Source organism: Typha angustifolia, chromosome 7, assembly GCF_048772165.1.
Source record: "Typha angustifolia cultivar Huaian chromosome 7, ASM4877216v1, whole genome shotgun sequence".
NCBI classification, from domain to species: domain Eukaryota; kingdom Viridiplantae; phylum Streptophyta; class Magnoliopsida; order Poales; family Typhaceae; genus Typha; species Typha angustifolia.
In genome coordinates this window covers 7,308,236-7,380,324 of record NC_133245.1, presented here as the reverse complement: position 1 = coordinate 7,380,324, position 72,089 = coordinate 7,308,236, and the positions used below count along the sequence as shown (strand labels likewise).

Sequence of the window (72,089 nt, the reverse complement as noted above, 5' to 3'; positions counted from 1 at the left end):
AATAATCAGCTCTCACAGGGCAGCGCAAACGCTAAGCCACTCCAAGATGTACATTTCCGACCCATAGATCAATCTCATGGGTCTCGTATCAAAATCACTATGCTAGAAAAATTACAACACATTAGAGGAGGAGCAAATATAGAGAGAGAGGACACAATGAGATGAACAAGAACCCAACTCCTCCATTTCCCTCCCCCACATCACCTCATCATGGATGTGAGAGCGCGGAAAACCACCTCCTCGCATGGGATGGTAAGTCCCATGTCATGGTCGAACCCGAACTCCTCCTCGGCCCGTCCCAGTAGGCTTCTGAACTCCGGGTGTTCCAAATAGGAGATGGGCACTATGAAACGGCTCCGCTTCTCCCCTACGTATACTGCGAAGTGACCCTTGGGCACGTCATTGGGTAGCCCTTGCTTTCTCCCCAAGCTTGAGCACCTCTTTAGTATCTGCTTCAATGTCGTAGCTTGTGGGAGCTTGCAGCTATTGCTAATAGCCATTAGGATAATCTTATTTCAAGGAGAGGAAAAATTTTGAGAAGATTTGGTCAGTGGTGTGTGCGAGTTGGGACAGAGGGGTTGGATGTTATTTATAGGGGTGTAGAAGAGAGGAACAGAGGCATGTGTGGTGGGGGAGAGTAGCCAGGACAGACCACGGGTGCGTTGGGGCTGGTGGTAAGTGGAATAGGACATGTTGGGCTGACCACCTAATCCCTCTGTTTCGCTTCTTCAGGACAAACTAGGCCCTTTTTTCTCCACATCCATCAGTTCATACTTATCTATCTCTCTCTTCCCCCACCCCCTTAAAACCCCTGTATAAGAGGGAAATTTGGGTGTGATGCATGGATGGCTAAACTTTGTGGTGATGCAATGCCTTTTAACTTTGAAATTCCAAATTAATATCTTTGCTGCTTTTGATAAGAGATTTGATGCGTGTACCACTCGTTTACTCCTCCGAGGTAGAAAATCCGGTCCAGTGTTCCGCTTTTCCCTTACTATCTTGCAGTTCTCCTTTCAATTCGTTTTTAAAAATTAATACTGTTTGGTCTTGGAATAGCAATTCGAATTTACTTACACAGAAACGTAGTATGTTAAATGCTCTCTGGACGTAGTATTTGCTATAAATTACGTTTCTGAAATGAAAAGATACCAAAGCACATTGCCATCTTTCTACACCACTTTCTTTTGATCAAATTCTTTTCTCACCCAGTGCCGATCGTCGCAAAGAAAATTCAGTTCCTAATATTAGAAACATATGGTTGTACAATGCAATTTGTGTTGATCAAATTGTGTTTCCAGGACATTTCCTCCCATAACCTCCTCCTCCTCCTCCTCAACTGCTAAAATATTACCGATCCCGTTTTGCACTTAATTTCACTTTCAAGAATTCCCCAACAGCATTACTACATGTAAGAAGCTGTAACTTGCGATCTACATCACTTTCCACAATTCAATCCGGACCAATTAGGAGGATCTCCTTTTTCGTCCAACAAAAGGAGGCCCTGTGATCTATCTCCTTTCCTCGTTCTAGCGAGCAGAACTCCTTTTTACTTTTTTTACTTTAACCAAGCAGCCGTTTTCCGTTGGTCCTTTATGTATCGTGTAAGGAGAGAGAGAGAGAGAGAGAGAGAGGTACGTACCGGACAGTACCACCTGGTGCTGCTTGGTAGTTTTTGATTGTTTGGCTTGTGATGCCCTTGCCCTACAGATGCTGATCGAGTACTACTCTCTCTTTCTAGGCGAGGGCTTACACCCATAGGGAGGCTGCAGAGACCATGTGGTGTCCTCCTTCATAACCGTCCCCCACTTCTTCACGGCCCTGTAGTCTACTTGACAACAGAACGTGCATTTGCCCACAAAAGGAATCCATTTATTGACGTCAAGAGCCCAAGTTTACTTTCCGAACCTAACGTAAATAGATGAATTTCGAAATATTCACAATAATAGGGCGAACTCATTCCCGCCCCCCCCCCCACGTGCCAGACATGTGAGCTCACTTACTCCTTTTCTTCCCTCCCTCTCTTCTCTTTTTTTTTTTTTTACCCTCACCCCCCTTCTTCTATTCTCCTTTCCATCATGCCGGGAGTGTCGTTAGAGCTTGCTGTCATCGTGGTTTGACTTGTCAGTAAGTCTCCTTTCGGCTTACGAAACTAATATTGGTCAATAATTTCGATAGTATCTTCTCCCTTCCTTTTTCTGTATCATCGGTCTTATCGGGTGATTGGCAACCAATGGCTTCGTGCCTCCCAGCACTAGCTCTGATAGCTTTACCTTCACAAGGGGGAGTCATTGGCACCTTGCTTTAGAGCTATTGTAGCTCGGGAGACGATGTGGACCAACTCCATGGCTGCCAACCATGGAGAACCCTTTCCCTTTGTCGCCGGCCACTTGTGCGCTGTGCACACTCTCCTAGACCTCGTCTTCCTTCTAGCATGGGTTTTTTTATTGATCTTCTCGGTGACTCGTCGACTCATTCCCTTTATTGTCATCAGGTTTCTTCCCTCCAAGATGATCGTGCTTCATCTCCGATTAGCACATCGTATATGTTTCCCCCTGGTCAAAGAGAAGGTTAGCAGGTGAGTAGCTCAGCTGTCGACAATGGCGATCACCAGTAGCCACTCCTTTCTTCTTGGCATGCCTTGGCTTTGGAAGGAGGGGAGGTGTTGTTAGCTTGGGCTAGGTGTGGCCCAGCCTAGCTCGGGTTTGAGTTAGGTGCAGGCCAACCTAATTGGTGGGTTGTACTACAGGTAGATAAACGCAAATTTTTGGTGGGTTGGGCTATGTCCTAACCCATTTTGTTTGGGTGGGGCTACAGGTAGCCTAGCCCAAGTTTTTGGTGGGTTGGGTTGCGGCTTAACCCATTTTGTTTAGGTAAGGCTGTTAGCAGCCAACCTAGGAGGCTTTTAAGCCTTGTTGCTTTAGGGCTTTGGGCCCAATCTTGGTATGTGTTGGGGTCTTGGGCTTTGAGCTGGCCTAAGCAAAATAACTACTCTCTAATTGTTTTAATTTTGTTAGGTTTTTATTTGTTGGCAATTGTGTACAAAATATTCTAAGTGTATTTTTTCATGTATATGAGCTTTACACAAGTCTAGAATATCACTGGTGTGAAGAATTTCAAGATCATTGGAGAAAAGCCATCGCGTTCTCAGCCGCGTTCACAAGCGCGTTTGAACGCGGGCACTGCGTTCACACAGACAGAGAGCCACGTTCACAAGCGCGTTCGAACGCGGGCACTGCGTTCACACAAACAGAGAGCCGCGTTCACAAGCGCGTTCGAACGCGGGCACTGCATTCACACAGACAGAGAGCCGCGTTCACAAACGCGTTCGAACGCGGGTACTGCGTTCACACAGACCGAGAGCAGCGTTCACAAACGCGTTCAAACGCAACCTGAAGAATTCAAGCTGTCGCGTTCGAACGCACTTGGGCCCGTTCGAACGCAAGTGAGATTAAGTTAGGCCGTTCGAACGCACTCGGGCCGCGTTCGAACGCACCTATGAAGTTTGCAATTTATTGGATTTTTGTGAGTACGAATATTACTTGGATTTGAAAATATCTTGGAGATCATATATAAGGATAGTGTTGCCCTAACTCTAGGTGGTTGAAGGAGATTATTCAAGGAGACCTTTTGGAGGCTATATTGGTTCTTCAACAAACAAGGCCCTTTGCATCTAAAAATCTTAATCTTTCATCTTAAGGGCTATCTAGACGAAAGATCAATCTCGAGGGTTACTGAGATTGGACTTCAATCACAAGAAGCAGTGAATCGTGGGTTCTAGCGATCAAGACTGAGAGGAACAAAGTCGTTTGGATCGACGGGTTGTTTTGTGAGTCAGTCTTGTAACTGCTACTATCATAGTGATTGGTTTTGATCCGAGTTTGGATCCGTGGTTTTTTACCGTTTGGGTTTTCCACGTTAAAATCTTGGTGTTCATCTTTACTTTCGTTCTTTATATTTCTTCGATCTTTTACTTAAGCGAACGAGCGAGATTATTGCCTAGTATTTAGATACATACGTGTGTCTAGGGGTTTTTTCAATTGGTATCAGAGCGGGTTCTCTCACCCTTTGAGAGAGATCTATTAGGCATGGATTTTCATAGAGATGGACCATCATCTATTAGACCTCCTATACTAGATGGATCAAATTATGGATATTGGAAAGCTAGGATGAGAGCTTATTTGAAGTCTATAGATGAGAGAGTATGGATGGCCATTGTGAACGGTTGGAGTCCACCAATGTACATGGTGAATGATGAGTTAGTTGAGAAACCGATTGAGTCATGGGATAAAACAGATTATGAAAAAGTTGGCTGGAATAGCAAAGCAATAAATGCAATTTTTAGTTGTGTTTCCTCGGAAGAATTTAGAAGAATATCTACTTGTGAAATAGCAAAACAAGCTTGGATGATCTTAGAAACAACTCATGAAGGTACTATGGCTGTAAAACTTTCGAAACTTCAGAGGTTGACTACTAATTTTGAAACCCTACGTATGGAGGAGAATGAAACATTTGATGAGTTCTATGCAAAGTTAAGTGATATAGTCAATTCCAGTTTCAACCTAGGAGAGAAAATTCCTGAAAATAGAATTGTCCGTAAGATCCTTAGGTCTCTTCCAGAAAGGTTTCAGGCGAAAGTCACAGCTATTGAGGAAAGTAAGGACATTGATTCTATGAAAGTTAAACAATTGGTAGGAAATCTACAAACATTTGAGTCCAGTCTTTCAAAACCGAGGAAGTCCAAAGGGATAGCTCTATCCACTGTTGAACAAAATTTAGAGGAGTCTGAAGATGAAGGTGATTTAGATGTTGAGATGTTGGCTATGTTTGTCAAAAAGTTTAATAAATTCTTTCGGAAGCCAAACAAGTTGAATACTGAAAAGTTTGAAAAAAATAAAACTTTTTTGAAAAAGAAGAATACTGTGACTTCGAATACAGGTGGTAGCAACAACAATGTCAAGCAGAAAAATAAGAATTCTGAAAATAAAGTTCAATGTTTTGAATGTTCTGGTTTTGGACACATCGCACAAGAATGCCCTAATCGTCTTAAGAGAAAGGGCAAAGCTATGAAAGTTACTTGGGATGATTCAGATGATTCTGATAAAGACGAAGAAAACTTTGTAGCCTTTGCCTCTTCTCTGCTTAATACTGACTCTGTTGATGATACTGATAGTACAGATGATCTTGATATGCTACCGGTTGAGGAAGATGAATCTGAAATTCAAAAGGCATATAATGACTTGTACCTGGAGTCGTTTAAACTCAAGAAAAGCAATCTTAGACTACTTCAACGACTCAAGGAAATTGAACCAGAAAGAATTCAATTTGAGGAGAAGTACAAGTTGGAGCTTGAACGTGTTAAAGACCTTTCTGAACAACTTGACAATGCGAAAAATAAAATGAAGGCTGATGAAATTGAACTAGAGCGATTGCATAAGGAAGTTACTTTTCTAAAAGGGAAGAACAAACTGGACGAGATTCTAAAAGCTCAGATCTCTGGAAAAGACAGGTATGGTGTTGGATATACTAGTAATTCAAATAATAATAAAACTGTTTTTGTTTCTGCAGGTATACAAAAGGAAGAATACCTGAAGCCATCAATCGTATTTTCAAAGCAATCCTGGATGAATCCTTCAAAATTGAAGATGAATCTACAAACTGGTGAATCTTTGACGGCACCAAAGGTAAACTTTAGTCACACTCCTCGACAAAAAGTGAGTAGAAAAGGGTCTGTTCCGACATGCTATCATTGTGGCATTCTAGGGCATATTCGACCTCATTGTAAATTTTTGTAAAAACCTAGAACTGCTTTCATTTATGGAATGAAAACAAAAACCATATGGGTCAAGAAAAGTGATTTGAAATGTTATGTTGTGCATACAGCCTTGAAAGCTTTAAATTCTGATTTATGGTATTTAGACAGTGGCTGTTCAAGACATATGTCGGGTGACAAGTCGTTATTTTCTAATCTTGAAAAACATGAAGGGGGAGTTGTGACATTCGGAGATGGTAATTCATCAAAGGTAATAGGTAAAGGAAAGGTAAGTACTCTAGGGATTCCTAGTCTCGAAAATGTTCTTTATGTTAAGGGCTTGAAAGCTAATCTACTGAGCATCAGTCAATTTTGTGATGAAGATTATGAGGTAAAATTCTCCAAAAATGATTGTACTGTTCTAGATCATGATGGTAATGTTATATGTTATGGATCTAGAACATCTGATAATTGCTATGTCGTTGGAACTTCACATAAACTGAAATATAACAGTGCGTCTTTCGACATTGCAGATCTCTGGCATCAACGTCTTGGACATGTGAATCACAAGGAATTATTTACTCTGTCCAAACATGAAGTGGTAAGAGGAATACCTAAGATAAAAGAAATGTCAAAAAGAGTGTGCGGTTCGTGTCAAATTGGAAAACAAATTCGTATCTCACACAAGAAGGTAAATGCAGCTACCACTGACCGTGTGCTACGATTAGTTCACATGGACTTGATGGGTCCAACGAAAACCGAAAGTCTTGGAGGTAAACGCTATATATTCTTAATGGTCGATGATTACTCCAGATATACCTGGGTTGCCTTTCTACGTGAGAAGTCTGAAACCTTTGAAGTTTTTAAATCACTGTGCTTAAAATTGCAGAATGAAAAATCTACAACCCTAGTTAGGATTCGTTCTGATCATGGTAGAGAATTTGAAAATGAAAATTTTTCTATATTTTGCGATTCTCTTGGTATTCAACATGAGTTTTCAGCTCCTATAACTCCACAACAGAACAGGATTGTTGAAAGAAAAAACCGAGTTGTGCAGGAAATGGCTAGGGTTATGCTTCATGCTAAAAAGGTTACTCAAAGGTTTTGGGCAGAGGCGGTCAATACAGCGGTACATGTAATAAATCATGTTTATCTAAGACCAGGTACAAATATGACTGCTTATGAAATCTGGAAAGGTAAGAAACCTAGTGTTAAATATTTTCGAGTTTTTGGTAGTAAATGTTATATCTTGCGTGATCGAGAATATTTGACTAAATTTGACACTAGAAGTAGCGAAGGCATCTTTTTGGGGTACTCGAATAATAGTAGAGCCTACAGAGTATTTAACCTTAAAACTTCTACTGTTATGGAATCTGCTAATGTTATGATAGATGAATCCTCGACTGACTTAACTAAAGCTACTTCTATTTCTGTTTCTGCAGATACATATTACGAAGAAATAGGAAAGGAGCTTGATCTTGAAATTGAGAATAAGGATGAGGACAAAGTTGAAATGAATAAAAATGACTGCAACGTACCGGAACCATCTGCTAGAGTGAAATCAAATCATCCACTGTCACAAGTGATCGGAGACGTGAATGGACCGATTAAGACAAGACGACAAATCCAAAGTGAGGTATCATTACTTGTTATACATCTTCTTTTGAACCTAAAAATGTGAAAGAAGCATTGTTAGACGATTCTTGGGTAAATGCTATGCATGAGGAATTAGAGCAATTTTCTAGGAATGATGTTTGGTATTTAGTTCCTAGACCTAAGAATGTGAACGTTATTGGAACAAAGTGGATTTACAAAAATAAAAGTGATGAACATGGCAATATAGTTCGAAATAAAGCCAGACTAGTAGCACAGGGATACACTCAGGTTGAGGGTATAGATTTTGATGAGACATTTGCACCTGTTGCTAGATTAGAGTCTATTCGTATACTGCTTGCCATTGCTTGTAATTTAAAATTTAAATTATTTCAAATGGATGTTAAAAGTGCTTTCTTAAATGGTATCCTGAATGAAGATGTTTATGTGGAACAACCTAAGGGTTTCGAAGATCAAAAATTTCCTTCTTATGTTTTTAAATTGAAAAAGGCTCTTTACGGGCTAAAACAAGCTCCGAGAGCTTGGTATGAGAAGTTGACCACCTTTTTAGTGGATGCGGGGTTCACTCGAGGGGGAGTGGACAAGACATTATTCATTAGACGTGAAAACAAGAGTTTAGTTGTGGCACAAATATATGTGGATGACATTGTCTTCGGGGCGACGAGTCAATTATTAGCTAAGGAGTTTGCTGATCTCATGCACAGTCATTTTGAGATGAGTATGGTGGGTGAGTTGAAGTTCTTTTTAGGGCTTCAAATTACTCAATTGGAGAGAGGGATTTTTATCACTCAAACCAAGTATGCTAAGGATCTTGTGACTAAATTTGGTTTAGAAAATGCAAAACATGCCAGAACTCCTATGAGTACAACTACCAAACTAGGTAAGGACATGTCAGGAAAAAGTGTTGATCAGACAGTGTATAGGAGCATGATCGGTAGCCTTTTGTACTTAACGGCTAGTAGACCCGACATTGCATTTAGTGTCGGTGTGTGTGCTAGGCTTCAGTCTGAACCTAAGGAGTCACATTTGTTTGCTGTGAAACGTATCATAAAATATGTTAGTGGCACAGTTGATTTAGGTATCTGGTTTACTTATGACTCGGGTGCTATCATATCGGCATACACGGATTCTGATTGGACAGGTTCATGTGATGAAAGAAAAAGTACTTCAGGTGGATGTTTTTATATTGGAAACAATCTGGTTGCATGGCACAGTAAGAAACAAAACTCGATATCTTTATCTACTACGGAGGCCGAGTACATTGCAGCAGGAAGTTGTTGTTCTCAGTTACTATGGATGAAACAGATGGTCAAGGATTATGGCATTGAACAAGATACTATGGTGCTTTATTGTGACAACATGAGTGCTATTAATATATTGAAAAATCCTGTTCAACACTCGCGTACAAAACATATTGATATCCGACATCATTTTATACGCGAGTTAGTTGAAGACAAAACAATAGCACTAGAACATGTTGAGACGGAGAAACAGTTGGGTGACTTGTTTACAAAACCTTTGGATTTACAGAGATTTGAGTATCTTCGTACTTCTTTAGGGATTTGTGCTTTGGACTGATTTTATTGGGATTTGTGTTCTTTTTAGTTTGCGAGTTTCTTTTGTTTCATTTTTTTTGGTTTTCTTTTACTCTGAAATTTTCTTTGGTTTCAGTTTTAGATTTGTTGAGTTTTTTTTTGTTATAAAAAAAAAAAAAAATTTGATGCACTCCTAGATTCAATAATATCCTCTTGACATAAAAATATGATTTTTCTCTTGATTGTGAGTTATTATAGTCAATTTTGTCATCTTGTAGTATATTGTTTCAATTTTGAATTTGTCACTCCCTCGACTTCTATAATAATAACTTTTTAATGCCTCATAACGTATGTGTATTCTTGAGTGAGCATAATATCATGAATATTTTTTTTTAAATAGCTCTCTATTAACTTTGATTTGCACAGTTTGACCTCATGCTTAGTTATCAAATATATTTTTATAAAAGATCAATGAAAAGGGCTGCAATGAGTTAGTGTGAAAGCCGTCTTGTTTCGAGTCCAGTTTGACTCAGTACATTATTTGCAAATGTTAATAAAAAAAAAATTGATATATGTGAATTTCTTCTTGCACATTGTTTGATTTGTATTTCAAGAAAAGGGCTACCTACTCATGTGTGAAAGCCATCATTGCACATATATGTTTCAATAAAAAAATACAGGAAAAATTCCTACTGTATTATGGAGAATAAGTCGAAAAGTGTAAAATTTCTATACTGAGTCGGTTTGACTACTGTGTTGCATCATTATTTATATAGTAAAGTTTGTTTAAGAAGATTGGTTCATGTTATCTATGATCATCTTGCATATGCATATCGTTATGATCAATCAAGATTAATGTAATTTTGAGTGATGCATTCGAATTGAGTATAATATGCTTTTGATGATTTGATTGATCTTGTATGACTTATTTCATTTGATTGTCATATTCTATGTCTTGATTATATTTTGGAATTCTAGAAGTGCATCTTCAAAAAGATTTTTTCCTTGTTTTTAGTTAAATTAAATTAAAAAAAAAAAGAGAGGGCGTTCGAACGAGGATTCTTGAGTTCGAACGCGGCGCGTTCGAACGCGCGGACTGGTGCGTTCGAACGCGGCGCGTTCGAACGCGCGGACTGGTGCGTTCGAACGCACGCGTGGGTTCTTTAAATATTGCGTCCGAACCCAAGGGTTTCATCTTCCATTCTCCAAACCCTAAAAACCCTTCATTTTCCCCTTCTCAAATCTTCAAGATCTTGGTGTTTTTCATCGAATTTTTCACTTCAAATCCTTTTTGGGGGTCGATCTCCTCCGGATCTAGTGTCTTTCCACCAAAATTTTGAGTTTTTCCCCACATTTGCAAGGTATGATCATCTATTATTATTTTTTATATACACTTGCTTGATTTTGAGTGATGTGTGCGTTCTCAACTTTTGATCACGTTAATGTTCAACTCTTGATGGTTCTTGTGAGATTGAACGTGATATCTTAGCATTTTTCAAGTGCAAGATGTTTTTCCTTTTGGGGCTTCATGGTTTTTACCATTTTTCTTTGGATTTCTTGCTATTTTTTTGGTTGCTTTCGGGAATGTATTGAATATTGAAACGTGTTTTCTTTTCAAGAATGCCTAAGAAAACGACGGTGACCAAGAAACCAAGGCCGCCTTCCTCGCCATCCTCGGCTCCCAAGTTTTCTTCAACAACGGCTGAGGGTCGTTACAAGCATAATTTTGGCACCCGTCCTGTTATCTGTGAAAGACCCGTAGTTATATCTGATTTTTCTGAGTTGGGGATTGAACAGATCTTTACTGACCGAGGATGGTTATCAGTGTGTCGGATGAGCGGGACTGCTTATGTGAAAGTTGTTAGAGAATTCTTTAGTAATGCCACGATTTTCGATCACTATATACGTTCTACTGTTCGTGGTGTATCTATATACTTGGATTCCGATGTTATTCGTGCTGAACTGAGTTTGCCTGCTGGTGAGTTTCAGTATCCGACGTCTGCTCCACTCCCTGATATAAATGACTATGCCGGTACAGTCCTGATCAAAGGGGAACGTTGGAAAGGTAACATGATGCCACATGCAAGGCTGACATCTGTGGCTCGCATGCTTCATCTCTTTTGTCTGTACAATGTCACCCCCAAGACCCGACATTCCAGCATTAGTTTGGATCGTGCGTTCCTTCTTCATGCCATGTTATCGGGAGTCTCTATTGACTTAGCTGCAGTGAACTATGATTCGATTCTCTCAGCTGCACAGAAAGAAGCACCTCGTGAGGGATTACCTTTTGACATCTTTCTTACCAATTTGTGCACTCAGAGTGGGGTGCGAGTAGATGCTTCGGAACCTTCACTTACTTCGCAGAAACCATTGGATCGGATTACTCTGAAGCGGAGTCAAGCTCACGACCAGACATCTCCTCTCAAACCGTCCTCTTCCGCCGCTGGTCGGTCATCGCATCTCGACAGTTCAGATGATAGCTCTGCCGATGACTCATCTCCCACTGAGGGGGAGTTACCTCAGTACTCGGACCGGTTCGATCAACTTAGTACTCAAGTGCAGGATCTCCATTCCGCGGTGAATGATCTACGTACTGAGCAAATCCGTCAGGGAACTGTACTTGATTCCGTGTTGACGATTCTTCATCGTCAGTTTCCTCCGAGTTCTTAGTCTTTGGCATTTGTGCCAAAAAGGGGGAGAGAGTGTCTCAGTGGTTAAGTGTCTAGGTGTGTAGGGGGAGTTTAGTGGAGTTTACTTGATGGTTGATCTTGGCATTTGAAACTTAACTTGAAGCAATTGTGATAACGTGTGTTTAATCTTTGTCTGTTTAAATTTTTGCTCTTGAGATAACTTGTGTTTCGATTTTTTCTATTTCAAGTTATTTTCACTTGATCTTGGATTGGTATATGTTTCCTTGCAGGGATTGATGTGCAAAATATTCTAGACTTGTTGATTGCTCAGTTTGAAATCTTTGTAATATCTTGTAACATAGGTGTTTTGTCACAAATTGCCAAAGGGGGAGATTGTTAGGTTTTTATTTGTTGGCAATTGTGTACAAAATATTCTAAGTGTATTTTTTCATGTATATGAGCTTTACACAAGTCTAGAATATCACTGGTGTGAAGAATTTCAAGATCATTGGAGAAAAGCCGTCGCGTTCTCAGCCGCGTTCACAAGCGCGTTCGAACGCGGGCACTGCGTTCACACAGACAGAGAGCCACGTTCACAAGCGCGTTCGAACGCGGGCACTGCGTTCACACAGACAGAGAGCCGCATTCACAAGCGCGTTCGAACGCGGGCACTGCGTTCACACAGACAGAGAGCCGCGTTCACAAGCGCGTTCGAACGCGGGCACTGCGTTCACACAGACAGAGAGCCGCGTTCACAAACGCGTTCGAACGCGGGTACTGCGTTCACACAGACCGAGAGCAGCGTTCACAAACGCGTTCGAACGCAACCTGAAGAATTCAAGCTGTCGCGTTCGAACGCACTTGGGCCCGTTCGAACGCAAGTGAGATTAAGTTAGGCCGTTCGAACGCACTCGGGCCGCGTTCGAACGCACCTATGAAGTTTGCAATTTATTGGATTTTCGTGAGTACGAATATTACTTGGATTTGAAAATATCTTGGAGATCATATATAAGGATAGTGTTGCCCTAACTCTAGGTGGTTGAAGGAGATTATTCAAGGAGACCTTTTGGAGGCTACATTGGTTCTTCAACAAACAAGGCCCTTTGCATCTAAAAATCTTAATCTTTCGTCTTAAGGGCTATCTAGACGAAAGATCAATCTCGAGGGTTACTGAGATTGGACTTCAATCACAAGAAGCAGTGAATCGTGGGTTCTAGCGATCAAGACTGAGAGGAACAAAGTCGTTTGGATCGACGGGTTGTTTTGTGAGTCAGTCTTGTAACTGCTACTATCATAGTGATTGGTTTTGATCCGAGTTTGGATCCGTGGTTTTTTACCGTTTGGGTTTTCCACGTTAAAATCTTGGTGTTCATCTTTACTTTCGTTCTTTATATTTCTTCGATCTTTTACTTAAGCGAACGAGCGAGATCATTGCCTAGTATTTAGATACATACGTGTGTCTAGGGGTTTTTTCAAATTTACTTAGTTATTTTATTTAATTATCATTGTCAAATTTAAGTCTTAATTATTAATTATCCTTTTAAGGGTAAATTTGTTAGCCATAATAATTGCTATAATTTAATAATGATAAATGAGGCATTGGTATAGGATTACCACTATTAATTGCTTTTAATGGGACTTCATCTCTAATTGGAGTTTGGTAATTCTAGTAGACGTGTATTTATATGCAATAAGTAAGTTAATTAAGCATGATCTTTTTTATATATTTTAAGTCGATAGCAATTAGTTGAACCATAAATATGATGAGAATTGTATTAATAACCCTTAATGGTGTGTCAAACCGTCATAATTAATATATCAACTCTACTTGATTAATAAATGCAAGAATTTTTGATTAAACCTACCCAAACTTATAACTGATGTCAATAAGGTTAATTAATTAATTAGTGACATAAATGTTATACTTATATTTTATTACTTTATTTATTGGGGTGGACTCTGTACTAAGCGAGGATGATCCGTGGCATGGTTGGAGTTGATTAATTTGGAAATGGTACTAGGCAAGTGAAACTCCAATAGTCTAGGAGTAGCATAGAGAATAAAATATTTTATTTTAAGACATCATCACATTCATACCATGTATGTGCATGTATGTAGATTATGTTAACTTTACTTCCATTTGGCATAATTACATTTATCATGACTACTATGCATACACATGGGCATAATTATATATGATAACATGTAATACATGATAATAATGTGTTTCATTATACTTGTTGTGTTATATAATATTATATTACTTGTAGACATGCACAACCATAAAAGGTATGACTTTTGTGTCTTAACAGTACTTGACATCTACACAACTAAGGTTCATGGTAAGAGATATTATTATACTTATATATCAGGGCTCATGCTTAAGTTTCCAATTTGTTAACCATAGAAATCAGGTAGCTATTTCACAAAGTGATGGCCGATTTATTAACGATTGACGAGAATCGTGCCCTTTAGGATATTTAAGATACAGAGAGAATGGTAGGATGATATAAACCTAGCGGTACTTAATGACATAGGGTGAGGGTGTCCGTGAGTGATGGCTCATAATTTTTTTACATGGTGGTGTGATGATATGGAGCCAAGGTATATTAACTTATGTGATAGGCTTACGACTGAAGTTCTCAGTTTGATGATTCTACCGTTAAGGTCTATTATCCCTTAGGGTTATTCATGTGGTCACATTGATGTGGCCTACGAGCGTAGCTCTATATAAGCCTAAGTTATAGACTTGATAGTCTGATGTGATGTATATCATATTATTTAGTATTGACATGGCTTATGGACGGAGCTTAGACTGAGCACGAGTTTGGGGATATGATAATACGGGTTTGATGCATGTCTTATTGTAAATTGTTAGTGCATGTGCATATTAGATGAATATGATGACTATATGACATTGATGCATTGATTTGATCATGATATGCATATTTATATTTATCTACTATTGCTTTTTTATTCACACTAATTTTAGATTGTAGAAGTAAAAACTTGCTAGCTTTATATTCGCCACCATTTGGTGAAAATATTTTCAGCTTGTAGATGAGCCTGTGTTCATGGAGAAGTCGACGAAGATCTATTTCATAATTTTTCTAATTATTTTTTTATGTAAATTTAAGACGATGGCTTATAGCCCCCACGTGGGTATTTTTATATGATTTTGGATATGTATTTTGGGGCTTGCTATGTCATTTGTTGTTATAGGCCTCTTTTGTTTATATTATTTATAAACTTATTAGGCTTTTTTTTTATATATATTATGATAAAATATTGACTAATAGGTTATGTAAAAACCACGTGGGTTCTCACGTGAACCCACGTGAGGAGCATGTGAGTTCTACTTACATGAGAGGCATGAGTATTTAGTGGCGGATAGATTTTATTTTTGTCATAGGCCCATTTTTGTTTTTTTTACAGATAAAACATTTTTTCTTTTTGTCTTTCAAATGTGCCTTTCTGTCATTAAGTGCTTATTAAATGCTAATAGCACAATGTAAGAATAAAGAAAAGTGACACGTGTTCACTACTTCCTTTTTTTCTTCTTCTTTCATCTAGTTATTATAATTATGGATGAAATAGGAATTGAAGCTTTGCTAAGAAAATTTTCGTTTATTTATGGACGTTTGCGCATCTACGATGTAGTTTTATATTTAATTCAAATTAATTAATTTTTTCTAAAAAAAAACTTAATATGCATTACAAATAAAGTGCAATATTTAGTTATGGACACTTTTATACATTCGATTATTTTCCAATTAAAAGAGCAAAAAGGAATCATTCTTACTTATTTTTCTAAGTATAATTTGTAGTTAATTTATTTATAAAATTTTCAAATTAACTATGAAATACAGTTAGAAAAAGAAGAAAGATAAGAAAGAATGAAATAGATACTACCCTAAAATGAACTTAATATGTGTTGCAAATAAGGTGATATATCTAGTTATGAGCACTTCTATTTATTTAACACAAATTCTTAATTATACATTAGATTGTTTCCCAATTGAAAGAGCTAAAAGAATCGTCTTTACTTTTTTTTTTCCACTAGAAATAATTTTATACAAGAAAAAAATAAGATTGTGAAAGAGTGAGATATAATAAGTAAAAGAAGAGTAGAGTATAATTTTTCTCAAGTTAATCATAAATTTTGTAAATAAACTATGAATTGGAGACATGTTATAATCATTAACACATTTCTAATGTACATGAATACTTTCATTTATCAAGTATAATTTTTTAAGTGTGCACAAGATATGTTTTCCCATTAAATAACCAAAAGAATCAAATACTCTAATCACATTTCAAAAATAGAGAACATTGGTGCTAAGAGTAGCTAAAAGAAAGCGACAATTATGTATTTTATTGTATGATTTAATATTAGGTACATAGTTAATTTACGAATTTCATAGTTATATACAAATTTCACAATTATATTTACTAACATTCTTTGTCTTCTTTTTTTCACTAGAAATAATTTTATATAAGCATTTCATGCAAGAAAAATAAAGTGGTGAAGGAGTAAGTTATAGGAAAATAAGTAAAAGGAGAGCAGAATAAAAAAAACTTTGTAAGGTAATTGTATATTTTGTAAATAAACTACAAATTATAATCATAAAAAATAGAATGAGAAGAAGTAAGAGAAATACTATCCTATTTAAACTTTTGGAGACATTTAATAATTACCAAACATTTCTTATTCTATATAAGCCTTTCATACAAGCTTGCCATTTAAAGTTTGATTCACAATTATCACAAGTGCTTATGTTTTGCAAGGTAAAAGAAGTGTGTATGTGCCTATATAGGTTATTGATGGTAAAGAAATATTAAAATTGCTCATGTCAATGAATGTAAAGGAAAAATGTAGTAACAATTTTAAGCTGAATATTTATTTAGTCTTTCTAGATAATTTACTTTTATCTTCTTATCTATTTGAAGAAAGATATGTACTTGTCAAAATGTGGTGTAAGTATCTTCAAAATTGTTCTAGCCAAATTATAGGCACACACTAGAGATCTTTATATATCAAAGTGTGAAAATGATCTTCCATATCTAAATAGATGCACTTTCTAGATTAACCGATAATCTTACTGTTATGTTCAAGTTTGCAACAAAGCTTCATATTTTCTACAAACTACATTTTTTTTTATATCTTATTTTTTCACCTCCTTATTTCTCTTATATGAGAGGCTTGTATAGAATTTTTTAGTGAATAGAATTAAAGAAAATAAAGAAGGTTAGTAAATAAAAGTTGTAAAATTTGTTAAGTAATTATAAAATACTAACTATAATTTATAGTTTTTTAAAGAAAATTCGTAATTTAACTTTGAAATTCGGCTAGAAAAAAAGGAGAATGAGAAGAGTCAGATAGATATATCTATTCAAACGTTTTGGCATTTATAATCACTAATATATGGCTAATTTGCACTATCCATAGTTAGATACTATAACTTATTTGCTACATATATCAACTTCTTTTCAAACAATATGAATTAAGCAATTCTCTCTTTTTGAAAGATTAATTTTAGAGCTTTTGGTTATTTTAACAACATATATTAAGCTACTTTTTTGACGTCAATGTTCTAATGCCCATAAATAAATGGAAGCTTCCTAGCAAAACTCCAATTTGTACCCAATCTACCATTGAAATAACTAGACGGATTCACATATTTATTGGCAAGTCAAATGAATAACTGAATAACTAATCAAAATTATTTTATCATTATTTCTAAGTAGTCTCTTAATTTATTAATTAAAGAGTGATTAGAGAGACTTATATAGAAAAAAGAAATAAAGGATTAAGATACAGTAGAAGAACTAGCAGTAGAAAAAGAAGAAGAAAAGGAAAAAGCAACAGCAGAAAAGAAGAAGAAAAAACATCAGCAAAAGAAGAGTATGGGGCCACTTCTTTCTATATTAATAGTGTTACATTAGCATTTAATAAGACATTAAATGACAGAAGAGCAAACTTAGAACGGAAAAAATAGAAAATACCTCATCTACAAAGGAAATAAAAAATGAGTCTGAGTGACAAAATTGAAAACCAACTGCATTTCTTATGCAAATCTTTTTTTAATTATGAGTTGGAATATTGATATTATCTATAACTGAGTTCACAACCCAAGATGTCAAAGACCCTATCGAACACCTTGATGACAAAAATAGGAAATAAAGAGAGAGATAGGAAGATGGAGAGTGGCAGCTAGAAAAAAAATCCTTAAGAGGGAGAGGAATCTTGGTTTAAAGAGTAGAGGAGATATTGACGGTCATGGAGTCTAAAACCAGCTATAGGGAACACAACAACGAGCCCATCTCTTGTCATCGCTACGAGAGATGGAGAATAAGCTAACTAATTGTTGCCGGTCAACTGTGTGATAAAATTTTTCTTAGGGTGTTATGTTACAGACCGATTAGAGTCATTTCACAACAAGGAAGTCGATGCTTCAATTAACGTGAATGATGGTTGATGGAGAGGATGGAAGGTGGTGGATCTCGATTGTAGGAGGGATGATGGTGATGGTAATGGTGGAGTGGAGGAAGAAGATTAATGTACTTCTAGTCCTAGATTATCTTACTCTTACTCTTACTCCTATAAATAATTTCTCAATTCTTCAATGGATGATTAAACAAAGGAGCCTAACCCCTCTATATATAGAGGTCGGGTATAATAAGTCAAACTAGGACTAGTCTTAACGGCTAACACAACTTGAATTAGAATTTGTCTTAAAGACGTACAAAACTTAATTAGATTTGTCTTAAAAACTTACTTGACTTAACTAGACTTGCTTTAAGAATTTAGATGACTTAATTGAACTTTCCATAAATGCTCACATAACTTAACTAAACTTGCATTATAGTTTTACATCATGAATTAATTAAAAAATAAATTGACTGGATCCATCGAACCCACTGTCCCTATGATTTGATCAGACCTAACCCAGTTCACATCATTCCACTATGCTTCTTTTCACTTTGTCTCCCAAGTGAGAACCATGGAAGCGGTCTTTGGGTGGAGCCCATCTGTGGGGGTGGCATCTCTCGTAATTCCTTCTCCAAGGTGGCTTGCCCTCCTCTAGTCCTTCATTTTCAACTCTGCTCGCTTCTCCAAATATCATCGGTCAGACACATTTGTGCCCTGGTGTATATTTTTCATTAGAATGGAGGCATAAAACTTTAGCCCTATGATCTTTCACTTTGGCTATAAAATGTTGTTGTATAGGGGCCCTCTGAGGTCCTCTCTCCTCTGGAAAAGACTTGAAGTGAGGCAATCCCAACTAGTTGCAGTAGCCCAATTTGTGCAAACCAAGCAGTGGAGAAAGCCTCTAGTAAAGATCGTGGATGGGCGACCTTCAACCTAGCTTGAATCTCCTAATGGAGGCCAGAGATGAAGGTGCTTTTGAGGGCTAAGTCCATCCATCCATAAACTATGTTATCAATCCTCTCGAATTCCTGATAAGCGCAGACCATAGTCTATTGAGTTAGCTTAGTTAGGATTGCTTGGAAGACATCATACTCAGTCAAACCGAACCAACTACATAGGATGGATGCGAACTCATCCCAAGACGAGAATGGTTGAGTCTATTATGCTGCTTGGAACTATTTGATCGTGACATCTTCCAAGTGGAACAAAGCTATTAGGACCTTCTAGTGGTCTAGGGTCTCTTGGTAGGAAAATAACTAATCTAGTTAATAGATATAGGCAGTGTTACCTTAATTAACTCAGTTTAAAATTCTATGGTCATGCATCTTATGGCTTCCATGTGGACCCTATTTATTATAGCTAATCGGGTTACCAAGCTCTCTTACAAATTTCTTTGGAAAAAAGGTTATTCAAACAAGGGCCGACATCTTTTGACTAGGATAAGGCTACATAGCCTAAGCGAGATTGTGGGCTTTCTATAAAAGATCTTTGAGTCATGCACTGTTCCTTTATAGTCAAAAATATTCTCCATATCTTAAATAATGCAAGTATTATGTGGGTCAAGGTTATTCTGGGCCAAATATGATTTTTCTCATCCCTAGTTTAAAAAAAAAACCTAAAAATTGTTCTTGGTCCTAACGCCTTATCAATGCCGCATGAGATTAAAGGAGGCATTGTTAAACTTATTAACACTGATAGAACCAACAATCTCTAGATTGCTCATGATTATCCTCTACCCTAACAGAAAAGTGGCTTACTTTTATTTTTTTCAATTTTTGAGGTTCTTTGCCTTTCATCTTTCTTAATAATGGCCAATGGAATTTTGAACTTGTCTCACTCGGTTTTGGCCTGGGCCTTATTGATAAGATCATGAGCATAAATCTCCCCATTCTTTCTAGGACTAATACTTGGATTCAGAAACTTCCTACGGTTGTGCCTTCTCTAAAAATGCATATAACTTGATTCGCAAATATTTAGATTTGAATATGGCCTAGGATGGTTGAAAGCATATTTGATCTCTAACCATGCTCTCTAAAATTAATTTTTTTATGGAAATTTTGCTGGGAAAATTTACTGACCAAAACATATCTTAATTCTATTGGCCTTCGGTCCAAGAATCTTTGCCTCCTTACCTTCTTGTTGTGGGTAATGTGTTTTGATACCCATTGTCTATGTGGATGATAGGTTCTCATACTAAAGATGGGTTACGCAACGATTTCTTCAAGATCTGGATGTATATTAAAATCAGTCCGCGCAATCATGGAAAAATATTCATCAAATATTCTTCAGTAGTCAGAAAATTACGAAACTAAGTGGATTAGTTTCGCAACTTCCTGATCTAGAACTTTTGTATTTACGCCCTTTGTAGATTTGAACCGAAATTAGGATGAAAACACAAAAGAACGTGAGTGATGGTGGTGGTAACGGGTGGAGTGGATGTTAGGGTTATGGATGGATATGGAGGTGAAGGGGGATGTTGGATGTGGTTAAGAGATGTAGATGAAGGAAATGAAGTGGTCGAGATCCCAAAGAAGAGGGGTGGCTCGACAGTCGAGGGAGATTAGAAGTTATGAGAAACCTTGCCAATGGTAGAGGTAGAAGGATTGTTAAGAGGAAGGAGGGAGAGAGTCTAGAAAGAAGATAGGAGACTAGAAATCAATAATCCAATAGCATAATGAAGTTGACTGCCATCCACATATTTATAGAGGCTAGCCAACAAGTCCTAAAACAATATGTAACCCTAATTCTAGAGGATTTCCGTCGATCGCGTTTGAACACGCCTGATCGCGTTCGAACGCACCAAAAGCTCCATCTCTGTATGTGCGAACGCGATGCAGGCGTTCGAACGCACAATATGCGTTCTCTATATTTGTGAACCTGATGCAGGTATTCACAAGGGCATTTGAATGCGACCTACAGAAATTTTATTTTAATAAAAATAAACAACTAATGCAATAAGAAAAGATCCTAACTAAGTGTATCAGTGGGAGGCTACACCATGTTGTCTTTCGCCACTAGTTTTCAACATGCGTCCAGACATTGTCGATGATGGTGGCTTCACCTCTCTAGTCTATCAAATTTCCTTCCTCAAGTAGAAGTAGTAGGTATCCTCGATTAGTGTCCTCGTGGCCCATATGATAGTAATGGGATCCTTTATAGCCGTTGGCCACGGAGAAACTACCTTACCACTGTCAACCACTCTGGTCGATGGTTGCATAGCCATGAACACTCCACTCACTTTGTTGTAGAGCAATCCACCTATGGTTTTCAAGTTCATTTCCTTCCATTAGCGATGAGCTTGATCCCGATTGCCTCCATCTTTTCTCCCATTTTTTTGGCCAACCACTCACTCTTGGGAGGTTGTTTAACCACCGCCAATCTTCTGGCTTGAGGACTTGGCTGTCTTTGAGCGTGATCATCGGAGCAACACCGTTTCTTTTCATTCCCTATTGGGCTTGCCCACTTGCTCTATTCCCTGAACCTGAGAGAGGGGCAAAGAAGATTCACTCTTTTCAACCCACATTGGTTGGGTTTGGGATATGGCCCACTGCAACCCATCCAAAGTCCTTATCTTTTATTTTTATCTTATTATTTATTTTATTATGTCTCATATTATTTAAGATATTTAAGAAGATAACTAGCAGAAATTGTAAATCATATATTTTTTTTTCAAAAATTAAAAAAAATTTGGTATAATTGACATTGTCAAACTACTAACAAAATTATAGTCATATTACTCTAATGAATATTAGATCAATATCATTCAATACTGTTGTTACATGGACTTAAGTTGAACCTAGAATGACAACATATGACTTAATGAATTAACTAATTAATGCTAGATAAGTTGTCTTATATATGTACCGATTGCTTTTATTATTGGTTAGATCTATTACTTGGCATAGAAGATTTTGAGACATAAGAGGAGCCCAATGTATGAGGAGAGCTAGCCGTAGTTCGCATATATTTCAGGCAAGATAGATCCTCTATTAGTCTATGAATAGCGTAAATGTTTGATAATTATTATTGTCTTTATTGCAACATATTACTTGTATATAAATTTTCTACTTAATTATGGATTAATTACTATATGTTATAGCCCATGCATACATATGTGACGTATGTTAATCTTAATGATCATGCTATAAATAATATGATAAGAGACGTTATAGTAGTTACACATATCATTAATTAGTCGAGTCTCAAAATTAGGCAATGCCCTCAACTCATTCAACCCGAGATTAAAGGTATAGTGTTAGGGCATAGCTCTAGTGGTACCTTATGACATAGGGTTAGGGAGCCATTTTGAGTTGTGTTCTTGATTTTCACAGTGTGTGATAATAATGATAAGGATTAGAGTACGGGTTTAAACTTTGATTTTTAGTTTAATAGCCACAAACAGCCAGTCATATGTAGAGTCGCTAGGAATATATGGGTGATATTACCACTAGATGTTTATCCCTTCTCATTGTTAGGTTTATCAGATAATTTATGGCTTTGTTTGAACGTATAATAAAATATTATTTTATTGATGTATGTGAGAATATAATGTGGATTGAGTTTCTAATTGTATTTAAGATGTGATTTATGATTAAAATAGAATTCAGTGATAACCATATCAGTTATGTGTTATTTTATTCTTGTGATACTTGTGAGCATGCATTATAATGTTCATCATTTATTTGCATGTACTTTTTATATTATCTTGGATTATATTTGATAGGCCGTGTGCTCATAACCTTTGATGAAAATATTTTAGATTTAAAAGAGGACGATACGGGTATCCATGAATTGTTGATTCTATTATGATGGAGTTTATTTATTTTAATATCTAGTTGGATTATGGCTCCTGCATGGGTTTTATGCTTTTTGATTATTTTATATGAACATATATCTCTAGAGGTTTGTTGTGCTATGTAGTAGTATATAATTGGATTATTTTGATAGATTGTTTATGATATTTTATACCTTTCTTAGATGCTATGTGTAATTATTAACTAATGGGTTATGAGAACCATGTGGGGTTCCACCCACATGGGAGGCATGTGTATCCGGTGGCAATTGTTTCAATTAGGTATTAGAGCATTTGTTCATCATAAATCCAATAAGTTTTCTTGAATGCTGTGCATATGATAAGTATAGAAGGGTTAAAGACTACATTTAATTGAACATGAGTGACATTAGTGACAACTACATATGAATTTTGAATTACAATTTGATTTACTCTTAACTTAACAAGAATTCTGCCTAGATGTGCTCACTCTATTCATGCAACTATTTTTGATGGAGTTTGAGCTCCAATAGATGAGTCAATTGTTGACGCTTTGATTGATAGTATGTAGGCTCTTGGGTTTCTGATTATATGGTAGGAGATATTTATAAAGAAACTTGTTCGAGAGCACACTATAGTGACAGCTAGGGTGAATTCGCCTAGTGGGTCGTTTTAGCCTTTAGCCTCTGTTGAATAGATTGGTGGTGGATTCATGTGGCCCGTAAACCGTTGCATGCAACTCAACCCTCTAGTGTTTAGTGGCATGACTATTCCTATGGAAGCAAACAAGTGGATCGTGGATGTGAAGAAGATCCTATATATTTTTAGATGTTGGAAGGATCAGCAGGTGACTTTTACTATCAAACTTCTCCGTGGGGAGGCGATAGAGTGGAGAGCAACTGAGTGCTTGATGCCAAATCACTCTACAAGAGAGTACGGTACTTTGAAGACATTCTTAGACATCTTTGATTAGAAGTATTTTTAAACGTCCCTGTAATTTGAGATAATGACGGAGTTCACAAAACTCAGGCAAGAAAATATGGAAGTGGCATAGTATGAGGAGAGGTTAAATACCCCATCATGTTTTGCCTTTAGGGTGGTATAGATGATGCTGCCAGAGCGGAACAATTTAAGAAGGGACTTTGAATTGAGATCCCTAAGCAAGTGAATATTGTAACACCTGCCATCAAATATGTGCCCCTCACATGGGTAGAACCCACGTGATTATCATGTGACCTATTGGTCAATATTTCAACACAATATACAATAAAAAAGCCCACACTTCCACAAATAAAATAGACAAAAAGAAGCCCATAATACCATAGGCCACAACAAGCCCCAAAATACATATCTATATATAAATAAAATTTTCCACGTAAGGGCTATAAGCCGTTTAGCTTAATTCACAAGAATAAATAAATTAGAGAAATTAATGATATTTCTTTGCTAGCTCTACCATGAACTTTGGCTCTTCTACTAACTGAAAATATTTCCACCAGAAAATAGTGATCATGAAGACCAACAAGTTTCTACTTTTATAGTCTAAAAGTAATGCAATGAATGATGTAATAATAAATAAATATGAATATGCGTATCTTGATCAAATAGAACGCACCAATACCACAACCCCATCATGCTCATCCAATGCACACATGCATTAGCAATTGATAACCTACCACACATCATCCAACTATCAAGCCCTCAAACTCAAGCTCACACCGAGTTCCTTCTAGAGGGCATATCAATGCTACACCACATAACATGCATCATCTTAGACTAACAAGTCTACAACTTAGGCTCTTGCAGAGCTACACACGTAGGCCACATCATTATCTCATACTTGACCACATGCATACTCCTAAGGGAGGGTAGATTCTAGTGGTAAAATCGCCAGCTCATCACTTGGTAAACATCATAACCAATTGTATGCTACAACAGACTAAGAACCTTAGTCGTAAGCCCATCACATAAGTCGGTATCATACATTGATATTACTATCTGAGTCCTTAGCTCCACAACATCGCACCATCATGCGAAAATCATAAGCCATCACTCACAGACGCCCTCACTCTACGTCATCGAGTACAGCTAGGTCTACATCATCCTACCCTTTTCTCTTTATCTTAAACACCCCTAAAAGGTATGACTCTCATCGATCAATAGTAAATCGCCCAGCAAAATGGCTACTTGATTGTCTATGATCAACAAACTAAGACGTTAGGCGTGGCCCCTAATATATATAATTATAATAGTATCCTCTGCTTTTAAGCTTGGCTAGGGAGGTGTCAGGTATTATCGAGATATAGTAGTCACCCCCTTTATGGTCGTGCACGTGTACAAGTGACATGATATTATACAACATAGCAAGCATAATGTAACACCCATCATTATCATATTTTACGTGCTAAACACATGATCATGCCCAATAAATATGCATAGACATCATGATATGTGAAATCTTACTGAATTGCAAAATATAATTACCATGCATGACATGAAATACTAACGATAAGGAAAATGCATACATATGCATGATATAAATATGATGATTTCATAAGGTACGATATTTCATTCTCTACACTAGTCCTAGATTATATAAGTTTCACTTGCTTGAACCACTTTTTTGATACTACCTATAACTACGCCACGAGATCATCCTCATAGAGTACAGAGTCCACCTCGATAAGAAAAATAAAAAACATGAGCACAATATTCCTATCACTAATTAGTTAAATAATCTTACTGACATTCACTACATGCTTAGGCAGGTCCATCTCGTAATTCCTACCTTTATTAATCAGGTAGAGCTGGCATATACCAAGGCTTGTTCTGTTATTAAACGTAATAAAAATATTATCCTCAAATTATTGCTTAAATCACTATTATCAAATTTACAAAAGATCACATAAATAATATTTAATTAATAAGCTTTGTCAAATAATGCAACTTGCTTAATATCCTTTTTCTACATTTATTTGTATTAATTCTCTGATATGTGCAATTAATATAGATACACCCCGATCATCGACTCGTTTAATAAAATTGAATTAGCCCAAAATTATAATTAGCAAATGTTAATATCCAATTGGAGCTAGTTCCTAATATGTGTTATTTGTAACGACACTTTTAGGCCATGGTCTAGCTCATTAATGTAGCAAATACTGCTATCAGCTTAAAACATTGATTAATTAAGGCTCATGGTCTAATTCATTAAAATTGATCTACACCCATGATATGACTAGCAAGAGGCCCTCTAAAATAATTAAATTTATTTCCCGTTGACATAGATAATTAGACCAAGGATTTAAAATTATATTAAAATAGATGACAAGCAATTAATCTATTTAGATCGGGCTTAAAGAAATATAGGTTGCAACCAACCAAAAGACCACCAACTTAACCCACTAAGATATAGACTCGAAGCCATCACTATCTACTAAAGCCACATAGGCCAAGCAACACCTACAATTTAGGGCTAGGCTAGCTATAGCCCAAGCTTGATTTGGGTTGCTTGTAGCCTCAAACCCATCACTTACCTAGGCTGGCTATAGGCAGCCCAACCCACCCTAAGCTCGGGTTGGGTTGCACCTAGCCCAGCCCACGTGTTGGGCCGCACCCAGCCTAGTCTGACCTAGAACTCGAGATGGATCACACCCAGCCCGACCCAACACTCAGGCTGGGCAGCACCAAACCTGAGCCTGACAACCCCCTCTCCTCAACTCAACTTAGTCGAGGAAGAGAAGGAAAATGGCTGCTAGCGAGCACCGTCGTTGGCAGCCAAGCCGGTACGCCGGGGACTCGTTGTCGGCTAAGGAAGGCACCATAGTGCAAATTGGTCGACGAAGGAGACGGCAGCTGCCAACAATGCAAAAATAGCCCCAACGATGGGGAGGGGAAGTTGTTGGCGGTCTTGACCACCAATAGCCTCGCCCAACCCAGCCGACACCCTCACCTCGATAGTAGAAGTTAGCCGAAGGGGAGCCTAGCTGCCAGAGGCAGCCGATAGTGAGAACTGCCCTCGTTAAGGCCGTCCGCCAAAGCAAGGGGCCACCTAGCTATTTCGATCGTGAGGGCTCTAAAGGATGCCATCGAGGGCATCCTCGTGAAGAAGGGAAGCTCATTGGACCGGCACAACAAGGCATGAAGCTGCTTACTAGTTAGATCACAGTGAGACCGAGAGGGGAAAATTTCAGAGAAGAAAAACTCATATGCTAACACATTTTTAAGATACCTGATGAGAGAGGCAGCTCTGGCGCATCGTTCCACGAGGTCGGCAGTTCCGGCGGCACTCTAATGGGGCGAGGAGAAGAAAGAGGGAGAGTGAGCTGTGGGCGAGGAGAGGAAAGGAAGGAAAAAAAGAAAAAAAAAGGAGAGCTAGAGAAGAAGAAAAGAGAGGGGGAAGACAGGAAAGGGGCGCACTTGTCCCGAATGTGTGTGCCCAATTTTTTATTTTTAATTTTTTTATGGTTGTTACAAATATGACGAGGAACCTGTCTTATGCAGAGATGGTGTAGAATGCATGGATAGTTGGGAGAGATTTGTTTGAAGAATGCTCTTAGCAATGGGAGAAAGTGGCCAGTTGTCCTAGTCAATTTGATGGTATCCTCGAGGAGGTGGATCAAATTGGAGTGGACCTTTTGCATCTTATTGACTTAGGTTTTAACCCTATGATGGTCGTGCTGGTTCTAATATGGTTTCAAGTAGATCCTATGTTATAGAGTTTGAACAACCCTAGTAGTTTATCCATATGCTAGTGGTGGAAGACCACCAGTGGTTTCAAATAGTGTTAGTGTTAACCCTACAGTTTCAATAGTTTATTATTTGATTTTGTTGATAACAAATAAATGAGTTAACTATATTATTTTGATGATACCAAATAAGTTAAATTAGTAATTATCATATGAGAGGTATTTTCTCTTTAATTAAGAATTGAATTAATTTTGACTATGTGTTAGTATTTTGAGCATAACTTTGAATTGATATATGATATTGAAAAAACCCCTAGACACACGTATGTATCTAAACACTAGGCAATGATATCGCTCGTTCGCTTAAGTAAAAGTCCGAAGAAATATTAAGAACGAAAGCAGAGATGAACGCCAAGATTTTAACGTGGAAAAACCCAAAACGGGAAAAAAACCACGGATCCAAACTCGGATCAAAACCAATCACTATGATAGTAGCAGTTACAAGACTGACTCACAAAACAACCCGTCGATCCAAACGACTTTGTTCCTCTCAGTCTTGATTGCTAGAACCCACGATTCACTGCTTCTTGTGATTGAAGTCCAATCTCAGTAGCCCTCGAGATTGATCTTTCGTCTAGATCCCCTTAAGACAAAAGATTAAATTCTTGTAGATTAGTGGAACCTTGTTCGTTGAAGAGCCGATGTAGCCTCAAGAAATCTCTTTCAATAATGCTTCTTCAACTCCCCTAGAGATAGGGTTTCATAATCTTTATATATGATCTTCAAGATAGAGCCAAATCCGAGTCTTATCCGTACTCATGATCTTCAAGATAGAGTCAAATCTGAGTCTTATCCGTACTCATGAAAGTCCAAGATTTTCAAACTTCGTTGGTATGACTTGATCTCATCAACTTTGCTTCAATAATTTTGCAATTCTTCAAATCAGAGATTTTCTAGATTTGTGTAAAACTCATATACATGTAAAAAATACACTTAGAATATTTTGTACACAAATGCCAACAATTAAAAAACCTAATAGATATTAGTGCCATTCTTTTTAATTTGAAAAGAAGACTCATTTATTTATATCTTTGTTACAATACATAATTTTCAATTCTCAGGATTTATTTTTTAAATTAATATCATAATTTATATAAAATTGTATTTCTGACAAACAGATTTTCGACATGTGTTCCGTATTTTATTTATCAATTTCTACATAGTTATATGATCAATATGATATTCTATACGTGAAACGTACACTTGACATTCTATAATTTTTGTATACAAATATATTTGAAATTCAAATTTTAATTATATATAATAAGCCCTATAAATTGACTATATGTAGTTGCTTTTCAAGTTGAAATATGACCTATTTGAAATTCGAGGTAACATGTATAACTTTGAGTGCATAGTGAATTCTGAAGGAAGGAACTTAAGGAGTAGATATATGTATTAGCTGAACCACTATAAATTTTGATGTCATATTCCCTCTCTTTTTTCTTTGCTTATCTCATTTAAGTTATTTATTTATATTATTTTAATTTACATGAACCTTTGAAGTATTCATATCATTGTAAGTTTTGCATACACTTGCATAACTAGTTTTTATCTTCATATTAAGTTAGTAAACACAATTCACCCCCCTCTTGCATTAACTAGTTGGGCCAACAATTGATATCAGAGCAAGATTTCTACTTTTAGCGTTTTAGAGGATCATGACAACTATTGTAGGAACTTTTCTTGCTGAAGGTTAATCATTTGTTTTGCGGGTCTAACTATAACTATAGATTAGGAGTTATGGATGGTCATTATAAATGGTCCTAGAATACTAACTAATGTTGTAGATTAGGGATGAAAATGGGTCAGATTAACTCCAATCCGATCTGCCATCTGATCCCATTTGGACCAGATTAGGGTAAAAAATTCCTACCCGACCCTGATACAGATTTGAGTACAGGTAGTACTTTTGAGAAAAATATAGATACAAATTCGGGTAAGAGCAAAAAACTTGAATATGACTATGGGTTGGATATAATTTTTTGAAAGCGAATACAGATATCAGATATCCATTTGCCCACTTATTTTTTTTGAATAAATTACAATTTTTTTTGCTTATTTGAATAGTGAATATTGATATTATTATTGATAATGTGTTCTATATTATTTGTACAAATTGATTTTGCGAAATTTATACATATTTTACATGTAATTTTTTTGAAACTTTTAATAATTTATGTTAATTGTCTCTCAAAAAAGGTCATAATTAGTTTAAAAATTGATTCGCATCCTCTTAAGGTTCAATCCTCTATCCGGAAATAATTCTATTCATATTCGAAATATATTCTGTATCCATTTAATTAGAATATGGTTTTAAATTTTGCTACACGTCCAATATCCAAATTTGAATTCGTATCAAGATAAAATAATATGGATATGGTTGTGGGTTAAGAACTATTCGATCCATTTTCACCCCTATAATGTAGACGGAAAGGTTATGATAAGCTCTGATACCAAATTGATAAACTCTGATACCAAATTGATGAGCTCTGATACCAAATTGATGCACCCTGATACCAGATTGATGGGTTCTCGTACCAACAATAGGCTACGCAATGATTCCTTCAAGATCTCGATGTATTATAGAAATCAGTCTGCGCAACCATAGAAAAATATTCGTCAAATATTCTCTGGTATTCCAAAAATTATGAAACTAATTGGTTTATATCCATAACTTCCTGATCTACGTTTGTATTTATGCCGTTCACAGATTCAAACTACAACTAGGACGAAAATACGAAAGAGTGGGTGATGGTGGTGGTGACGGGTGGAGTGGATGTTAGGGTTATGGATGGGTATAGAGATGAGGGTAGATTGTGGATGTGATTAAGGGAAGTAGAGGAAGGGAACGAAGTGGTTGAGATCCCAAAGAAGAGGGGAGGCTCGATAGTCGAGGGAGATTAGAAGTTAGGAGAAACCTTACCAATGGTAGATATAGAAGGATGGTGAAGAGGGAGGAGAGAGAGAATCTAGACAGAAGATAGGAGGCAAGAAATCAATAATCCAATAGTATAACAAAGTTGGCTACCATCCATATATTTATAGAGGCTAGCCAACCAATGATCTAATTTAGATCTATACTCAACCATGGAGTCCCTCATACTAGAGATGATAAGGACAAAGAACTGAAATAGTTCAACTCCTTATGCCCAAGGTTGTGAATTAAATGAGAGTGGTGGCTAGCAAGATCAAGCCCTAGTGCTAAAACCATTAATCCTTACAAGCTCTCCCGAGTCGAGGCCTATGTTAGGGCATGGTCGGGATTGCAAGAGGAAGATGAGGGCCATCAAGTGAACTAGGATGCTGACCTGTTGGCTAGACTCAAATTCGAGTACGAGCACGAGTTAGCCAAACCATGAAGGCATGCACTGATTCAGAGACCACTTAACTAGCCACATGTGGTGCACCGGTTGGGTTTAGGTTTGGCCCAAACTGAGAGAACGCACTCATGTCTCAAACCCCAAGGCTCAACATCTCCAAGTACAATGAAGGTGATCCTTTTGAGTGGATCTTCAAGGTGGAGATATTCTTCTAGTTCCAAGGGATGCTCGAGGAACACAAGGTGGTCACGACATCATTCCATCTCGAGGATACCTCGCTGTAATAGATTCACTCAACAAGATCCTCTCGGCAATTTAGAACCTAGAACGAGTTCACTAAGGCCTTGTGCAAGTGGTTTGTCCTAACCACATACGACAACTTCCACGTGGAAGAGTTTGAGTGCATCCATAGCTGATGCGATCCACCATAGACCGATCTTCACCAACATAGCGCCTTCCACTTGGGTCTTCGTGGTGATATCCAAGATGATGTTAGGGTCGTAAGGTCTAGTACCATGGAGGATGAAAAAACCCCTAGACACACATATGTATCTAAACACTAGGCAATGATATCGCTCGTTCGCTTAAGTAAAAGTCCGAAGAAATATTAAGAACGAAAGCAAAGATGAACGCCAAGATTTTAACGTGGAAAAACCCAAAACGGGAAAAAACTACGGATCCAAACTCGGATCAAAACCAATCACTATAATAGTAGCAGTTACAAGACTGACTCACAAAACAACCCGTCGATCCAAACGTCTTTGTTCCTCTCAGTCTTGATCGCTAGAACCTACGATTCACTACTTCTTGTGATTGAAGTCCAATCTCAGTAGCTCTCGAGATTGATCTTTCGTCTAGATCCCCCTTAAGACGAAAGATTTAATTCTTGTAGAGGAGTGGAACCTTGTTAGTTGAAGAATCGATGTAGCCTCAAGAAGTCTCCTTCAATAATGCTTTTTCAACTGCCCTAGAGATAGGGCATCACAATCCTTATATATGATCTCCAAGATAGAGCCAAATCCAAGTCTTATCCGTACTCACGAAAATCCAATAAATTACAAACTTCATAGGTGCGTTCGAACGTGGCCCGGGTGCGTTCGAACGGCCTAACTTAATCTCAGGTGCGTTCAAACGGGACCAAGTGCGTTCGAACGCGACAGCTTGAATTCTTCAGGTTGCGTTCGAACACGTTTGTGAACGCTGCTCTCGGTCTGTGTGAATGCAGTACCTGCGTTCGAACGCGTTTGTGAACGCGGCTCTCTATCTGTATGAACGCAATACTCGCGTTCGAACGCGTTTGTGAACGCGGCTCTCCGTCTGTGTGAACGCAGTACCCACGTTCGAACGCGTTTGTGAACGCGATGTGAACTCAACAACTTTTCTCCACTAATCTTGCAATTCTTCAAACCAGAGATATTCTAGACTTGTGTAAAGCTCATATACATGAAAAAATACACTTAGAATATTTTATACACAATTGCCAACAAATAAAAACCTAACAGAGGAGATGGTGGAGGATGCACTACTTACAGAGAAGAAGCATTGCGAGTTAATGTTGCTCTAGAGAGCAGCATCATGGACTCGATGGGACACGTGCCAAGCCAGTCGACGAAGCGCAACCATCGAGAATGCTGCAACTGATTGGAGGACACGGATGACTTCTACTAGATCGAGAGTTCCCTTAAGGCTCTCTAATGATGTGAAGCATCCACTTAGACCCCTTATTAGAGCAGCTCAATTATTTAAAGAGGTCATCTTCCACAAGGGCACAATAGAGGAGTAGCAACGTCGCTAGCAACATGGTATTTTTCCAAACTCGAGTTACCAACTTTTTTCTACTAAAATTTGGTGACCTGAGGTGGGAGAGGTGGGAAAAATGCTCCCTTGTTAGCAAGAAAGACCCTAAGGAGGCATGGTGTCGAGGCGTCGGATTGAGATCGAGCTTGAGCGAAACCAATTTAAGGCACTAATCCTTGAGGAAGAACGGATGGTGGGAAAGCAAGGAAGTGGTGGCTGCATCAAAGATTGAGTATTTTTCCCAAATTTGGGTGTCAATTACCTCAAAGTGCATCATGGATGGGAGAACTGAGTGAATTAGTTGAGAGAGGAGTTGTCGAAGGGAGACAGGGTGCAACCAATTTCTCGGATTAGACCAAAGAAGGCAATCAGCTTGGTTGCTTCGAGCCAACTGAAGGGTGCTCAAGAAGATCATATGGTCGAGAGCTCTGAAGAGGTGGCTATGCTAGTGATTGAATGTCATCTCGACTTGGATGGTCAACCAAATTCAGTCAGCAGAGCATGGGCCATCAAGAGCAAGATAGAGAACCACCGATGGTGACCACCAAATTCACACCTTGAGGTCAATGTGACAGAAGCGTGGTGGAAGAATATGACTAGGGTCAACCTAGTCATCTCAGCTTAACCAAATAAGGGCCGAAATCCCATAGATTAATTAGATTTGTTTGTGTGCTTTTGTAATTTAGTTCTTATTCAAGTTAGTCAAGTCGAGCTCTTAAAGTTGGTTGGTTGAGTCAAGTTAGGTAGCAACCAACTTGTGGCGCACACTTGACCTAGCACTGATGTTAGGAGCATTTGCTTTCAACTTAGTTGATTTGGATTGATGCGGTTGAGTTAGCTGAGCCAATCTGTATTGTAGCCACCTATAAATATTTAGGTGATGTCCGCATTTTGATTATCGAATGAATATTGAACCCATTGGCTTTGTTGCAAGATTTTTCTCCCCCATTCTCCCTCTCATACAACCTCCCTCTCTCTCGTTAAGCTTTATCCTTGGCCATCGTTAACATCGTCACTGCCCTTCCTTACGTCTGATCGTCCCCTCTTATCTATGAGAGTACGGTCCACTCCACCCTCTTCCTTTAGCTTTATGCTTTATTCCAACTACCGTTGCCATATCCACCTTTCAAAACCCTAATTTTAGCTATTATTCTACCTACTGCCTTCCACGTCCATATTGCCACCTATTGACGCTTGGTTAGTATTTCTAACTTAACTTTTGATCTACATCTTCGATTATCGTGATACTAGTTGTGTTGGATTTCTGACCTCTAGGGGAACAAACTTCAAGATTTTTAGGCCTTTTGGATTGCTAGATCGATCAGTATTGTCCTCTAAATGTCCAGTTCTAGAACTGTCTTGAGCTAGTCTTTTGTTGCAATCAAAACCACCCCGAGAGTTATTGTAATAAAGTATTCTTCAAGATCGACTTCAACAAGCCCCAAACTCAATTGCATACGCATTAGAATTTTTCTTAGTAGGGTTGTACCATGGTCTTCTGGGTTAATTTGGTAAGGATGGCTTGAAAATCTTCCTAATTAGACAGCCCAAACCAAACACACCATACTTTCGCAAACTCATCCCACAACTAAAATAGATAGATTTTCTTTGCTACTTGGTACCATCATATGGCCATCTCTACTAAGTGGAAGGAGACCAAGAGGACCTTCTTAACCTTTGGCATTGATGCAAATCAGATTAAATCGGATTGTATCATGAGGACATTGGCCTTGATAGATTGATCCTATTTATCTTTTAGTTGATTCATGCTTATATAAGCCCATAAGGCAAGTCTAGTTAAGTAATGTAAGCCACAAAGATAAATTTAATTAAGTTATGTAAGCTATTACGATAAGTTTAATTAAGTAATGTAAGCCTCTAAAGCAAGTCTTAGTTTGAGTTGTATAGGCCTTTAGGGCTAAGTCCGAGCAGGGCTCATTATACCCGACCTCTATATAGGGGCTGGGCTTCTTTGTTTATTCATTCAGGAATTCAAGCATCTAAGCATTGAAAAATTATTTTAGTTTTGAGTTTATTTTAGGAGTAAGAGTAAGATAATCTAAAAAAGTAACTTAATCATACCCATTTATTTTCCTAGTAGTAGATCTAAATTTTAACCCTAGAAACAATGAATTCTTGCCGATCGTGTTTGAACGCGCATTTCGCGTTCTCTGTCGATGCGAACGTATGAATGCATTTGCACGTGGGCGATCGAACAGGGTTTGTGCATTTGAACGGACAATTCGCGTTTTGTGTTGATATGAATGCTTGCAAGTATTCGCAAGGGATGTTCGAACCGCATCCCCTCTTGCATTCGAGCGCAACATATAAAATCCTTATTTTTTAGAAATAAATAACTAAAGCATAATAAAAGAAGACTCCCATATGGTGTATCGATGCTCGAGACGACTTAGTGAGGTCCAAATCATATCAAGATGGAGCACACGACCCTCCCAAGGTCACCATCTCAATCACATCTGTGAGATCCCATGGAGCCTTGCTGATCTACCACAAGACATGGCTTCCATGGCGCAAGCGATGGCAGCAATGCAAACAGCTCTCGCTAACATAAATCATCGTCTACTAGGATATGTACTAGATCCTACCACCTCCAGGATGAACCTACAAGGTAGCACGCCAGCTAGAACCAACGCACCCACCAATCTAGATCCACCAGCAATGGCTGTAGCTTTTGCGGCTCCTCCACCAACACCAGTTCAATTAGATTGACGCTTGTTCCGTTATGACCATCATTAAAGACCAAATGAGCAAGTCCAGTAAGGACCGATCTTAGCCCCATACCCAGAGGAGGAACCTTACGAGGAGCGGGAGGAGTCCCTATATCAATCGAGTCCAACAACATGAGCCGCTTCACTGAGGACACGAGAACGGACGCCATCAAATGCTACAAACCTGAACAATTTAGCGAAGGTGACCCGTTGGATTAGATCTAAAGGGTGGAGCAATTTTTCACCTATCAAGGGACACCCGACTACCAAAAGATGCTTCTGACCTCATTTTACCTTGAAGATCTAGCGATGAGGTGGTTTCAAGTAGCACATCGCGCACTCGCCTTCACTACTTAGGAGTATTCCGATGCGCTTTGTGTGCATTTCAGATCATCTGACTATGAAGATTTTCAAGTCACTCTATCAAAGCTGACCCAAAAGACATTCATAAGAGCCTACCAAGAAAAGTTTGAAGGAATTAGCAATCGAGTCTAAGGATGGTTCGACTCAGCCCTCAAAAGCATCTTCATTTTAGTCTCCGACGAGACATACAAGCAAAAGTCAAAGCTACTCATCCTACCACCTTGCTAGAGGCTTTCTTGGTGGCACAAATGATGGAGGAAAGGATACGAGAATTGAAGACAATACACCAACCAAAGTGGACCACATTGGAGTCGACAACTATGGATCAAACACTGTGGACCAACTCGAGACCGTCAGCCTCGGGTGTGCAATATTTAAGATAGGCTTAGCCAAATTCAAGTGGGTCAGCCCCACCTTGAACTGGTCCAGACTCTAAGGATCAGTCGAGGTTGAAGATCGACGCTCAAAAGGCCTATGCTTCTATTACGATGAGCGCTTTGTACCAGGCCATAAATGCACCAAACAACCCATTACCATTATGCTCATGGAGGAGACGATCAAGGATGATTTGGAGGGCGACATGGAGGACCAATCATGGGAAGAGCATGGACAAACCGAAAAGGATGCACAATGATGAAGCAACTACATAAGGCTTGGAAACTACCATGGACACCTTGAGGACAAAGTGGTTAGAAACATGGTGGATTGAGTTTTTTTTATCTTATCTGCTTTTATAGTTTAATTGGAGTCTTAGTATGAAGAACTTTATTTAATTAGCTAAATCAAGCTCTATGCAATTTTGGAAAAATGTTTAGAAGATATTCTTAAGGTCTCGGAATATTATGAAACCACTTGGATAAGATCGACGACGTCCTAATTTATAACTTTCATATTTAAGGTTTCTCGAGATTCAAAATCTACCTATGGCGAAATAAAGGGCTAATCTGAAAAGGATAAGGAGGGCTGGTTTAGTTAAGTTTGTTTAGGACTCTTAATGTTTTATTTTCTATAAATAGGGTCTTATGGCTTATATATTAGGTATGCATGAAATAAAGATTAATTAACTTTTGCTTTTGCATCCCTAGTATCTCCTCTCTTAACTTGGTCGCTGGCCTCAACATCTCCCTTCTCTTTCTTTACCAACCAACACCGCCTCTCCTGTTAGAATGGTATCATCTTGCTTCTAATCTCCTTCATCTACCGATCCCCCTAGTCCCTTAAGGAAGGCCTACTTCTCCCCTATCTTCTCTCCTATAGTATCAATCTACCTAACCACTCCAGCCATCTCCACTTCTAAACCGCAATCACTACCACACCCGCCACCAACACCAACATCGACATTCCGTCTAGAGAAGACCGAGATATCATCCTTATCTGGCAAATGTTTGAATATAAAAAAAAACCTATATTTTGAAGTTACAATTAGTTTCATAATTTTCTGACATCAAGAGAATATTTGGTGAATATTCTCCCTCAATTGTGCAAAACTATCTATGATTTGGATCGACCACAAGTTAGTTCGTATCACACCATCACCTCTAGCAACCGCCCTATCTTATGGCTATCCATCACCATCCTTGGCCGTTCGCCCCCACTCCAACACTATTGTAATATCAAATATTTACCATTTTGCCTCGTTCTGATCTTGATCCATAATTTTATTTATATCTTTTCGTCCTGACCTTTGATTTATATGAAACCAGATCTGCTTTGTATCTTAGTATCAGAGCTGACCCTCCGACCTTCATCCACTTTTCTGAAATATCTTCTAATCTAGCCATCAGATCTTTGGGCAATTAGATTCATTAAAAATATCTTTTCTAAGGATATAACCTATCAAAATTTCATATCAATCTAATGACTAGATCTACCAAAAAAACTCTCTTAAAAAGTTTCATACAAATTTCTGTCCAAAAATTGATTTGAATTGCGTAAAGCCGGTTTGTATCAAATTGGTATCAAAGCCAACGTTCCTCAGACGATGGTGAAAACATGATCCAAAGTTAACCTAGGAGAGATCATGGCCATGGAGGACCAAAAACTCATCTCCATCCCTGTAGAGGTTTCCTCGGCACCACCGACAACTGTCAATGATGAGCCACCAGCGTGGGCGAAGACGATATTTAAAAAAATTTCCACTAAATTGAAGGTGAATTTGAAGGAGATTCAAATCGCCATCAATGACTCAATCCAAGCCTTAGAAGAGGTCCTACTAGTAGCCCTCCAACTCCCCTCCCCCACCCACCCCCCACCCCTCATTAAGGCAAATTCAATTAAGTCATATAAGTTTCTAAGGCAAGTCCTAGTTTAAGTCGTATAAATCTTTAGAGCTAAGTCCAAGTATGACTCATTATACTCGACCTCTATATATAGAGGGTTGGACTTCTTTGTTTATTCATTCAAAAATCCAAGCATCTAATCATTGAGAAATTATTTTAAACTTGAGTTTATTTTAGGAGTAAGAATAAAATAATCTAGGAGTAGAAGTAACTTAATCATAACCATTTATTTTTCTAGGAATATATCTAAGTTTCAAACCCTAATTCTACCTTCAACCTATAGCCACCATCACCTCCAGAAGCTACCCTACTTTATGGCCATTCACCACCACCTTTAGTTGAATGGTATGCTGAGGTTCAGCCTGCCATTTCTCTTAAAGTTTGTTGAATAGTATGCTGAGGTTTAGCCTTTCACATTGGTGAGGCCGATGGTGACGAAGGCCTCATCTTTGGTTCTAAATTGAGTTCCACAACCATAGAATCTCTCCCTATTGTCGAGCCGTCATAGATTTGGTTGTAGGCATGTGTCTGAGGAACCAGCTCTAATACTAGATGATGAAGACAGATCTTGGGGTGTATCACAATGATGGTAGTGGGCAGTTTGGTGATGACAATGATAGAGATGATGAGATCTAGATGGCAAAGATGGAGAATTAATGGTGTTGGGAGAAAGGATAATGATAGCTTCAAAAGGGAAGAGGAGGGAGGAGTGAGCCAGTCCTATGGGAATCATTGGTCGAGGGAGGAGGTGGCATTGGCCTTAGCTTGAGAACATGAGGAGGGCAGAAATGACCGAGAGATAGAGGGAAGAGTTAGGGAGAGAGACAAGCTAAATATTCTTTGATACTATAGATTAGGTTGTTCTTTACATATATATATATATATACAAAGACTAAACTAAACAGACTTGAACTCGGATTCCCATTACATCAATCATTTTGACCATACCAAATTAACGATTAAGTTCATATTTAGGAGGTACCTAAGTTTGAAGCTCTACTAAGACAGCTGGTGATTCGAAAATAAAAATTGACTAAACTAAGATAAATAGGTTTATTCCAACAAACCCGATGTCTCCCATGGTAATCTTGAGTTCTAACCACACCAATACATGCTAATAAGCATGTACCTTTGAAGGGTAGTATTATAATTATGATTCTTGATATATGGTCTATACAGCACGTTCATTTAGAGCCAGTAAAAATGTGTCAGCGTATATAAAATTTTTCATAATTCGGTAAATCGGTATTCGTTGCATAATTTTCGCCCAAATCTTCCCAAAATTGCATCGTCTAGTCTTAAGCTTAACAGTGTAAGACTCGTAATGCTGTTAGCTCTCGTCTAAATATAAGTTTTATTGCAATTATCCTAGATTTTACATTATTTGCCTGTCGGACGTTGTTGCACGTCCTTTAGGTTCGTCACAATTGAACATTTTTCCCATCCATTCAGTTTCTTGTAAACAAATTACCTGGACTCTTCTTCTAAACACATCTATTAACTCCATAGTTTTCCCTAAGTCTCTACTGCTCGACTAACTTAAAATTTCTTGATAAAAGTTTTTGCACTAGCTGTCAAGCTACATAATTAATCCTCCTCTTATCCGGGATTGGGACTGTAGCATGCGACCATTTAGGGATATACATGCAAATAATGATCATTGTCTGCACGTAAATTGATAGTTGCAAATTGCATGTTTGAAAACAAAAGATTGAGTTTATCCCACAAACTTGCTTCTTCACATAAGCATCAGTAAAACCAATTCAGATACATGGCGTCAGTATCAATCAACATGGACCCTCAAGTCTTTGAATTGGACACCAGAATCAGGAAACAAGTAATCATGCACCACTGAACACTAGGATCTTAAACTAAATTATACAAAGAAAAGGTTAATGCTGCTATAACTGGGGAGTAGATATTCCGAAGAAGAAATAGTTTCTCATGCTAAGAGAGCACAAGAACTGTAAACATCCCAATATGTAGGCCAAAGCAGAGGATTCAAGAAAAGAAAGAAGAAAAATAATCAGTACCTAAAATTGATGAACTTCACTAACAATGTATAATTTAGTCCCCCCCAGCTTATTAATATTTTATTAGTGCTCAAGCAGTTCAACATCAAGAAAAGATTTTCATGGATCCTACTATGGCATCACTCCAGTGAGAAATCAAAAAGCATCATGTGCTTGTACCTCTCACCAGGCTGAACTACGACAGATGGAAAGTTAGGCTGATTTATGGCATTAGGAAATCCCTGAGTCTCTAAGCACACTCCTGCATGCTTTCCATATACAGCGCCACCTTTACCCAAAACACCGCTAACATAGTTTCCTGTGTAAAACTGGAGACCAGGTGCATCAGTCCATAGGTTTAGAACCCTTGAGCTTGAAGGATTTCTCAGCTTCGCCGCTCGTCTCAAGCCAAACTTCTCTTCTCCACAGTCCAGCACGTAGTTGTGATCATACCCTCCAGGGATTTCATGAATTCTGCTTCCTATTTTTCTTTCAGTTGTGAAATCAAACGGCGTACCTTTAACTGGCATTATTTCACCGGTTGGAACTGTATATGCGTCCACAGGGGTTATGCGACATCCCCATATTTGGATCGAGTGGTCCAGGACATTTCCAGAGTTGTGACCAGCTAAGTTCCAGTAGGTGTGCTGAGCCAAGGAAATTGGAGTAGCCTTACTCTCGGCCACTGCTTCCATGTCTAGCTTCAGTGTCATGTCTGAAGGAAGAGAGTAAGTTGCAGTAACACTGACATCTCCAGGATAACCTGCAACATATACAAGGGCAACACAAGTCAAAAGTATATTCCCCATTGACCAGTGATTTACTAAATATCTTTTCTTTGTTAAAAAAGAAAGAAAAGAAATTGGTGTTACCTTCCTCCCCATCTCTGCTATGATGCATGAAAGTAATTGATGGTATTTCACCATTATTATATTCTGAAACCTCCCATAACACTTTGTCAAAACCCTTAAATCCACCTGAAGAGATCAATGCAATAATATCAAGTAATGACAAAATGAAATTAACCGGATGTAGAATTATTTTATAGCTTAAATACTTGTGAATACAAATTTCACATTAATTAAACACATAAACAGCAGCGTAGGAAATGAAATGACATGGAGAATCTGACGGTTGGCTTGCTGCTAATGATTACTGCATAAACAAAAGCATTAGCTTTCAATGGAGAATAAAGGGAACAATATGCCATGTTTTGGAATATTTTGATGTCACAAACAGCATGATACAATTGAATCTACTCTATATAATAATCTTTAATTCTATTGTGAATAAGAGAACAATTTCGCCTTCAGAAAATCTACAGAATTTGCACCAGATTTCTCTTTGTCATACATTTGAAAGGAAATAGAGAGAACACACAGCATCTACTAGGACAATGAAATGTATTTTTCCATGACAATTCTCCAAAACATGAGTTCATTACCAGATGAAAATATTCATAGTTTATTAAAGGCAAACATCATTGTGGCCAGAGGCTGATGTTCTGATATTTTTGTTGTTTTTGGAAAACATGATACATGGGTTTCAAGGTACAGTAAATGAGAAAAGATTTTCAATTTGCAAGACATATATTCCCACCTATTGTGCACAGGCTATACAAGTTAACCAACTACGAATACAAAACTATGCACCACCATTCTTAGTAAATATATCAGTTAGTATCTTGCAATACCAACTGACATGGCAAATATTTATTTGTTATCGGTGAAATTTTTTCTTAATTAACCAGTAATTAATTGAGAAACTTGCAGAGAATGACTAATTTCTTATCACTCTGAGAATGAAAATAAAATCTGTTACATATCTTACCGTGAAGACTGTTAGGTGGCCTGTTGAGAGGCAAGGTGTACTCTACTCCATTTAGACTAAACCTCCCGTCCTTAATTCTATTTGCCACTCGGCCTACAATGCAGCCAAAATAAGGTGCAACACCTTTCTGAAGAAAATATAATTAACTGTTAGTGTCAAGCTGTAATAAAAGAAAATTACATCAAGTCTATATGCGTGTGTGCGCATGTGCATGCCGGAGGGTGTGTGCAGGTGCACTTGCATGTGTGTATAGATATGGAGATATAAATGTTCTTCTTTTGCCACCATGAGAGCATACAAAATAAATCTTTTCTCCGTAAAATTATTTGATGCCAACTTTATATTATGACTCTCTATTCATAGAAATATTAATATTATTTGATGCAAACCTTTCTTTCCTCTTCATTTCTTTGTTAGTTTAGTTTGTCTCTGTTTTTTTTTTCTTTTCTTTTTCTTTCTTTTCTGAGAGAAGGGCCACTGCCTTTCTTTTTCTGAATTCAAGTGAGTTAATGAATCAGCTAATTACAATAATGGAATTACAAACTCCATAGGAGTCCAGAAAGATGACGTGTAAATAAATTACAAGGGATGGAGTCACCATCTTTAACAAAAACAAAAACAAAAAAAAACACTGTTCAGTATGTCCTCTATGGTTGACAGCCAAGTCTCTGTTCAGTGTGCCTGCTATGATTAGCAGCATAGTCTGTCGCAGTATTTTATTCGTGGTAGACATGAGATATAATAACATGGGCTAAGTCTTTGGCCAGTTCTATGAAGAGCCAGACGACATTTTGGATTTGCTGTGGATGCTCCTCTTGTAGTTGAGGATGACCACGGGTGAAGCCGAATCACAATCAAGATATTTATTATGAAAGAAAGATAGCAGATGGGTGGGGGAGGGAATAGGGAGAGGATGAGAGAGGGGTTGGTTACATGTTAATGAAGAGGACAATTGTTCAAAGCTAATTAGGGAAGATTAAGGCGGAATTTTCCCCTTTTCACTTAATCCACATTACCTGAATGGCCACTCTGAAATTGGACGTGGTCAAGGCCTCCATAAAAAATTTGTTATTTTCATCCCTCCCTCAAAACTCAGCCTCTCTTCATCTATCGGCTTCATCACTAAGAACAAGAAGGAAGAAGATGCATTTGATTTTTGTTGAGGAGATGGTGAGGAAGGAGGCAGAGGAATAGGGGAGACAATGGCTGAGAGCTTCTCGAGTGTCAACAGGAGGTGGTGGCGGTGATAGAAGGACAAGAAAAGGGTGACAGTATGGGCAAAATGTGTGATTTAGGGGGGCTGTCGCATGCCGGTGTCATCGTGCCCCTGACCTCGAATTACCTAGGGCTATATTTGGTTTGAGGCTAAGCCTCAAACTTTATTAGCTGACCCAATTTTTTAGTCTTGATTTAGGTACCTTGAATTAGGCTAAAAAAATATTGTATTTGGTTACGAACTAGACTAAAATGTAATTATTAATTTTAATGTGATACAAAAAAGTGAAAAATATTAGTTTAGAGGAAAATAAATGATATATAAAATTAATGGACAAAAATGCCCTTTGATTTTAATGACAAAAGTACTAGAATTAAATCATGTCAATGGTAAAACTAAAATTAATTTGAATTTATATTAGAATTTCTATTTTATTTATCAGGAGTGAACTTGGTTAGGGATAAAAAAAAAAGATAAAAAGATGTTTAGTAATTGAACTTTGCTAGGGGTCCTTGACCAAGTTCAGAGAACCCTCATGAGTTCAAAGCAAACAAGGGCCTATAGATACAGAGATGCATACTTATATATCTATGATTCTAATGTAACCATGAGGTGCTTTCTTTGAATTTATGTAATATTTGGTGTAGTTAGCAAAGGGACTCACAGTTCTCGGTCTTTGATTTCTCTCATATAGCAAAATCTATAAAGAACTTCTCTACCAATAACAAACTTAGAGAGGGTGGTTTGGACCTGTCTACAAGGTATCATCTCCTTTGAACAAATTCATGGTTTCTTATAAATTGAACTCTTCATTAGATGTCTTTTTTCCTTCATCACAGTAGCTTTTAACTAGATTTTAAATATGAGTCAATTGATGGATAATAAGTAGTATGTAGGCATGAGCTAGAAATTTCAATCAGTTTTCACTTTTGAGACTTCCCTTTTCACATTTATATTTTGTGGTTACTTTCAAACAAGCATGCCCTACAATTCAAGGGTAGGTTATACTTATTTATCACCATTATAAATTTCATAAATAATATGATGTCCTCATGTAATACTTATCTGATGACCATAAAAGTAATGGGATGATAATAGGTTTTGTTTGTGAGGAAGCCATTTGAGTTGAAAGATCTGATTCGTATTCGTATCTGTTTAAGATTCGATCCATATCCGACCTTCTTCGGTATCCATTTAGTTACAATATGATTTTAAATTTTATTATCTATCTAATATCTGTATTTGAAACAAAAATATTAGTCCAGATATAGGTTGAGCATTATTTGATTGTATCTGATCCATTTTCACCTCTACCCACCGGGCAAATGACAGATAAGAGCAAGGTTCTATCTTCTAAGTATAGAGATTGTTTTCTCACGTCATAAAAGATAGTACGTATCAACAGCAGCCACTTTAGTTTCGAGCTATCTTTTAATTGCATAAAATTATAAAATAAAAATATAAATTTGGGTAAATATTCTAAACTCAAAAAAATGATAGAAAATTAATATGAAAATATAGAGTAATATAAGACAGTAGAAATCATATGAAAATTGTTAATACTCAGAACCAGTGGCAGCGGTGGTAAATTAAAAGAGAATAGGGGAAAAGAGGGGCAAACTTACAACCACTTGGAAAATTGACTCCGGTGACTAAATTTCTGTACAAGTAATTATACATACAAATGTCTGCGTGTGGAGGGCAGAGCTTACGATATATGGCTCCATTGTGTCGAAACCCAGAACGACGTCGGCGGCGTTTCCTGAAACCAAGTGAAATTGACCAAATAAATAAATAATTTTAGAAGAGATTTAGAGATGAAGGGAAAAGAGAGATGGTGATGGTGGCCGTGCCGATATAACTCACCATGAGCATCGGGGACGAGAAGGGAGGTGATGGTAGCGCCCCAGTTGCTCACTTTCACCTTGATGTTGCCTCTGGAGAGCTCGAACACCTCCACTTTCGTCTCGTGTTTCTCCGCCATGATCTCTCTGCTTCCTCTATAGTTCCCTTTCGTTCCTTGCTAGTCGATCGTATTTTTGGGACTTCCTTTTCGGTTACGGAAGACGTACGAAGGGACCGGCACAATTGCCAGGTGGAGATATGAGAGAGACAGCTGTAACTGAGGATTGTAAAGTTTTGAACACTTTCTAATTATGCCATCAAAGAGGGAAATGTTTTTGCAAAATGAGCTTAATTTCTAAACTGGTTGAAGGAATAGGACTACTTTCGAACTACATTGGAAAACATGGTTACGAGGCTCAATTTTTGGGCTCTTAATTAACACCAGTTTGGACGGAGAAAATAGAAGAGAAGAGAAGAGTAGAAAGGAAAAAAAAAAATCAGGAGACAAAATATTCTTCTTTTTATTCGGGTTGAATTTTGGAGAGAAACAGGAGAAAAAAAAATCTCTAACTTTCTTTCTCTTTACAAATATTGAGAGAAAGATAGAAACATAAACATGTTTATGGACTCTTTTTATATTTTAATATTCTAAATTTGCCCCTATTCTATTCTACTATTTATCTAAATCTTTTTAGATTCTATTAACAAATTTAAATGAGAATGATAAAATATTAGATATTATAGTTTGGGACATTATTACTTGTGGATTATATAGCTCCTCTATGTTACTTTTATTTTTATTCTTTTATCATAATTTTATTTATTTTGAGTAATTTTATGGATTTTATAGCTTGTTTTTAAAGATTAAATATTAGATGAAGGGTATAATTGTAAACATATTATTTTGTCTTTTTTGGCTCTCTTTAAACCCATTATTTTTCTTCTCTCATTTGCATCTAAACAAGATGAGAGAACAATATTTTCTCTCATCTTTTCTTAGGAGGAGCTCCAAACATTATTTCGGTCCTTGCTTTAGTAACATTTGCTTTTTAGCTTGTGACTTTGTGACTCCAATTCGAACGGATTAGCTAAATTGACTTGACAATAAGCCACCTATATAATATCGTGGCACGTATGTAATTAGATTATTGAATAAATTAGATCCTTTCACCCCTAGCTCTCTTCCTCTCCTCATTTTTCGTTCTCTCTACCCACCACAATAGCCACCCACGGCTTCGTCATCTCTAACCTCCGTTGACTAGTCAACCACCCTAGCTTAGCTCACCCCTCCCCAATCTCTCTTTCCTTGACTGATGCCTTATCCATTTTTACATTTCATAACATTCCATCACCACCATCCCTTCTGGCACCATCCCATTATTGTCAATCCACCACCTCCATCCGACGTATAGGAATCCGTGTCTCGTGTCTCTACCTATGGAATACACAAATCAACTTAAGATCTTCAACCCATAGGTCTACCCTCTCTGACCTTCGGCCACTATTTAGACAATAATATCTCCATATCTAGTTGGCCAAACTTCGAGACCTTAGATCTGTTGGAAAGCTACTTCCAGAACAACATCAATTCAAATTTCAATAGGTTTCAATTGGTAAATCATCACTACAGCAATAGTATGATTTTGCGACACTTCTTAATTGCATTACTTACTAATGCTACTAACATATTCTTTTGGTGACATTAGGCAACAAATGCTAGTGTCTATGTTATTATAAGAACACCCATAGCTTAATGCCACAAAATATATATTTTTATGTGCACTTGTTACTTAAGGTTGTCAGATACAAACTTTTAGTAGCTTTTTAATGACATGTCAGTAAAATAAATACTAAAATTAGAGGACGAAAGGGTGTGGAAGCACATTTTTGGTTGAATATAGTATTTTAGGGGTATTAGTCAAAATATGCTTGCCTATCTATTAGTACTCATAGCTTAATGTCACAAAAAATATATTCTTATCTACAATATATACATCATTACACAATCGTGCGAAAATCATGAGCCGTCGCTCATGGATGCCCTCACTCTGCGCTATTGGGTACCACTAAATCTACGTCATCCTATCATTCTCTCTCTATCTTAAATACCTTAACTAGTGTGACTCTTATTGATAGGCAATAAATTGCCCATCGCTTAGCAAAACAGCTATCTGATTGTCTACGATCAACAAACTAAGACCTCAAGCATGGGCCATAATATATATAAGTATAATAGTATCTCCTGCCCCTAACCCTAACTGGGAGATATCGGGTACTATCGAAATACAACACTCACCTCTTTTTGGTCATGCACGTGCACAAGTGGCATGATATTATACAGCACAAAAGACATAATAGAACACATTATTATCATGTTCTTGATACACTTAGTGAGGGTCTTTTCTTATTGCATTAGTTATTTATTTTTATTAAAATAAATTTTCTATAAGTCGTGTTCGAACGCAGTTGGGGACGCGTTTGAATGCCTTTGTGAATGCCTGCATCAGGTTCGCAAAATACAGAGAACACGAAATGCACGTTCGAATACGATTAGACGCGTTCGAACGCTGCATTTGAACGTCTACATCATGTTTGCACATACAGAGAACGCATTTTGTGCATTCGAACACGATTGGGCACGTTTGAACGTGATTAGGCGCATTCGAACGTGATCAGCGGGATTCCACTAGGATTAGGGTTAATTATTGTTATTAGAGCTTATTGGCTAGCCTCTATAAAGGTGTGGATGGCAGCCAAATTCACTATGCTCTTGGATTATTGATTTTTTTGCCTCCTATCTTCTCTCTATTCTCTCTATTCTCTCTATTCTAATCTCTCTTTCCTCTTCACCAACCTACCACCTCTACCATTAGCAAGGTCTCTCCTAACTTCTAATCTCCCTCGTCTATCGAGTCATCCCTCTTTTTTGGGATCTCAATCACTTCTTCCCCTTCGTCTTTATCACTTAAACAACATTAACCATCTACCTTCATCTCTATTACTCTCCATAACCCTAACATCGACTCCACTAGTCACCACCACCACCATCCACACTAAATCATAATTTTGTCCCTATTGCAGTTCGAATCTACAAAGGGCCTAAATATGAAAATTGTAGATCAAGGGGTTACGGATTGATTCCACTTAATTTTGTAATTTTCTGACTACAAAAGAATATTTAGTAAATATTTTTCCTCGATTGCGCAGACTGTTTTCTACAATAAATCTAGATTTTAAAGGAAACGTTCCGTAGCCTATCATTGGTATCAAAGTCTATCAGTTTGGTACCATAAAACCCATCAATTTGGTATCATAATCAGGCGAACCTCAGACCTCCATTAATGGTTGAAACAAAGAAGATGACGTCGACTAGAAGACTAATAGAGAGCACACCAACAAGGAAAGACTCAACCCACGATAATCCTAACCGTGAGGTCGATTTCTTTATAGCAACCACGTAGGACCGAGTCAACCAACGTCCATGGGTGTGAATATGGGCTTGGCAGATAAACTCTTAGGGGCATGTTCCAAATATTGCAGCATAGAGTTGACGCAATGCAGAACGATTATAATGCTTTAAAAAATATGTTATGAACTGATCGGTGCCTCAAGAAGGACTAGTAGTGGGACCACACTGAACCAATACCCCACAGGTCTAGGTATGACATGTTAGTGTCAATGATCCTCTTTTACCTATGCCTATACATCATCCCCCACCTCCATTATAAAACCCAAGACTGGCGGCGGTGGAATCTAAGAGGCGTGCAACACCGGTGCGCTTCTTCGATGAGGAGGATTGGCATTTTGAGGATGAGGTTGATCCCTTCGGAGATGGTGATGGACATGCTCGAGGATTTACAGAAGGAGATCAACATGCACAAAGGTTCAAACCTAAACCAAGGATATTTCGCAAATCCGACAATGCTATTCAGGGGAGAACTGCATGCTTGGACTTTCCAAAATTTCAAGGCAATGATCCAACAAATTGGGTGTTTTAGGTTGAATAATACTTTGATTGTCAAGGGACAGTGGAGGACGCAAAAGTTCAAATGGCAAGCTTTCACCTCCAAGTAACGGCATTGCATTAGTATAGATCGATTATTCGTGGAGGATTTACGGTTGGGCTGACTTTTGTAGGAGGATTACCCACAGATTTGGGACAGCGGCATATGAAGATTTTGCTGCCACATTAAGCAAAATAGTTCGGAGGATGACCATATTAGAGTACCAAGCTGAATTTGAAAGAGTTAGTAGTCGTTGTGAGCCACCTTGGCCTAAACCGACATTAATGAGCAAATTCATTTCAGGGCTGTGGGATGAGATACAGACGGATGTTCGTGCTCTTTGTCCTACCACTCTTGAGGAAGCCTTTGAGAAGGCCGTGAGGATGGAGCAAAAACATAAGGCTCTCAAGATGGCAGCAAAAACAAGTCGAGGCAACTGAGATGGGCAGTTTGCACCTAGAACGCCGGCTGAAAATTTTGCAAGTTCAAAGACAGCGGCTGCTAGTACTAAACTACGACCACCTTTGGGACCTTTCTCTAATGTTAGAGGAGGCACAAGACCCCCCATTTGAACTCTCACACCTGCCCAAGTGGAGAAGTAAAGAGCGAAGGGCCTTTGCTTTCGATGCGATAAACATTTCATCCCCGGTCATCGGTGTTCTAAACTGATCGGGAGTGTGATGCTTATTGATGGTCTCGAGGAGGACAATGAGGTTGTTGGTGATGGAGAGTGTTTAGAGGAGGTTTATGAAGAGGCCGTTGAGGAGGGCGCGGAGGAAGATATTCAAGCTGAAATATCGATGCATGCATATTCGGGTACTTCTACGCCAAGGACGTTATAGGTAGACGGACTCGTTAGAAAGCATCGTGTGCATATCCTCATCGATTCCGGGAGTAGACACAACTTTCTAGACGAGAGGTTAGTGAGGAGATTGGGCTTGGATGTTGAATCGACCACGGGGTTTGACGTTGCTATAGTAGACAGCATGAAGCTTAAGGCGGAGAGCTTGTGTCGCCGGGTTGATATATGGGTGCAAGGACACGACATCATTGTGAACTTGTATTCGTTGGTGCTGTGATGAGTGGACATTGTCCTTGGCAGTGGTTACAAAGTTTGGGACCCGTCATTTTTTATTTTCAAAGCATGTGAATGAAATTTAAGTAAAGAAACAAAGATATGCGGCTTGATGGTGTTCAATCTCCATCGATTCCTACAATGTAGCTGATGGTGGGGCTATCATGTGCGAGTGATTTGGCTTACCTTCTTCAGTTAGGACAAATAGGAGACGAGCCTCAAATGAGTCCAGATACTACTATTGAGTTGTTTAATTTATTAGACAAATTTGCTGGACTGTTTGAGGAACCAAGAGAGTTGTCACCGAGGATAACGACGGACTATCGCATAGAGATTGTGCCTAGGGCTGCACCGGCAAATGTGAGGCCATATCAGTATCGACATGTACGAAAAGAAGTTATCTCTAAGATGGTAGCCGAGATGTTGGAGCAAGGCCTCATTCAACTAAGTCATGGCTCATACTCATCGCCCGTGCTATTGGTGCGAAAAAAGGATAGGACATGGCATTTTTGTGTCAACTATCGGGCACTAAACGCTATTACCGTCAAGGATCGGTATCCTATTCCGATTATAGAAGAGCTACTGGATGAGCTTGTAGGGGCGACAATATTCAGCAAGCTTGACTTGAGGGTCGGATATCATTAAATTAGAGTTCGCTCGGCAGATGTGCACAAGACTGCATTTCGGACTCCGGACGGGCATTACGAGTTTCGAGTGATGCCTTTTGGTCTCACGAATGCTCCGGCTACTTTTCAAGGCCTTATGAATGATATATTTTGGCCTCTATTGTGAAGGTATGTTTTGGTATTCTTTGACGATATTTTGGTGTATAGTAGGAATGAATTGGAGCATTGGCAGCATTTGAAAGATATGCTGAATTCGTTGAAGCAAAACCAGCTGAAGATCAAGAAGTCCAAGTGCCTATGGGGAGTACCACAAGTGGAGTATTTAGGCCACATCATCTCAGCGCAAGGTGTAGTGGCGGATCTTCAAAAAGTTGCATGTATGGCCGCTTGATCTATTCCTACTACCACCATAGGATTGCGAGGATTTTTGGGGCTGACATAATATTATCATCGCTTCATTACTGGGTATGGCAAGATCGCTGCTCCTCTCACTTTTTTGTTGAAGAATGACTCTTTTATATGAACAGATGAAGCCATTATAGCCTTTGAAAAATTGAAAATAGCGATGACCATAACACCCGTTTTAGCGCTACCGAACTTCACCAAAGAGTTCATTGTGTTATATAATGTGTCAGGAATTGACATAGGAGCTATACTAATGTAAGGAGGACGTCCCATAACCTTTCTTAGTAAGACTTTATTATAAAAATCTTAGCAATTATCAACTTACAAGAGAGAAATGTTGGCAATTCTACATGCGGTGACAAAGTTGAGGCGTTATTTGATTGATAGGCGATTCATTATTTAGATCGATCAAAGGAGCCTTCCATACTTTATGGGATAGCGTATACACACTCCGGCGGGCAGAGATGGGTCTCAAAATTACTAGGGTATGATTATGAAATTCAATACAAGAAAGGAACGAAAAATAGAGTGGCGGATGCATTATCACGCCAACCCGATAGCGCCGAGCTTGCAGCCTATACTTCTCCCACATTTTCTTTTCTTGATGAGCTAAGGTATGCATATACATCTGATCCAAATATTTTTAGATTGTTACAGGAGGTGATAGATGATCTAGAGCGCCTTCTAGAGTTAGAGAACCGAGGCGGTTTGCTACTGGACTGCGGATGCATTCGAGTGCCCGCAAATGATGGATTGCAGCAGAAATTTTTGGAGCACTTCCACCAAACTCTAGAGGCTAGTCATGAGGGTGTCTTGAAAACTTATAGGAGGATATCTCAGAGTTGCACGTGGCCAGGATTGAGGCGGGATGTGAGGAGTTTTGTCCTTGTTTGCGAAGTCTATCAAAGGGCTAAGGCAACCATATTGAAACCAGCTGAATTATCATAGCCGTTACCTATACCGGACTATGTTTGGGAGGACATTTTTATGAATTTCATAGAGGGTCTTCCGTTTGTACGTGGTTATTCCATTACTTTTGTAGTGGTTGACAGATTGAGCAATTATGCGCATTTTTCGGCATTGTCACATCCATTTTCAACCAAGTCAGTGGCTGAAATTTTTGTGAGAGATGTTGCTCGATTACATGGCATACCACGCATTATTGTCTCAGATCATGATCGTGTATTTATGAGTAACTTTTGGATGTAGTTTTTCAAATTGCAGGGGACTCGATTGAACTTCAGTTCGACTTACCATCCACAGACAGACGGCCAAACCGAGATGGTCAATCGAGGCATTGAATAGTACTTGAGGTGCTTTGTTAGAGAGATGCTGAGATGATGGTTAGAGTTCTTACCATGGGCAGAGTGGTCTTACAACACCGTCTACTATAGTAGCATTGGCATGACTCTATTTGAGGTGGTGTATGAACGCACGGCTCTGACATTACATGCTTATGATTTAGTGGCATCTGCAGATCAAACAGAGGTAGATTTAGCATTGATGGATAGAGACGCCACATTGAGGAGGTTGCTTGCCCATCTCAAACTTGCTCATAACCGTATGAAGCAAGTCTATGATCGCAGCCATAGGGAGAAGGAGTTCAACATCGACAGTTGGGTGCTTGTGAGGGTGCAACCGTATCGATAGGTGACCTTGCGTCCGATGTGAAACCAAAAGCTAGCACATCGTTACTTTGGTCCATTTTGGGTGTTATAGTGTATTGGTCCGGTTGCATATCGTTTGAAGCTGCCGGAGGGATTGAGAGTGCACTCTATCTTCTGTGTTTCATTGCTGAGAGAGCAGATTGGAGATCATGAGGTTATTGGATCAATTCTACCGGAGCCATTGGAGGAGATAGAGATCATAGAGCTAGTTCATGTACTTGCTAGGCGCCGACGACAAGATGGTACTAGATTAAAGATGGAGATTCTAGTTGAATGGCTTGGCAAGCCATCTGATGAGGCAACATGAGAGTTGGAGACTGATATTTTAGAGCGTTTCCTCGACTTTTCACCTTGGGGACAAGGTGGGGAAAGCGTGGTGGGCTGATACACTTAGTTAGAGTCTTTTCTTATTGCATTAGTTATTTATTTTTATTAAAATAAATTTTCTATAGGTCAAGTTCGAACACGGTTGGGGGCGCATTCGAATGCCTTTGTGAACGTGATACGATCTTCCCTTTAGGCTATGGAGCTCTGATACCAAGCTTGATACGATCTTCCCTTTAGGCTATGGAGCTTTGATACCAGCTTGATACGATCTCTCATTTGGGGCTAAAGATCGATCTCTTCCGATTCCCCTGATCTGGACTAGATCTTGCACGAAACTTTAAAATAAGATCCCGATATATTGTAGAGGTGAAAGTTTGATATATTGTAGCCCCGGAAAAGAGTTTTCCAACAAATCATGTGTTAGGCAAATCGGAGTTGGGGATCTCAAGATATCGTTCGTTTAGTGGATGAACGCTAGGAGTGCGACCATTATCGCCTCAAAGGGGTTCATTCTCAGTCGAGCTTGGATACTTGTACTCCTACTAGCCCAAGGTGGAATTCGGGTCCATCTACATTGAGTCCACTTGGTCTCGGGTGGTCGAACCACTTGACTCACTGTCAGTTCAGCAATAGAAATCTGGTGCATCCGATTATGCTCGGGAGGTCGAGTTATATGCAGTTGGTGGATCCGGATTAGGTCCTCCCAATGACTCGAGTTAGGTTCAGCGACATCCATTTGCAATAGTAGAGCCTGGTCCCATGCACAAGGAAAGCCCACAAGTGGTTGCAATGTCGGCCCCTGCCGCGGTTGATTTCCATCCAGCAGCATTTTTCGACCATTTCTCCGAAATGTCAGAGTGAGGCTTGAGAAATCAAATGTTACGGGCCCCAAGTTTTGAAGCCATTGAGTTCCCAAAACGATGTCGGCACCTCGCAAGGCCAATGGATAAAGATCCAATGTGAAAGTTTGGCCTTGCACCTTCAATTCCACACCTCCACAAATAGAATCCGCTCGCAATGTGGTGCCATCTCCGATCGTCACATCGAACCCTTCCGTGGGTTCCGACTCGAGCCCAATCTTCCTAAGGAGCCTCTTGTCAATGAAGTTGTGGGTGAACCCGGTGTCAATCAAGATTCTCACTATGATTTTCTTGACTACACCGTTCACCCGCAAGGTCTTTGGCGCAGCTGTCCCCGAATAGGCGTGGAGGGAGATTTCAGCTATCATGTCCTCCACGAGTTGCTCCTTAGCTTCTTCTCCTTGATGTCTAACCACATCTGCACTTTCAGCTGCAAACTCATCCTCAGCTTCCTCCAATCCATCGATTAGCATCACCGATCCCATCGGTTTAGCGCAGCGATGCCCGGGTATAAACTTCTCATCACAACGGAAGCATAGGCCCTTGGCTCTTCTTTCTTCTACTTGGGTAGGTGTGAGTGCTCGTCCTGGACCTCTAGGTGCATACTTCACATCTTGGGATGGCTTCAAAGGTGCTCGAGGAGGTACCATTGTAGCAGCAACTCTTGGTACTCCGGTGATGTTTCCTGCCGTTACGTTTGGTTGGGATTGATTGCGGCTTCCTTGGCTTGTCTAACTCTGTTTCAGGTGTATCTTCATGGCCCTATGTTTGTCTTCCATAAGCACTGCATCCTCGAAGGCCTCCTTTAAGGTTCTAGGCCTTAAAGCCCTCACATCGGCTTGTATGTCACCCCGCAGCCTGGAGATGAAAGTGCTGCGAAGTTGCTGATCCGTCCATGGTGGATGACATCGGCTACTAATCCTCTCAAATTCTTCTTGGTATGCCCCAACCGTAGTCTTTTGCACTGTTTTTGAGAGGAGAGCATCAAAGTCTTCATACCCCGATGCTCCAAATCGCCGTGTGATATCGGCGCAAAATTCAGCCCAAGTTTCGATAGCCTCAATGGCATTGGCTGCTCGAAACCAATGAAGCGCCGCATCCTCAAGGTGGAAGCTCGCAAGCGTCACCTTGTATTCTTCCGTCGTACCTTGGTATGCAAAGAATTGCTCCGCCCTATACAACCAATCGATTGAATCTCCACCTTTGAACTTGGGGAATTCGAGACGCATGACTTGTCCACGGATGCCATTGTCTCGTTCCGGATCATCTCCAAGTCCTTGTCTAACCGGGGGAGGATGCACCATGAAGAGTTGATGATCCCTCCTTCGGTTTTGATTAACTCGTCGTGGTTTCGGATCATGTTGACCCGCCCACGGATCTTGATCTCCAAGGTGGTCTCCATAGTGGTTTGCTCGTCGGATGGGTTCACCTGCAACTGGACCTGGTGTAACCATCCTTGCTTGCCTTTGCCCATAGGGTGGTGGTAGCAGTGGCTCTTGTGGTTGCAAAGGCTGAACCGGTGGCGGTGGGTTCAAGGGGGTGGACTCGCATCGTGGGGTCGATGGTGCTTTCCCGTTCGCCATTGCTTCCCTTGTCGCCTGTAGTTCCCGCATCATCTCCATCATCATTTGATTATTGATGGCCATTTGCTCGGAAATAGACCCCAACACAGTTTGAACGCTAGGTTCTTTCGTATTCCGATTAGATCGGGCGGTTTCATGGGTGGAAGTCCCTACAACCGTTTCTCTCTCCTCTATTGGGAGAATCTCTTCTTCATCATCTCGCCGTGCAGCCATGGATCTGGTGGTCGTCATAGGAAGCGCTTGTCCAAGGAACGGTGGCTCTGATACCAACTTGATACGATCTTCCCTTTAGGCTATGGAGCTCTGATACCAAGCTTGATACGATCTTCCCTTTAGGCTATGGAGCTCTGATACCAGCTTGATACGATCTCTCTTTGGGGCTAAAGATCGATCTCTTCCGATTCCCCTAATCTGGACTAGATTTTGCATGGAACGTTGAAATAAGATCCCGAAATATTTCGATGTCGGATCGATGTGAAATTTTGATATGTTGTAGCCCCGGAAAAGATCTTTCCAATAAATCAAGTTTCAGGCGAATCAGAGTTGGGGATCTCGAGATATCATTCGTTTAGTGGACGAACATTAGGATGGTCTGTTTTGGATCCGTGGATGGAGGCATGAGATCCTAGGTAATGGTGATTGGTGGAGGACCGGCGTTAATGGGGTGGCACCGGTGAAAAGGTGGTGGTGGAAGAGTTATGGGTGATGGAAAGGTTAGGGCAAGTGTTGGATAGTTTGGAAGAAGGGGGAGGAGAGGGCCACCCCTAAGGGACTAGGGTGATTGGCCGGTCGAGGAAGGTTAGAAGTGGCGTCGCCGGGGATTGAGAGAACGGGAACGAAGAAGACGAAGGAGGCAAGGCAAAACTCAATCTCAATATTCAATAATCAATAATAATTTTTTGGTTGCCCTACACATCCTTTTATAGGCTAACCAACAACTCAAATTAACCCTAAAAATATAATTTTCGCCAACCGCGTTCGAACTCGCCCGACCGCGTTTGAACGCACCATGTTCGAACGCACGATCGAACGCGCCTCTCGGTATTTGCGAACGTGATGCAGACGTTCACAGTGCGTTCGAACGCACCACGTTCGAATGCATAGTGCACTCTCTTCACCCACGTTCACAACCCCATTCACATACTGCGTTCGAACTCACTTCATCCGCGTTCGAACGCAACTTACAGAAAACTTATTTTAATGGAAATTAAACACTAAAACATGAAATAAAAACACTCCTAAAGTGAATCCATGCTCGAGACGACGTTGGTGAAGTTCGAATCGTATCAGAACGCCTACATCAGGTTTGCAAAATACAAAGAACGTGAAATGTGCATCTGAATGCGATCGAGCAAGTTCGAACGTCTGCATCACATTCACACATATAGAGAACGCCTTTTATGTGTTCGAACGCAATCGACGGGATTCTACTAGGATTAGGGTTAATTATTTTTATTAGGGCTTGTTAGCTAACCTCTATAAATGTATGGATGGCAGCTAAATTTATTATGCTATTAGATTATTGATCTCTTGCCTCCTACCTTCTCTCTATTCTCTCTACCCTAATCTCCCTCCTCCCTCTTCACCAACCTACCACCTCTACTATTGGCAAGGTCTCTCCTAACTTCTAATCTCCCTCATCTGTCAAGTCTTACCTCTTCTTTGGGATCTCGACCATTTCTTCCCTTTCGTCTTTATCACTTAAACAACATCAACCATTCACCTTCATCTCCATTACCGTCCATACCCTAACATCCACTCCACCTATCACCACCATCATCATCCACACTAAATCATAATTTTATCCTTGTTACAGTTCGAATCTATGAAGGGAGTAAATATGAAAATTGTAAATTAGGGATTTACGGATCGATTACAGATCTTGAAGGGAAATTATGACTATGGGAGAATATTTGGTGAATATTTCCTCTTGGTTGCGCGGACTGCTTCCTACAATAAATCCAGATTTTGAAGGAAATGTTCCATAGCCTATCATTGGTATCAAAGCCTATCAGTATGGTACCGTAGAACCTATCAGTTCTACATGCTAACACACATATTCATGCCTAATAAATATGCATAAAAATTATGATATGTGAAATCCTATTGAACAACAAAATAAAATTAACATGCATGACGTGCAAAAATAACAATAAGATGCACTTGTATGCTGTGAATGTGATGATGTCATAAGATAAGTTATTTTGTTTTCTATAGTACTCCAAGATTATAGAAGTTTCACTTGCCTAAACCACTTTCTTGATACTAGCTACCACTATGCCATGGGATCATCATCATAGGGTACGGAGTCTATCTTGATAAGGAAAGTAATAAAAATAATAAGCACAAATAATTTTACTAATGTTCATTATAGGCTTGGGTAGGTCCCTCTACGGATTTCTATATTTATTAATAAAGTTGAGCTAGCATAGTTGTAATGTGCCTAATTATTATCTCTCACGTAAATCACATGGGCTACACTAAATTTAAAATAATTTATCTCGAATTCTCGTTCCACTAATTATTATCTCTTAGGTAAATCACATGGGCTACACTGAATTAATCCGCTTTATTAAATAAGATAAACTATTTAATATAATTTTCTTATAGTAATCTGTATTAATTCTTCGGCGGGAGCAAATAATATAGATATACCTAGATCACTAACTCATTTGCTGAAATTAATTTAACCAAAATATACTCGACCATGCTAAATCCCAATTAGAGTCAGTTTCTAATATGTGTTATTTATAACGGCACTCCCAGGTCATAGTCTAATTCATTAAAATTAATTTATAATAATTAATATAGCGAACACTATTATCTGCTAAAAATAATTAATTAAGGTTCACGATTGCCAGCACTAAAAATACATAAAATGACTTAAATAATTTAAAGAAAAATAATTAGTGGGCAACTACTCTACTTCGACAACACAAAGCCAAAAATAAACCCACCAAAAAATTGGCCCCAAACCTCACATTATCTAGAAAAAAAACACTTGGGTTATGCTAAAGCCCAACCCACTACTAGTTTGGGCTAGGCCGCCTACAGCCCCACCGACCACAGACTTGGGTTGGTTGCATGCAGCCCAACCACACTCCAAACTCGGGTTCGGCTACACCCATCGCTTGGCTGCTCCGGCCACGATGGCACTGAAGGAAGCCAATGAGGGCATCCTTGCGAAGATTCACCAGACCAGCACAGCAAGGCCAAGGCTACTGGTCGGCTAGATCATGGCGAGACCGAGAGGAGGGCACACTAGAGGGAAAACTCAAAATTAATTAACTAATTATAAATCTGACTTACCTTGAGAATAAGGGAGCTCCGACGCTTCGATCCACGAGGTCGGCAATTCTACCAGCGCTCTAACGTGGTGGGAAGAAGAAATAGGGAGAGTGAGCTATGGCCGGGAAGAAGGAAAAAAAAGAAAAGAAAAGGAGAACTAGTGAAGAAGAAAAGAGAGGGGGAAGAGATGAAAGGGGCGCACGTGCGCACTCAATTTCTTTTTGTGTGGATGTTCCATGATGTAGAGAGAGAGGATAGGTGGTGGTGGTGGTGGTGGTTGTGATATTCTTTTTTGCTATCCAGATATGAGCTCGATGAGTTTGAAGTATTCTTGAGATGTAGAGAGAGAGAGAAGGGTATGCATTAGTTTTTATTTATTTATTTTGGGTACTTCTTAATATGCTAGAGATGAATGTTTAATTGTAATGCCCTCGCCTGGCACAGGTATGTGCACTTCCACGCATCCACACGGCATGCTAGTGGATGCGATAAGTCGACCGAGGCCCAACACAAACAGATACACTCCTGTGCCCGTAACATCACCAAATAAAACCTGCTAAGAGCATCTCCAACCGGGCTCCAAAACTCCAAATTTGGAGCCCGGTGAAGCTCCAACCGAGCTCTAAATGGGGCTCCAAATTTGGAGCCATGAATAGTGGGGCTCCAAATTTGAAGCCCCACCATGAAAATGGAGCCAGGCTCCATTTGTCATATCAACTTTTTGAAAATGCCAAAATTGCCCAATAAGTGTTATATTCAATAATTTTAATTTTATTTGTATCCTTTGTTAAATAATTTAGTTAGTTAAATTGAGTATATAGTTAATTTTACTAATCGGTTTTTAACAAAAATAATACCATTGGAAAGGTCTCATCAAGACCTTTAAAATGAGTCTAATATTAAATTACTTTTGAGTTATTTTAATTTTAATTTTTTTATTATTTATAAAAATAAGTCTAATATTAAATTATTTTTGAGTTAATTTAAATTTAAATTTTTTTATTATTTATAAAAATGAGTCTAATAAATTATGTATCCTAAAATATAATTACTCAAAATTATCCCCAATATAAATATTAAAAATTAAAATACATTAGATATGAAATACATCAAACATGAAATATATTAAAAATGAAATACATCAAATAAAAATTACATTAAAATTTATATTCCTTCATTCCCGTGCCTCTTCTATAAGTGTTCAATTAGTGCATTTCGAAGCTCAAAATGAGCCTCTCTATCTTGGATCTTCCTATGTCGCGCAAGGAATCGTTGAAATCGTTCATCATCATTGGCTTCAAGCTCTTCAATTTTAGGTAATGTAATTTTGATATTTTTAGTTAATGACATGTAATGTTTATTTCGATATTTATTTCGTGTAATGTAATTTCGATACGTTTAATTAAAAAATTAGTAATTTAAAATTACTCTAAAACTATTGAATATTAATCTTATTTTGAAGATCTCGATGAGAGTTTTCTAACTATATATTTTTTAATAAAATAATAACGCTAAGATGATCTATTAAGCAATTTAAAATAGTTAATATAATAATATATATTATATTATTATTATAATATATATGGAGCCCGGTGCATTGGAGTGCACTAGGCTCTTGCTCCATTTTTGGCATTGGAGATGCTCTAACATATCCATGCTCACATAATTCATCACCAAATAAATCATACTATTAACCAAATGAACCTGTTAACAAATGAATATCCAAATTTGTAATAATATACACATGACAGCTACATAATCTAGCAAGGGCCACACAGGCCACGACAAACCATCAAAATACAACTAAAACAACTAATACATGAGTATACTATAATCTGACCTATGGAGTACAAATATCAAATAATGGTACAACTCAATTTCTATACAAATTATCATCTATACCGTGTCGCACCTATAGCTCTCCTCATCATTATAAAAATATCTTCTTAAAATACATTAAGTCGCTATCACGCATTACATATCTGAGATGGTTAGAAAAAAAAAAGAGTCATGAGTAAAAGGCTCAATGAATAGACCTTACCCCGAATCAATGATACCAAACAGAGAGTAAATCATGTACTAGATAATATGAATCAGAAAAAATATCATATCATGAATGAGTATATGAATGTGTCCTTAATAATACATAAATAAAAAGTAGATAACATGTCATAACTAATAAAAGTATAAAATCCTCGACAATGAATAAACAAATCATCATGTCATATTATCATCATAATTCTCTCTCAAATATGGCACATGATGTATGCCGACCATGATCATGCTATGATATCAAATACAATCATATATGATGTATATTGACCACTAGATAATTAGGTAATCAGATGATCATGAAATCATATGCATTTCTCAATATCTCAGTCATTAATGTTATTTCTGTATATCATCATATTAGACCACTATGCATAGTCATCATCCAGTATCCAGTCTTAATATCATGCCCAAAAGCTTAGAGCATACTCTACTACCCATAAAGAGTATTTTAAATATAACCATACCCTACCATCCGCTAAGGGTATCAACATCCATCCAGACCGGGCACCCTTCTAGCTAATAGAAACTTCGTGACGATAACTCGCCACATATGCCCTAGTGAACGATATGTGTTAGAATGTTTGTTGCGCACATAGACTAACGACCTCGGATGTAAGGCCACAAGATCATGACTATGTTGAGTGATCAATCATCCCCACCAAGCAAGTCCTAACCCTTGTGCCCATTCGGGTATCCTCATGCTTTCTATCAACTATTCTATCAATTACATCTTATGCTCTCCTTCTAAATACATGTCATATGCATATATCCAATACGATATAAGTCAATGCTTAATAGAAATTTAGGTGGAACAGAAATCAAGAGGAAAATGATGCAATGTATCATATAGTCAACAATGCATACCCATGCTAATCTATCACATGCATACTCATGCTATAGATCAACTGGACGTAAAATTATAATAGTATAGTCATATCTAATTATCTTTATTTATTATCATCAAACTAATATCCAAGATCAGTCTTATTACATGCATGATAAAAATATGCCCGACTGTAATCATAGCTAGATAAAGTCATATAATAATGTTGAAGGCTAAAACATGCATGTATATAATATATAATATAACCTTATTTGAGAAAAACATCTAGGGATAAGACTACTCACATCTGATTAGAAGATATAAACCACGCATCTCTCATATCAGGCAACCGATGGACAACTCGTCCTAATAGGGTCCACGAAGTTTCATATAAAGGGTTCAGGATCTGAAAATATTTAAGTAGTATGAAGTTAGCTGTTCATCTAATTAAAATCCATTCATGTAAAATATGATGATTTATTAGGTTTTAGAATTTCTAATTATCTTTATAACTAGCTAGATTTTTAATTATAAATAAAAATAAAAATATAGATAAAAACATAATTATAATTAAATTGTGGTTCTCACTCTATCTTGATTAATTAGGGAATATATAGTCATTACTTTATAAAATAATAAATAAATAAATAAATAAATAAGCCTAGTATTTTATTTGTTACAAAATAAAAATATATAATAAATTAATAGAATTACTTAAAATGTATCTCATAAGAATATTAGTATATAAATATGATAATTATACTTTACAAATCTATCTATTAATCTAATAGAGATATAAATAAATAAATAATAAATAAAGAAAAATATTACCTATATTTATACTTAATTAATCATTAATTATACTTGTTATAATTAATAATAATCATATTAAAGAATATATATTATTATTAAAATAATTAATGTCTAATTAATCTATTTGCATTAATTAAGAAATAAATACCTAAATAAATAACATAAATAAAATAAAATAGAATAAATAAAATAAATGAATAAATAAAGAGCGTTTCTTTCATAACATAGAGTTAATTCTCTATCAATCAGTTTGATGAAGAGAAAGAGAGAGCAAGAGAGTTTGAGAGAGAGAGCAAGAGAGTTTGAGAGAGGAGAGGAGAGGAGAGTGAGAGAGGCTGAAAGAGAGAGAGAGAGAGGAGAGAGAAATAAAAGAGAGAGAGAGGTGCTGGGAAAGAGGGGCTTGCGGTGGCGGCGGCGGTGAGGCCCGCTGCGCCAGTTAGCCCGGCCAGCATGGTTGGGCCGGCGACTGAGCACGTGGCGCCCTCACCCCCTGCCACTGCATGGTTTTTTTTTTTTTTTTTTTGGGTAAGATAGGTTGTTAGATCAACGATAGGTAGCTTTTGGATAGGAAAGAGAAGGGTGGAAACCCAAGAGAAAGAGAAGTATAATAGGGAGTGATTGGATTAATCTATTAAGATAAAAAAAAAAAAGAGAGTAGGGCCTAGGATTATATATTATAGATGATTGGCTTATCCTTGATTTTTCTCATCTTACTACTGCACTGTCCTAATCTTAGCATATATATGCTCAATTTAGTAAGGTTTAGATTCTTTCTAGATTGTAAGCACTTGGTATTTACTAATTAATCAGCAAATACCAATGTGGTTTAGTGTTGTGAGTGTAAAACTAATTAACAGGAGTGCCAAAAATTAACCACACTCCTAACTGTAGAAAGTAGAGGGTTCAGCTCATTCTGACATCGTTTTCGTTAACAAGGGTGCGTTTAGAATATGTGGATTCACTTAGGGGCTGTTTAGTTGGAGGTTTTAATAAATGTTGCATTAATAGATACATTATTTAACCCAAAAATTATTATTTGGTTTAGTGTATCAAATTTAAAAATCTATATTTTAAAAAACTAGTTAAACTCATATGCAGTTTTTTGGCACTTATTTCATCCAAGTGGATGCCAAAAGACTCATCTAACTTAACTTGATTCATATCTTTTTTCTCATTCCAATTCATCCTCTCTTTTCTCTACTCTCCTCTTTATCTCATCCACTATTGTCATCACATCGCATGAGTATTTCTTTGCTGCCACATCTCTTGAGCTAACTCATCCTTTATTTTCTTCTTCTCAGTCGCTAGGATCCTTGTACTTCAAATACTCTACTTCCACCATTGCTTAGGATCCTTATAGGTTACGGAACAATTCCTTCAAGATCTGGATTTATTGTAGAAAGTAGTTCGTGTAATCGAGGAAAAATATTCACCAAATATTCTCTCGTAGTCAGAAAATTATGAAACCAAGTTTGATCAATTTGTAACTTCCTGATATATGCTTTTTGTATTTATGACCTTCACATATTCGAACTACAACTGAGATGGAAACACGATATAGTGCGGATGATGGGGGTGGTGATGAGTGGAGTGGATGTTAGAGTTATGGAAGATAATAGAGATGAGGGTGGATGGTTGATATTGTTTAAGGGATAAAAACAAAGGGGAAGAAATGGTCGAGATTCTGAGGAAGAGGGAGGACTCAATAGATGAGGGAGATTAGAAGTTAAGAAAAACCTTGCCAACGGTAGAGGTGGTAGGTTGCTGAAGGAGGGAGATTAGGGTAGAGAGACTAGAGAGAAAATAGAGAGGCAAGAAACTAATATTCCAATAGCATAATATTTTTGGTTGCCATCTACACTTTTATAGAAGCTAGCCAACAAGCCAAAATAATAATTATTAACTCTAATTCTAGTGAACTCCCACTGATTGCGTTTGAACACACAAAAGACGTTCTCTATCGATACAAAACCAATGCAGACGTTTGAACGCGATGGTCAAATACGCTTGACCGCATTCAAACATGCATTTCACATTCTCTATTTTTGTGAATCTAATCCAAGCGTTCGCAAAGATGTTCGAACACGACATACAAAAAGATTATTTTAATGAAAACAAATAACTAATGTAATAAGAAAAGACTCTAACTAAGTGTATCAGCCCACCATGCTTCTCTCACCTTATCCTTAGGGTGTAAAGTCGGGAAAACGCTCCAAGATATTTGTCTCCAATTCCCATGTTGCCTTATTGGATGGCTTGTCAAGCCACTCGACTAGAATTTCTATCTCTAATTTGGTACCACGGCATTGTCGGCGCCTAGCAAGTACACGAACTAGCCCTACAATCTCTGTCTCATCCAATGGCTCCGGTAGAACTGATCCAACGGCCTCACATCTTGTCTCAATCCTGACCACGTGCAACTCTGAGATATCCTCCCATAAGTCCTCAAGACACCCTCATGACCAGCCTCTAGAGTTTGGTGGAAGTGTTATAACAATTTCTACCGCAATCCATCATTTGTAGGCACCCGAATGCACTCGCGGTCCAAAATCGCCTCGATTCTCCATCTCTGGATGGCGATCCGAATCATCCAACACCTCTTGTAACAATCTCAAAACATCTAGGTTAGATGTACATGCATTCCTCAGCTCATCAAGAAAAGAAAAAGTAGGAGAAGAATAGGCTGCAAGCTTGGCGGTATCGGATTGGTGTGATAGTGCATCCGCTGCTCTATTTTTTGTTCCTTTCTTGTATTGAATTTCATAATCATACTCTAGCAATTTTGTGACTCATCTCTACTGTGCCAGAGTGTGAATACACTGTCCCATAAAGTATGGAAGGCTCCTTTGATCAGTTCGGATAATGAATCACCTACTGATCAAATAAAATAGTCCAGTAAATTTATCTAATAAATTAGACAACTCAATGGTAGTATCTTGACTCATTTGAGGCTCGTCTCCTGCTTGTTCTAACTAAAGCAGATAGGCCAAATTACTCGCACAAGGCAATCTTATCATCGGCTGCATCACTAGAATCAGTGAGGACCAAACGCCATCAAGTTGCACATCTTTATTTTCTTGCTTAAATTTTATCCACATGCTCCGAAAATTAAAAGTGATGAGTCCCAAGCTCTGCAACCACTGAGTGCCAAGGACAATGTCCACTCGTCGCAGTGCCAATGGATACAAGTCCATAATGATGTCGTATCCTAGCACTCGTTTAACGACTCGGCAACACAAGCTCTCTGTTCGAAGCTTCGTGTCGTCTCCAATAGCAACGTCAAACCCCGCGGTCGGTTTAGCATTCAAGCCTAACTTTCTCGCTAACCTCTCGTCTAGAAAGTTGTGTACTCCCGAAATCGATGAAGATGTGCACATAATGCTTTCTAACGAGTCCGTCCACCTGCAATGTCCTTGTGTAGAAGTATCCGAATATGCATGCATCGATATTTCAGATTGAATATCTTCCTCCGCACCCTCCTCCATGGTCTCCTCATGGACCTCCTCTAAATACTCTCCATCACCAACAACCTCATCGTCCTCCTCGAGATCATCGAAGAGAATCACACTTCCGATCAGTTTGGAACACTGATGACTAGGGGTAAAACGTTTATCGCATCAAAAGCAAAAGCCGTTCGCTCTTCACTCCTCCACCTGGGCAAGTGTGAGAGTTCGAACGAGGGGTCTTGTGCCTCCTCTAACATTGGAAGAAGGTCTCAGAGGTGGTCGTGGTCTAGTACTAGCAACCGCTGTCTTAGAACCTGTAGAATTTCCAGCCTGCGTTCTAGGCACAAACCGTCCATCTCGGTTGCCTCAACTTATTTTCGCTGCCATCTTGAGAGCTTTGTGCTTTTGCTTCATCCTCATAGCCTTCTCAAAGGCCTCCTTAAGAGTGGTAGGACAAAGAGCATGACATTTGCCTATATCTCCTCCCGCAGCCCTGAAATAAATGTGCTTATCAATGTCGGTTCGAACCAAGATGGCTCACAATAATTACTAACTCTTTTAAATTCTGCGTGGTACTTCAATACGGTCATCCTCTGATCCATCTTGCTTAATGTGGTAGCAAAATCTTCAAATGCTGTTGATAGGTTCTACGATACCAAAAGATAGGCTCAGATACCAATAATAGATTTCAGAACGATTCCTTCAAGATCTGGATTTATTGTAGGAAGCAATACATGCAACCAAGGTAAAATATTCATCAAAAATTCTCCTATAGTCAAAAAATTATGAAACTAAGCGAAATCGATTTGTAACTTCCTGATTTATATTTTTTGTATTTATACCCATCGCAGATTCGAACTGCTACTAGGACGAAAACACGACATATTGCGGATGATGGTGGTGGTGACGGGTGAAATGGAAGTTAGGGTCATGGATGATAATGAAGATTAGGGTGGATAGTTGATGTTGTTTAAGTGATAAAGATGAAGGGGAAGAAGTAGTCAAGATCCCAAGAAAAATGGAGGACTCGATAGACGAGGAAGATTAGAAGTTAGGAGAAACCTTGCTAATGGTAAAGGTGGGTAGGTTGGTGAAAAGGGAGAAGGGAGATTAGAGCAGAGAGGAGATAGGGAGGCAAGAAACCAATATTCTAATAGCATAATGATTGTGACTATCATCCACACTTTTATAGAGACTAGCCAATAAGCCAAAATAACAATGATTAACCCTAATTCTAGAAGATTCTCGTCAATCACTTTCAAATGCGCCTGATCGCGTTCGAACGCATAAAATACGTTCTCTGTCAATGCGAACATGATGTAGGCGTTCTAACACCACGTTCGAACATGCCCGACCACGTTTGAACGTGCATTTCGCGTTCTCTGTTTTTGTGAACCTGATGCAGGCGTTCACAAATGCGTTTAAATGCGCCCTAAACTGCATTCGAATGCGACCTAAAGAAAATTTATTTTAATGAAAACAAATAACTAATACAATAAGAAAAGACCCTAACTAAATATATTAGCCCACCACACTTCCCCACCTTGTCCTCAAGGTGAAAAGTCAGGTAAACGCTCCAAAATATCAGTCTCCAACTCCCATGTCGCATCATCGGATGGCTTATCAAGCCACTCACTAGAATCTCCATCTCTAATTTAGTACCATGATGTCGTCAGTGCATAGCAAGTACACGAATTGGCTTTACGATCTCTGTCTCCTCCAATGGCTCTGGTAGAACTGATCCAACGACTTCATGATCTCCAATCCACTCCCTCAGTAATGAAACATTGAAGACATGATGTAGTCTCAACCCCTTCGGCAGCTCCAAATGATATGTAACCGAACCAATATGCTCTAACACCCGACACGGACAGAAGTAGCGATATGCGAATTTCTGGTTTCGCATTGGACGCAAGGTCACCTAACAATACGGTTGCACCCTCAAGAACACCCAACTACTGATGTCGAACTACTGCTCCATATGGTTGTGATCATAAACTTGCTTCATGCAGTTTTGAGCAAGTTTAATATCGGCACACAACCTCCTCAATATGGCATCTCTATCCATCAAAGCTAAGTCCACCTCTGTCCGATCTGCAAATGCCATTGGATCATAAGTGTGTAATGTCGGAGTCGTGCGTCCATACACCGCCTCAAATGAAGTCATGTCAATGTTACTGTGGTAGGTAGTTTTGTAAGAGCACTCTGCCCATAGTAAAAATGCCAACCATCGTCTTGGCATCTCTCCAACAAAGTACCTCAAGTACTACTCAATGCCTCGATTGACCACCTCAGTTTGGCCGTCCGTCTGTGGATGGTAGGCCAAACTGAAGTTCAATCGAGTCCCTTGTAATCTGAAAAACTCTATCCAAAAGTTGCTCATAAATACATAATCACGATCCGAAACAATTATGCATGGCATGCCATGTAATCGAGCAACATCTCTAATAAAAATTTCAGCCATTGACTTAGCTAAAAATAGATGTGACAATGCCGAAAAGTGCGCATACTTCCTCAACTTGTCAATGACCATAAAAATAACTGAATAACCACATACCAACAGAAGACCCTCTATGAAATCTAGAGAAATGTCTTCCCAAACACGATCTAGTATAGGTAAAGGCTGAAGTAATCCTACCAGACAAAACTCCTACATCCTACTTCAATCCTCGCCACGTGTAACTCTGAGATATCCTCCTATAAGTCATCAAGACACCATCATGACCAACCTTGGGAGTTTGGTGGAAGTGCTCCAATAATTTTTGCCACAATCCATTATTTGCGGGCACCCAAATACATCCGCAATCTAGCAACAAACCGCCTTGATTCTCCAACCCTAGATGGCGCTCCCGGATCATCCATCACCTCCTATAATAATCTCAAAACATCTGGGTTAGATGTACATGCATACCTTAGCTCATCAAAAAAAGAAAAAGTGGGAGAAGAATAGGTTGCAAGCTCGACAATATTAGGTTGGCGTGATAATGCATCCGTCGCTCTATTTTCGGTTTATTTCTTGTATTGAATTTCATAATCATACCCTAGCAATTTTATGACCTATCTCTGCTGTGCTGGAGTGTGAATACGCTGTCCCATAAAGTATGGAAGGCTTCTTTGATCAGTTCAGATAATGAATCGCCTACCGATCAAATAAGGCCTCCACTTTGTCACTGCATTCAGAATTGCCAACATCTCTCTCTCATAGGTTGATAATTGCTGAGATTTTTGTAATAAAGCTTTGCTAAGAAAGGCTATGAGACGTCCTCCCTAAATTAGTACAGCTCCTATGCCAACTCCCGAAACATCACATTTTACAATGAACTCTTTGATGAAGTCTGGTAGTGTTAGAACGGGAGCCGTCGCCATTGCTGTATTTAGTTTTTCAAAGATTGTAGTGGCTTCATCCGCTCATCTAAATGAGTCCTTTTTTAATAAAGAAGTGAGAGGAGTAGCGATCTTGCCATATCAATGATGAACCGGTAATAATATCTGGTCAGCCGTAAGAATCCTCCCAATCCTGTGGTGGTAGTAGGAATAGGCCAAGCGGTCATGCATGCTACCTTTTGAGAATTCGTCGCTATACTTTTCACTGAGATGATGTATCATAAATACTCCACTTGTGGTACTCCCCATAGGCACTTGGACTTCTTGATCTTCAGCTAGTTTTGCTTCATTATATTCAACACATCCTCCAAATGCCGTCAACGATCTATTTGAATTTTGCTATACACCAAAATGTCATCAAAGAATACCAAGACATACCTTCGTAGTACAGGCAAAAAATATCATACATGAGGTCTTGAAAAGTAGTTGGAGCATTGGTGAGACCAAAGGGCATCACTCGGAACTCGTAGTTCCTGTTTGGAGTCTAAAATGTAGTTTTGTGCACATCCGCTAGTTTTGATAATACCCGGCCCTCAAGTCATGCTTGCTAAATATAGTCACCTTTGCAAGCTTATCCAGCAGCTCCTCTATAAGTGGAATAGGATACCGGTCCTTAACAGTAATACCCGTCATTCTTTCGCACCAATAGCACGAGCGATGAGTAAGAGCTATGACTTGGTTGTATGAGGCCTTGCTCCAACATCTCGGTTACCATCTTAGAAATAACTTCCTTTTGCACATGTGGGTACCGATATAGCCTCATATTCGCCAGTGCAGCCCAAGGCACAATCTCTATGCAATAATCCGCCGTTCACCTTGGTGGTAACTCCTTTGGTTCCTCAAATAGACAACTCAATGGTAGTATCAGGACTCATTTGAGGCTCGTTTCCAACTAGTCCTAACTGAAGAAGATAGGCCAAATCACTCGCACATGGTTGCCTCACCATCAGCTACATCGCTGGAATCGGTAGAGAACGAATGCCATCAAGCCGCACCTCTTTGTTTCCTTGTTTAAATTTTATCCACATGCTTCGAAAATCAAAAGTGACGGGTGATACACTTAGTTAGGATCTTTTCTTATTACATTAGTTGTTTATTTTTATTAAAATAAAATTTATGTAGGTCGCGTTCGAACGTAGGAGGGGTCGTGTTCGAATGCCCTTATGTATGCCTGCATCAGATTCGTAATTACAAAGAACGTGAAAAGTACGTTCGAACACGGTCAGGCGAATTTGAACGCCTGCATCGCGTTCGCACATACAGAGAACATCTTTTGTGCATTCGAATGTGATTGGGTGCGTTCGAATGTGATCGGCAAGAATCCTCTAGAATTAGGGTTACTTATTATTTTAGGACTTGTTGGCTATCCTCTATAAATATGTGGATGGCAGCCAAATTTATTATGCTATGGCAATATTGATTTCTTACCTCTATCATCTATCTACCCTAATCTCCCTCCTCCCTCTTCACCATCCTTCCATATCTATGATACACTTAGTTAGGATCTTTTCTTATTGCATTAATTATTTATTTTTATTAAAATAAAATTCCTGTAGGTCGTGTTCGAACGTAGGAGGGGTCGCGTTCGAACACCCTTGCGAACGCCTACATCAGGTTCACAAATACAGAGAACCCATATTATGCGTTCGAACGTGGTAGGGCGAGTTCGAATGCTCGCGTTCGAACGCCTGCATCGCGTTTGCACAGACAAAGATGGAACTTTTGGGTGCATTTGAACGCGATCGGGTGCTTTTGAACGTGATCGATGGGAATCCTCTAGAATTAGGGTTTCATATTGTTTTAGGACTTATTGGCTAGCCTCTTTAAATATGTGGATAGTAGCTAACTTCATTATGCAATTGGATTATTAATTTCTTACCTCCTATCTTCTCTCTAGACTTCTCCCTCCTCTCTCTTCACCATCTTTCCACCTCTACAGTTGGCAAGGTTTCTCCTAACTTCTAATCTCCCTCAACTGTCAACCACTTAGTTCCCTTCGTCTTCTTCCCTTAATCACATCCACCATCCACCTTCATCTCCATACACATCCATAACCTTAACATCGACTCCATCCATCACCACCACCATCACCAACGTTATTTCGTGTTTACGTCCCTGCTGTAGTTAGAATCTGCGAAGGGTCTAAATATGAAAGTTGTAGATCAGGAAGTTACGGATCTAACCCAATTAGTTTTGTAGCTTTATGACTACTAGAGAATATCTGACAAATATTTTCCCATGGTTGAGCGGATTGATTTCTATAATACATTCAGATCTTGAAGGAATCGGTGCGTAGCCTATCTTTAGTACAAGAACCCATCAAATTGGTATCAGAGTTTATCACTCTACCGTTGGCAAGGTCTCTCCTAACTTTTAATGTTCCTCGTCTGTCGAGTCACCCCTCTTCTTTGGGATATCGACCACTTCGTTCCCTTCATCTATATCCCTTAATCACATTCACCATCCACCTTCATCTCCATAATCATCCATAACCCTAACATCCACTCCACTCGTCACCACCACCATTACCTAGGTTATTTTGTCTTTTCATCCTAGTTTTTGTTCGAATCTGTGAAGGGCATAAATACAAAAAAATGTAGATCAGGGAGTTAATCTAATCCACTTAGTTCCGTAATTTTCTAACTATAGGAGAATATTTGACGAATATTTTCCCACGGTTGCACGAACTGATTCCAGTAATAAATTTAGATCTGGAAGGAATCGTTCCGTAGTCGACCTTTTGGTATAAGAACCCATCAATTTGGTATCAGAGCCAGGTGAACCTTAGACCTCTATTAATGGTGGAAAGAAGGAAAATGACACCAACAAGAAGACCAATGGAGAGCACACCGACAAGGG

At 38.6% G+C, this 72,089-nt stretch overlaps 2 protein-coding genes across 2 annotated transcripts; both read right to left on the bottom strand.

Moving 5' to 3' along the window:
- Window positions 1-200: 200 nt before the first annotated feature.
- On the bottom strand, window positions 201-500 carry LOC140763601 (protein SMALL AUXIN UP-REGULATED RNA 12-like). The gene has a single exon (XM_073101871.1). The coding sequence runs from the start codon at window positions 498-500 to the stop codon at window positions 201-203; it is 300 nt and encodes a 99-aa protein (XP_072957972.1).
- Window positions 501-40,032: 39,532 nt separating this feature from the next.
- LOC140762043 (uncharacterized) lies at window positions 40,033-45,119 on the bottom strand. Its single transcript, XM_073099647.1, has 5 exons — window positions 44,896-45,119; window positions 44,742-44,791; window positions 41,814-41,940; window positions 40,856-40,960; window positions 40,033-40,746 (listed from the first exon to the last, which is right to left on the bottom strand). The coding sequence occupies exons 1-5, from the start codon at window positions 45,011-45,013 to the stop codon at window positions 40,124-40,126; spliced, it is 1,023 nt and encodes a 340-aa protein (XP_072955748.1). The 5' UTR covers window positions 45,014-45,119; the 3' UTR covers window positions 40,033-40,123.
- Window positions 45,120-72,089: the final 26,970 nt, after the last annotated feature.

Excerpts from the sequence above, each read along its gene's own strand:
- LOC140762043 (XM_073099647.1), bottom strand. The coding sequence starts at position 45,013 with ATGGCGGAGAAACACGAGACGAAAGTGGAGGTGTTCGAGCTCTCCAGA. Across the intron at positions 44,792-44,895 it reads TCTCGTCCCCGATGCTCATG|GAAACGCCGCCGACGTCGTT; the intron begins GTGAGTTATATC and ends ACTTGGTTTCAG. Across the intron at positions 40,961-41,813 it reads GCCACCTAACAGTCTTCACG|GTGGATTTAAGGGTTTTGAC; the intron begins GTAAGATATGTA and ends TGATCTCTTCAG.
- LOC140763601 (XM_073101871.1), bottom strand. The coding sequence starts at position 500 with ATGGCTATTAGCAATAGCTGCAAGCTCCCACAAGCTACGACATTGAAG.